General features: G+C 35.1%; 1 protein-coding gene and 2 pseudogenes across 1 annotated transcript; 2 read left to right on the top strand and 1 right to left on the bottom strand.

Moving 5' to 3' along the window:
- The first annotated feature begins 25790 nt into the window (after positions 1 to 25790).
- LOC120187208 lies at positions 25791 to 27881 on the top strand. The gene is made up of 2 exons (XM_039190985.1): positions 25791 to 25991; positions 26981 to 27881. Exon 2 carries the CDS (start codon positions 26983 to 26985, stop codon positions 27733 to 27735), a length of 753 nt encoding a protein of 250 aa, XP_039046916.1. The 5' UTR covers positions 25791 to 25991; positions 26981 to 26982; the 3' UTR covers positions 27736 to 27881.
- A 497-nt stretch (positions 27882 to 28378) lies between these two features.
- On the bottom strand, positions 28379 to 33163 carry LOC120187195 (annotated as a pseudogene).
- Positions 33164 to 38084: 4921 nt separating this feature from the next.
- On the top strand, positions 38085 to 39697 carry LOC120187045 (annotated as a pseudogene).
- Positions 39698 to 72089: the final 32392 nt, after the last annotated feature.

Genomic DNA, 72089 nt, shown 5'->3' with positions numbered 1-72089 from the left:
CAGCTGCCCCTCTTTGCTTATTCTTGTGTTAACAAGAATAGAGCAAAGACGAAAAAAAATAATAATTTTTTCATTTTTCTTCTTTTGAGTAAGACTGAAATGTTGAAAACATCATTCCAGAGGTCCTAAAAACATCATGCACTGAAGGGCTTACAGATGACCCTAAGGCTTTGAAAACGTCAAAAAGCTCCCGAAGGCTTTTTGGAAACATCATGCACTGCAGGACTTACAGATGACCCTAAGGCTTTGAAAACATCAAAAAGCTCCCGAAGGCTTTTTGGAAACATCATGCACTGTAGGACTTACAGATGACCCTAAGGCTTTGAAAACATCAAAAAGCTCCCGAAGGCTTTTTGGAAACATCATGCATTGTAGGACTTACAGATGACCCTAAGGCTTTGAAAACATCAAAAAGCTCCCGAAGGCTTTTTGGAAACATCATGCACTGTAGGACTTACAGATGACCCTAAGGCTTTGAAAACATCAAAAAGCTCCCGAAGGCTTTTTGGAAACATCATGAACTGTAGGACTTACAGATGAGAAACTATGAAAATCGTTTTCTCATTATTTTTCAAAATAACATGTTGATTGGGTAACATGCCCCAATCTCAAGATAATGTTGTTGGAAATAGTTTACTAAGTAAAAAAACTAAGAAAATCGTTTTCTTACTTTTCAACAATTTCATTTTTGAAAAGATAAAATGAGAAACTATGGAAATCGTTTTCTCATTATTTTTCAAAATATCATGTTGATTGGGTAACATGACCCAATCTCAAGATAATGCTCATTCTTGTGGATTACGTCCATATATTCTTCAGATGTTTGCGTGATTCCTGTATTTGCGGTTTTGAATTCTACCTTCTTTTAGTAAGGTATTTTCATCATGAATCTTCTTGTTCTTACGAGGATCTGTAAAACTTTATGTTTTGAATGCACTTAGATGTATCAATGTAATGCATTATCTATTGTGCAAATGATGTTCTTATGAATGCATGAATGTTGATGCAATCTTCATTTGACTTCAAAGTGGTTAACTTGGTCTTCCTTCACTTCATTATTTATTGCCAAGGTTAACTCTGGATATCAGTGTAGCAACTTATGCTATCAAGCTTGCATTTCTGCAGAATCATCTGATCAACTTGTATCTTTGCGTCTTCTTTGCTTCATAAAAGTCTCAGAGGAAATGTTTCATTTATGGAACTCTTGTCGTAGTCCAAACTATGATCTTGATGCACCATTCTGTCTTTGATAAAACCAACTTTCTTTGTTTGGACTTGTGTAGAAATCCAATAAAGCTTTCCTCTTTGAAAAGAGAATCTATCATCTTTAAAGAGAGAATCTATCATCTTTGAAGAGTGTAGATGTAGATATGTCTGACTCAACAGGGATTAATTAGGAGAGTAGAGTCTGTTCTGATTTGACTCTTGAAACAGATCATAAGGAAGATTTATCCTAATTCCTTTCATGTCTCCACATCTAATTGAATCTCGAACAAGGCAACTTGGAGCATATCATGTCGAGATGCTTAACAACAACCTATCGTTCAACCATAATTGGCTCCACTAGTTTCTTGTTGTTAAAATTTCCGCTTCCCTTCTGTGGAAAGAAATCTTCATCATATCTCACTTTTAAACTTGGGGTTGAAGAAGACAAACTTCATCTTGGATCAATAAATGGAAACCATATGATTGCAACATTGGTTCAGCACCATAATCACTGGTTCGTAAAACATTTGACAATGCATTCATCTTTTCCTGTGGTTTCTGTCCAGATGTAAAACATTTGAAAATATATTCATCCTTTCTTGTGGCTTCTGCCCGGATTTCTGGTCAGGGAGGCTCTTTCGTAGCGCTCAAAACTTCCGTATAACGTCACAAGACCACTGGAGAACAAAACTCAATAGGAATACAAATGAGATGCTGGTGTGACTAAAAACTTGATCAAATTCTCAAGATATGCTAGTGATGAATTGAATAAGAGATACCAATTGATCTTGATATTGTCTTAGGCAAGGGTAAGCGTGATATTGATCACGTTTTCTTCTGTAATGAGCGTTGTAAGAAGTAGAAACACACCCACTATAAGAGCCATGTATGGAAAGATATCCGTAGAATTCTTGATGCTGAGGATGAAACGCACATGATAAACCAAATAGATGAAAACTCAGTTCAGTCTAACTGGCAATGATAACCCCAGTAACATCGGGAAAGAGCAATATACATGAGCTTCTCTCTTCAATGTCATCAAGTAAACAAAACTGATGTGAAAAACAACTTCGTAACCTCAACAATATGGTTGAAACTAACTGATATGAATCTTAAAGAAATATTTTCAATTATCACCGACACATAAAAGGCCAAATTCAAAGTTCAAGGTCTCGAGGAATTGATCCTTGAATCGAATGGTCTACAAGGGCTACAAGGGGACCATCTTTATTCGTGCAACCGTGATATAGCTTAACAAAGAAGACACTGTCATGTGACACATGGTTTAAGTAGATTGGGTATTTGAAACCATACTTGCTGAATAAATATTTGTTCAACAACAGGACCCTAACGCAACTGCTGATGAACGAAGCAATTATGTGTAGTCAAATTGACTGTTATTGTTTCACCATTTTCATTCTTAATATCTTTCTGTCTCATTGGAAATATCTGCTCAAGTCAATGATTTTTAACACATGATGATGTGGGCCTTCAGCATGCCCCAGCATTTGCTAATACAAATATTTAAAAATGCATCAACAATCCTAATTCTGATTGAAATGGGCTTTCATCCTGCCCTATCATTTGCTTCTTGCTAATCTGAGCTTTCAAAATGCCCCAACATTTGCTGATACAGATGTTAAAAGTGTGTTCACATTATTTCTTGTTGAGATGAGCCTCCAAGAATGCCCAAATATTCATATTGCTGTGAGCCTTCAAAATGCCCCAATACTCTATTTCTGGTTGAAATGGGCCCTCAATATGTTCCTCTAGATCTGTCTGAATTGGGCTTTCGAGATGCCTCAATTTTCTATTTCTGGTTTACTCTCGACGTCTGTTTGACTTGAATATCATGATCCCTACAAGGTTCAATTTTGACAATGCATTGTGGTGGATACTTGTGGCTTTATTCGTGCTCCAAATCTGTTTATCTTGAATACTCTCATTCTGGTGTCACTAAACAGCAGTGTTGTCAGGTAACTGGAAGAATTCTCTTCATGTTGTCACAAACTTAAGAAGTACTCAATCATTCTGACAGAAACGTATGAGATATGTGTCTTCTGAATGAGGTGACCATTTTCTGTATCTGGAGGGATTTAATCAGACAGGGCAGTAAAAATAGCTTGGTAATCCGTTCCAGGCTGACACTGTGGCTTATCATCTTTCAGTGAAGGCCATCTCTGAAATATACTTTTTCGTAGGAGAGAAACCAATTTATGCAAACAGTAATCTGATGCAATAGAAAGACTACATATACAGTGGTATAGGCTCATCAAAAATCCACACCCATGTAACATGTTGATTCTGATAACAAATCATCTGATTATGAAGCGATCTTTCAGGATGATTTCACAGATATTGATAGTTTTTTCTGATACCGAGGAAATCCTGAATTCTGATTCTGATGAGGAGAATAAACTGTATACTTGACAAAAATGGGATACTCAGAGGCTGAGGCTTCAATAGCCATGGAGAGATGTAGTCCGAATTCATCAATTACAGAGTTGACATATTTCATATATGTTGCTCAAATGGCTAAGGCTGCTGACGTACTTCTTCTGGTAGAAGATAGGAATTCATTATGCAATGACCCCAATTACAAGCAAAGGCAAAACTTGGGCTATGATTTTTGAAAAGGAAGAAGCAGGGGAAGCTTGAAAAGAAGCTTCTTAATGAAGACGATCATGCAGTTCATCTTTTAATTCCAATGATTGGTTCTGGGGTTCTACCGAACCAAATTAGATAACTCAAATAACTCTTCTAGAAGATGCTATTGGGTCTCCTTATTTCTACTATAAGCAAATTCATCTTTCAAATCTAATGATTGGTTTTGGGGTTCATACCAAATCAGATCAGATAACTCAAAGAACACTTCCAGAAGATGCTATTAGGTCTCCTTATTTCTACTACGAGAACGTGGCACTTGCTCCAGTTAATGTTTGGACTGGAATATCACAGTACTTATTCGATGTAGAGCCAGAATTTATAGATTCAAAGCATTTTCATGCTGCTACACTGAAAAGGGGCTATATTCATAATCTGCCAATTGAGAACAGATTTCCTCTTATCTTGTTTTCTCCACGCACTATACATGATATTTTTCCATTGAAAAAGAAATGATGGCCTTCATGGGATCCAAGAACAAAGTTGAATTGTTTACAAACATGTACAGGAAGTGCCAAATTGACAGAAAGGATCTGTAAGGCTCTTGAAGCTTATGACGATGAGTCATTTTTGAGTGTCCAGAAGTATGTTCTTGATGAGTGCTGAAAATGGAATCTGGTATGGGTTGGAAGGAATAAAATTGTTCTACTTGTACCTGATGAGATGGAAATGCTTCTAGGTTTCCCTAAAAACCATATACGAGGAGCTGCTAGAGACATGTTCTCCGGTGATATCCATGTTCTGTCTTTTTTCTGGGATCAGTGATGCAAAGGTCGCCTTCTACTGTCTTGGCATATCTTTGAAAACGGATGTGCAAGAACTGAATGATGATCGGTTGGAGCAATTGATGAGTAGATTTGTCGAATTCGACCTTGTTGTCAGTGGCATCCAGCATAACAACCTTACTGGAAGAAATAAACATCATCAGGATGAACTAGAAGATTTTTGTTGGTGCATTTTCTTGCAATGACTGCTACGACAGTTGTCTCCTCTGCTGCTCCAATATATCCCACTCTTTTCGAATCATGAAACGGTTTAGTTGACAGTAAAACTGGTTATCTTCAACTTTTGGAATCCTGTAACCAATGTTACCCTATATAAAAGGCCTATAAGGGTAGATTCTGTTCCAATGTCTTATTCTATGCCATAAGTCCTCAAATTCAAATTCAGCAATCTTCTGAAGGACATAATGGATATCATCTTGACAAATAAAATGATTGGCATAGAAGAAGTAGCAATGATGTATCAAGACTTGAACTATCATCACAGTATAACCAGAGTGCAGGTAGTGACTTGTTCATTCCCATAATACATCTTACTGGGACTTATATCTCTGTGATGTAATCTACTAGAAACATGGATTGATGGCTGGGGAGAATAATTTGTCTGGTGATGCTTATCGCCCTCAGCATGAAATAAGCGATAATATTTCCTGATGGATTGCTAATGATGTCACCGGAGAGCGCCACAAGTTCAACTCTTCAGACTTTCTGGCTTCTTGGACCACTTGCTTTCAAGAAAGTGAAATGCTTCATCATTCTAGCCTCGTTTATTCTTTTTCTACAACAGAGATAGAATAAGCAACAATTGCTTCAAGGACCTTCCTCATTTGAGACTGTCCTGTTTGAAAATGTTTTTTCTCCTTTCTTTATTGAAGAATGAAAGAATTTTGCAAAGTAATGCCCTTCTCAGGTTCACAATAGAATCAAATCATAAACAATGAGTTTAATGAATATCAAATAAATCAACTACACTTTTAAATCATTCAAAAATCATAGTCCTATGGCAAGTGTCAAAATTATTGATTGATTTGAGGTGTAGGTGATTTTGGTAAAGTAGGTTCTTTCAAGTTGGTTCAGTATGTCGCTTCGAGCTTCCACTAACTTGAAGAAATGGCTCTTATGCTCATCTTTATAGAAATACTTCTTGATTCCAGAATCTCATGAACGTCTTTTGGGATGTGCGGTGCTTCATTTAAGAGCTTAAGATCATCTCTTATGTCGTTTGTTGCACCATTCAATATTCGAGCCGCCTTTTTAGGTTTTCAACTCGAATCCTCCTTTGGTTTCAAGATGTTATTTAAAAATTTACATCTTGAACCCCCCTTTATCATTTTTCATATCATGCATTAAAGATTTTAAAAACCAATTTTTGCAAATAAAAATCAATCTTCAGAGGCGGAATGAATTCTGAAGATATTCTCTTTAGATGCCTTTAATCTTGCTTTGCTTGACTTGGATCTGCCTTGCTGGGGATTTTTCCTTCATCTGGATCCCTCTAGACTGCCAAATTTTGGGTTCATTTCCATTTTCTCATATCTTCATCATTTCTTTCTCTTCTTGTTTGAATATGAATCTTTGACTTAATTGTACTTGATTAACTTTGTAACTTGAGGCTCCATGAGTCACCCATCTTGGTTCAATTTTTTCCTTTTTTCTCCTTTTTCCTTTTTCATCTTTTTTCTTTTTTTTCTTTTTTCTCATTTTTCTTTTTTCATTTTTTTCTTTTTTCTTTCTTTGCTGGATTTTTCTTTTTTCTTTCTTTACTGGATGAGTATAAGACTTCAATTGCTTTGAACACCTCTTTTTCCTTTTTGTCCTTTTTTTCTTCTTTAAGTATAATATTTCTTGACAGAATCTGAGTTTATTTGGTTTCTCAGAACTTTTCCATCCGTTTTTGCCAAGATCAATGCTTCTCTGGAAAAGACCTTTTTTACAACATAGGTCCCTTCTTAATTAGACATTTGTTTCCTACAGAAATCTTTATGTATATGCAATATTAGATCACACTCTCAGAACTCTCTCGGATGTACTTTCTGTTCGTGACCTTTCATCATCCATTTCTGATACATCTGCCCATGACAAATAGCTTTCAATTGGTTCTTATCAATAAGGTTTAATTGATCAAATCGAAATTGGATACATTCAGTCTTCTCCAATTTTTCCTCCTTTAGGATATAAAATAATGGGATCTCAACTTCAATTGGTAATACTGCTTCCATCCCATAGACTAAACAATAAGGTGTTGCCCCAGTAAATGTTTGCACAGTAATTCAATATGCATATAAGGCAAAAGGTAGCTTCTCGTGCCAATCTTTGTAAACTTTAGTGGTCTTTGTAATGATCCTCTTAAGGTTCTTATTTTCTCCTGCAAATGCCCCATTTATCTTTGGGCGATATGTTACTGAATTTGCATGCTTGATCCGTGTGCGAAATTCAGTCATCTCATACATAGAAGTCCTTGTAAAAAGAGGTATCTCCAGGGGGATGAATATTCAAGATTAACTTTATTTACATGAAAATGTAATTAATGCATGATATATTTATTTCAATCAATCACTTTTTCCTTCTTCTTGAGTATGCCCTAATCACTCGAAATTATCTTCAATGAGTTGGTCCATGATGCCTCATCTCATCTTCTTGTAGTAAGATTCACGGATAATTGAAAGTTTGGTTCTTTTGAGGTCTTTTGGTTTATGATGGTTTTGTATTTGGAAGGTCAAATGTGTGACTTTTGAGGTCATATATATGGTGGAAGGTAACATAATGAATCTATCAACTCTACCTGAAAAGGTAAATATCTGGAGTAGGTGTCTCAAGAACAGGTAGAGATTCTTCAGAGTCTCAGATAAATGTACGATCAAAATTTGGTCTTTAGTAAGGATCAAGTAATTGGCATTGGATGGAAGGTATAATTTTATCACTTGCCAAAGATCTATAACTTTTGAAAAATTAAAAGAATATTTAATTTACTTGATACTCAATAATCTCAAGATTAAAACTTGATTCCTTACTCATAACCATAAAAGCAATACACATTTATTTATTACACAAAAGGTGGAGAAAGGAACAAAAAAACAAGTTCAAACAAGATGATGAAAATAGAAAGTACTACAGTGGTAGATAACACTTCCACTTGTTTATGCATCATGCCTCATTATTCCTATAATGTTGGGTATGTAATAGTGTTGAGTTAATCGAATGACGAAATTGGCCAAGAGGGGGGTGAATTGGCAATAAAAATTTTGTGGAAGCTTTTCGAAAGTATTTGCACAGCGATTTACAGTGGTTCGACTTTCTCAAACAAAGTCTACGTCCACTACCTTAGCTATCCACACTAAGGATTTTCCAACAAATTCACTAATTTTTTCTTTCTTTTGAGGCCAAAGAGATAACCTTACAATTCCCTCAAGAGTATACCCCAACTCTTGAGAACACTCTTTTCTCAAAGAGAAGATTACAAATTTGCAAACTTACAAGAAAACCTCACAAGGTAAGATGTTTGCACAATTCTAGAACAAAGAAAAGAACACTCAAAGATGAATACAATTGAGCACAAAAAGTGTTCTTGAAAGCAAAATGAATATTGAATGAAAATAGGCTTTGAAATGCTCAAACTTGAGGTTTGATGCTTTCTCTTTGATTCTCTCTTGATTCTAGTTGCTTGATGTTTCTTGTTTTTGATCAATGGCTTCTAAGCTTGCTTAAATACACCTTGGATCACTTCTGAACGTTGGGGATGATTAGAGAAGATATTATAGCCGTTTAGTGTGAAAACATTTAATAAAACAGCTTGGAGCGTGGGGGGAATCAGTTCCCCCTCATAGGGAATCGGTTCCCTAAGGGTAAAATTCAAATATTTCGACCGTTGAACAGGGGGGAATCGGTACCCCCTTGGGGGGGATCGGTTCCCTCCGAGCATACTGGAATTCTCGGAAAAAATGTTTAGGGGGGAATCGGTTCCTCCTATGGGGGAATCGGTTCCTTCCGAGCATTCTGGAAATCTCAGAGCCAAACCATTCAGGGGGGAATCGGTTCCTCCTAGGGGGGAATCGGTTCCCTCTGAGCAATCTGTAATTTTTGGCTTTGAATTGGTTCGAAATACTTTGTAAAATTATTTTGAAATTGTTTTATGATTAAAACTTAATTTTACACTTAAGTAAGGATTAAAAATGATTTTTGAAATATTTGGAGTAATGTTTTGATATTCGAATAGTTATATCGAATATACTTAGAAAATCATTTGGAAAATCTTAAAATCCATTTAACTTAATTTGTTATATCGAAATATTAAAATGTTTCAACAATCTCCCCCTTTTTGATATAACAAAACATTTTAGTAATTTTAAGATTTTTGAAATCAAGTTTTGAAATTACTCCCCCTTACTTTAACACTTCTTCAATTTATCATGTAAAACATTTAACACCTATTCTTCTCCCCCTTTTTGTTAAATCAAAAAAGACATTGTAAAACAAGGTTTTGAAATTATTTAGCCAATTGATTTATTAATTATAAGCTTAAGCTGCTAAGATCACAATCAAAAGAGAGTTAGCCATTAGTTTAATAAATCAATATTCATAAATAATGTGATATGGCAAAATTGGTCATATTGCTAATGATGATGTAAATGATGCAAAAATGAATAAAACACCAAACATAAGTTCACATTATCCATAAATCCAAAATCCAACAATCCACAAAATCAAACAATTCAAAATGTTGAAACAATATTCATTTGTTCAAAGTTTTAAAGCTAAACATAAAATCAAGCATCCGGATCGGTAGGAGGAAAACGGGCTCGCATAGCAGCCATTTCATGAGTTGTTCATTGATACGAGCGTGGTTGATTCATTGTTTGCACGCATCTCCCGAAGAATCTCTAATTGTTGAGCTCCCATTGTGGATAAATGAGACTCTATAGAGGAAAGCGCGAGTCCATGGTAGCGTATCGAAATCGAATGTCTCCATAAAGGATTGAAAATATGGAGGCATTTAATGCGTTTGTTGTGCTTGCTCCTCGGGGCTCTTCGGGTTGTTTCAGGTTCTTCTTCAGCTTCATCAATATCCCTCATTAATTGTTCAAACTCGGGATCTTCGTCAGCTTCGGGTGGAGCTTGTGAAGAACTAGCTCTCGGAGTAGAAGATCGAACCCATTCACGGTTTCTTTGTTCTTTACCCATCCTGCTCTCGTTAAGGAAAGAAGATTGATTTGTTTCTTAAGAGGAAAAAAAACGGCATCTAGACGCTAAGCCCAGCTTTGGAAAACAGATTACTCAAAAAGCAACCGTAAACTAGAGATGAACAGAGTTTCTTGTTAGGAACAAGATTTACGGTTTCAACAATTTCAGCAAAAATAATCTGAGGTAGGTTATTTTAATACGGTTTTCGAAACAATGTAACCACCAAGATCCAAAGCTCTAAGAGTAGAATAACGACCTCCGGATGGTCGAAACCACCAAGAATCATTAGATGAGAAAACGCTCATGTAGGTCTAAGACACTCGCACTATCTCTTCTTTTATACGAGAACCTAAAATTTGTTTTTCATTTGAAATACCATCATTATCTAATCCAAATGTATTGGCTATATATGCCGGGTCAATATATAAGAATTGTCCTAGAAGGTAGGAACGAATTCCTATGGTTTCGGTTTCATCTTGATTTTACACAAACGGCATTAGAGTAGAATATACGAACAAGTTGATGGTAAACGATGGGTTCAAGATCAAATAGTTTATAAAATTTCCATTCTTGTAAAATGGGGAATATTTAAAATCGAAGCTAACATACTTGACGAGAAGGAAACGTTCTTCCGATTTTGTAAGAATCGAAATATTGATAATACCAATATCGGTGATTTCTAGACCCAGGATGATTGAAACACGAATTTTGAATAGTCAAGTTAGGATCAGTGGATTGGGATTAGAAATTGGAATAGAAGGAGGATTTGGAGGTGGATTTGGTTGACGACTAGAACGACTAGATGAAGACCTAGGACGTTTAGGATTTGACATAGTGAAGGAAATCGGAATAGATAGAATAACCTGCAATTTTAAAATAAATGTTATGCAACTCAATTAATCCCAAACTCAATTGAGTCCATATTTCAAGGTTCTCTAAATCATCCTAATGGGACAAAGTTTTGAGAACTTTTGAAAAATATGGTTTTGAGAAAACATATATGTATAGTTTTCATAATAACAACATAATTTAATCAAAACACAATAATTTGAAAAATAACATTTTTTTATTTCGAAAATTAAAAAATTGAAACTAATCCTATGTTCAAAAATAATGAAATAAAGAGTTTAGAAAAATTTACCTTGAAAGATGAAGATTGAGGGGATTTAGATGTTGTTTGCACGACTTTAATGATTTCAACAGGTTTAGAAGATGATATTTGAAGTAAATTCCGATTAATATCGTCGATTTGAGACAAAAATGGAGATTTGAGGGTGTAGGAGATGAAGAACGGCGGGAAGAGAAAAGAAATGAGGGTTTTGGGGTTTTGGGTATTCTGTTCGATTTTAACAGAACCCCAGGGGGGTATCGATTCCCCTGTGGGGGGAATCGGTTCCCCTTCAAAGGGGGAATCGGTTCCCTAAGGGGGGGATCGATTCCCTCTGCACCAAAATGCTAAAATCCGATTTTTTTAAGCACAAAATGCTAAATTAATCTTTTCTAGTGGTATTGGCAACTCATATATCAAAAATTAATTATGTTCAAACAATTAAATTAATCTTTAATCGATTTTTGAACATAAAATTAATTTTCACTAAGAATCACAAACTCCCCCTAACTAATAGCAAGAATGCAATCAAAAATTATTATTATAAGCATTTTTCAAGATTTATTAAAAGTGCTAAAATTATTTTAAACACTAAGTGAAGATAGGTTGGTCAAACCTAATTCTCTCCTAAGTGTCCAAAATCTTTCCTTGTCTAAGGGTTTTGTAAAGATGTCCGCTAATTGGTGCAAAGTATCAACAAATTCTAGAACTACATCTTCCTTAGTGACATGGTCTCTAATGAAGTGATGTCTTATTTCAATGTGTTTAGTTCTAGAGTGTTGGATGGGATTTTTAGTGAGACAAATAGCACTAGTATTGTCACACTTGATAGGAATGGTACCTACTTCAATTCCATAATCAAAAAGTTGTTGTTTCATCCATAAAACTTGTGCACAGCAACTACCAGCTGAAATGTATTCGGCTTCAGTGGTAGATAATGCAACACAATTTTGTTTCTTTGAAAACCAAGAAATCAACATATTTCCAAGGAATTGGCAAGTACCGGAGGTGCTTTTCCTATCTAATTTGCATCCTCCATAATCCGCATCAGAAAAAGCATGCAAGCTAAAGCTAGAGTCTCTAGGATACCAAAGTCCTACTAGGAGTGTCCTTAAGGTATCTAAAGATTCTCTTAACAGCTAGTAAATGTGATTCCTTAGGACATGATTGAAATCTCGCACATAAGCAAACACTAAACATAATGTCCGGTCTACTTGCAGTTAGATAAAGCAAAGAGCCAATCATTGACCTATATAATTTAACATCTACACATTTACCTCCTTCATCTAAGTCAATTTTCAATTAAAAAATTTGACAATCTTCATACCAAGCTCTAGGAGCTTGTTTTAAACCATAAAGAGCTTTTGTCATTTTAAACACATGATCCGGAAAAATTTGAATCTTCAAAACCTGGAGGTTGTTCCACATACACTTCTTCTTTATAAACCATTTAAAAATGCACTTTTAACATCCATTTGATATAATTAAATTCATGAAAAACATGAAAATGCTAATACATTCTAATTGCTTCCATCCTAGCTACGGAGCTATGTTTCATCGTAGTCTATGCCTTCTTCTTGAGTATAGCCTTGAGCAACAAGTTAGCCTTGTTCCTCACTATATTACCACTTTCATCAAGTTATTCTAAAACCCATCTAGTACCTACAGTAGATTTATTACTAGGCCTTTCAACTAATGTCCATACTTACTTCTCTCAAATTGATTTAATTCTTCTTGCATAGCCATAATCCAATGTTCATCTTTTAATGCTTCTTTGATGTTCTTAGGCTCTATGCATGAATAATGCAACATAATTACAGATATTTCTAGAGAAGATCGAGTAGTTACCCCTTTTGATGGATCACCTATAATTTTACCATCCTTGACATAGTTGTACTCTCTTGGAAAAGATACTTCCCTTTCTTCAATGGTGGATTCCGAGGGGATCATGAGTTTTCTCATCTTTTTTCTTCCTTTGATGATGATTCTCCCAACGTCATGTCTAACGTCATTTGCTTGTACAATACCTACATCATCATTAACAGAAGAATCCTTCCTCGGAAGGGGATTATCATCGAAAACAACATGTATAGACTCTTCTACAACTAAAGTTCTTTTATTAAATACACATAAGCTTTAGAATTTAAGGATAACCCAGAAAAATTCCTTCATCACTTTTAGCACAAATTTACCAAGATTTTCTTTACCGTTGTTTAAAACAAAACATTTACATCCAAAAGGATGAAAATAACTAATGTTAGGCTTTTGTATTTTTGAGAATTTCATATGGAGTTTTCTTTAAAATTGGCCTAATCATTACTCGATTTACAACATAACAAGCGGTATTGTGGCTTCCGCCCAAAAATATTTTGGCAAATTATTTTCACAAAGCATGGTTCTAGCCATTTCTTCTAAAGTTTGATTTTTCCTCAAAACAACTCCATTTTTTTAGGGGTTCTAGGTGCTGAAAAATTGGGCTAATACCATTAGAATTACAAAACTCAATAAATCCAAGATTTTCAATTCAGTTCCATGATCACTTCTAACACTAGTGATAGAGTAACCTTTTCATTTTGGATTATTTTTGAAAATGTGATGAATTTTCTAATGCTTCCTCTTAGTACTTAAGAAACCCAAGTGTATCTAGAATAGTCATCTACCAAGACAAATGCATATTGTTTCCTCCCAAGCTAGTAGTTCTAGTTGGCCCAAAAAGATCTAATGGATCAATTGTAATACTCTACTAGTTGATACATCATTAATAGATTTAAAAGAAACTCGTTTTTGTTTTCCTTTAGCACAAGCATCACAGATTTTATCATTATCAAATTTAAGCTTAGGCAACCCTCGAAACTAAATTACCTTGAATTAGCCGTTGCAAAACACTCATACTAGCATGTCTAGTCTCCTATGCCATAACCAACTATCATGTTCATCCTTAGCAACTAGGCATAATTAGTCATATCAATAGAATCTAAATGCACCATGTAAATGTTTCCTATTCTATGACCAACAAGCATAATCCGATAGATGCAATGTCAATGACTTTACACCATTAATTTAAAATAAGACATTGAATCCTTTATCGCATAATTGACTAATACTCAATAAATTATGCTTTAATCCATTCACATATAAAACATTCTTAATTTGTATGGAAGAGGTTTACCTATTGTACCAATACCTTCAATGTGACCTTTTGAATTATCACCAAAAGTCATTTCTCCTCCATTTTTGACGTTAAGCTCTATGAACCAGCTTTTGTCTCCGGTCATGTGTCTTGAGCATCCACTATCAAGGTACCATGAATTTGAATTTGTTTCCCGTGGCCTTGTAGCAATGCTCCTTTCCCTACAAACATAGATTAATTTTTGATTTTGGTACCCAAATTCTTTTGGGTCCATATTCATTAGTTTCCAAATCCTAGTTCCCTTAGGTATCCATTTGTGTAGGATATCTTTATCTTTATTTTAGTAATGAGTCCTTTAGGAACCCATATACTTCTAAAGATTTTACCATTTAAGGTTCGTTGATATCTATGATTGTAGTTTCTAAAATCTTTTCTAACAAAGTTGGATTTTGAATTTTCTCCTTTTTCAAAAACGTTTTGTTCCAACTTTATCAAAAGAAGTTTTAAGATCATCAATTTTCTTTGATGATCATCATTGACCTTTGAAAGTAATTTGCAAATCTAAATTTTTCTTTTCAAACTCTTCTAGTTTGATTTGCAAATCTTTGATTTTACTTTCAAGATCATTGTTGGTTTTGGAATGAGTTTATTTTCATTTTTTCAATTTTGAAACATTTTTTTATATTTTAAAAATAATTTCTCATAATCCGAAGCCAACCCATTATATTCCTCTAATAGCTCATCATAAGATAAATCATCAAAATCAGATGAGTTAGAAGTTACCTTAGAATCTTCCCCAAATGCCATTAAGCACAAGTTTGCTACTTCTTGTTCTTCTTATCGGAAACCTTCTTCATCGCTTCATGTAGCCACATGAGCCTTGTGCTTATTCTTTGATGACCCTTCTTCTTCAATTGTGGGCAATCATATTTGACATGCCCTGGCTTTTTGCATTCATAGCAAATGATCGGTCCTTCTCTTTGGTTCATCTTTGAGGCCTTCATTTCGTTTGAATTTTCTTCCTCGGTAAGGTCTCATCATTTTTCTGAACCGTTTGGCAAACAATGCCATTTCCTCGTCATCATCATCATCATTAGAATCACTCTCATCTTTTGTGGATTTGAGAGCACTCCAATGTTTTTCTTCTCTCCTTCTCCTTTGGTGTCTCTTCAACTTTATCAAGGTCCCTCATCTTCAAGCATCATCATGAGTGAGGAGTGAACCGATAAGTTCTTCAAGAGTTAAGGACGATAGGTTCTTAGACTCGATGATTGCCGTCTTCTTTGATTGCCATGATTTTGGGAGAGTAGACTAACTTCCTCACAAGCTTTTCATTTGAGATGATCTCTCCATATGATTTGAAACCATTGACAATCGTTAAAATCTACCGTCATAGCTTTGATGTCTTCATTTGGTTTCATCTTGAAATTTTCATAGCTATACGTTAGAATACTAATTTTGATTTCTTTACCTCATCGGTACCTTCATGTGTGACTTGAAGCTTGTCTCATATTTCTTTGGCGGTTGTACACGATGAAACTCTTTCCGTATTCATCTGGTCCAAGAGCACAAAGATAATATGGATGGCTTTGGAGTTGAGCTGGAACATTTTTGTATCTCCTTCACTCCACAAACCTTGGATGAGTGATAGGCTTAATGTATCCTTCTTCTATGGCATTCCATGCTCCCATGTCACTTGCTTGAATGAAGTATCATTCTATTCTTCCAATAGGCGTAGTTAGCTCCATTGAAGAAAGGAGGCTTGTTGACGAGCAGCGAATCGAGACCGGAGTCGAGCGGAGGCCATTGATGACTTTAATAATCGATATAACTCTTCCCGAATCGACTCAAGAGGCGATAAAACCTTCAATGAGTTAGGCTCTAAATACCAATTGTTGAGCTAATCGAATGACGAAATTGGCCAAGAGGGGGGTGAATTGGCAATAAAATTTGTGGAAGCTTTTGCAGAAAATTGAAAGTATTTGCACAGCGATTTTAATGGTTCGACTTTCTCAAACAAAAGTCTACGTCCACTACCTTAGCTATCCACACTAAGGATTTTCCAACAATTCACTAATTGTTCTTTCTTTTGAGGCCAAAAAGATAACCTTACAATTCCCTCAAGAGTATACCCAACTCTTGAGAACACTCTTTTCTCAAAGAGAAGATTACAAATTTGCAAACTTACAAGAAAACCTCACAAGGTAAGATGTTTGCACAATGAATATACTTAGAAAATCATTGGAAATCTTAAAATCCATTTAACTTAATTTGTTATATCGAAATATTAAAATGTTTCAACAAATAGGATCAGGGTTCTTTTCTTCATTCGCCCCCCATTTCTTTATCATTTCTTGTGTCAAAACCCCTTTGTCAACAAGCATCTCAATTTCTTTTAACAGTGACCTACAATTGCCTGTAGAATGCCCAGATACCCCCAAGTGGAAATTACAAACTCTATCTTGATCATAGCTATGAGCAGAAGGGTTTGGTGTCACTTTAGTTGGTCTTGGTGTGATGTATTGACCTTTAACCAAATGAGGATACAAGTCTGAAATGGAAGTTTGGAACACTTCCAAAGTTTTTTCTTGATCGCATGACTTTCTTGGTCGATCCGAACAGTACTTGCTCTTTTTCTTTTGCAAATGCGGAAACTCTGGATACGACACTCATTTACATCATCAGCTTTCGCTTTTTGATCCGTCGGGCTCTTGGATGTGACTTTTGAGTTTTCTTTACTGATTACATTCTCAATTAATTTTCCACTTGTCACAAGATTCTCAAATTCCTTCGTTGGATTTGCCTGCATTAACTCGAAGAAATGCGCTGGAAGGGAATCACGAAACATACGTGATATTTCTTCTTCTAATATGGGAGGTTGAACTTGTGCTGCCACTCCTCTCCATCTTAAGGTATATTCTTGAAATCTTTCATTGGTTTTCTTCTTTACTCTTCGAAGATCCATACGTGTTGGAGCTAAGCCTTTAACATACTGATATTGTTCCAAAAATGCATCAGCTAAATCAACCCATCTCTTGATTTGTTCTTGTGTCAACTGATTGTACCAGACTACTGTTGGGCCAACAAGGCTATCATGGAAAGAGTGAATTAACAGATCATCAGAACTTAAATATCCTTCCATTTTTCTGCAAAACATTCTCAAATGGATTAAGGGACAACTAGTGCCATCATATTTCTCAAAATAAGGCATTTTGAAATCATGGGGAATAACCAAATCTGGAACCAAACTGGGCTCTCTTGCTTCTAGTTCTTTGTGGGAAGCATTAACATCTTTCATATTTCTGATTGCTTCATTCATCTTCTTGAATCTCTCCTCATATTGTGAATAATTAATGAGGCTATTCTTTGGGTCCAATTGGGATGCCCCAGGGTATGTTATCTTTCTTGACTCTTCATTCTGATAGCATGGTTGCTCTTTAGCAATTATCTCTTCTTTATCAGATGCCACACACTGAATAATTTGATTTGATCCATCTGGTACTGAATCTGATGCTTCTTTCCTTATATCCTGAGGTAACCCTGTCAATTGTTCTGGCCATTGATATTGTAGTCCCTCATAAGATTGCTCCATTATTTTCATGATAATGGTAAAGTAATATGAATGAATGATCCTGGTTTTACTGTTACAAAACCTTTCATAGATTATTAACGTTTTTATAATTAATGTATATAACAATACTAAAAAAAATGTAATGTAAATGCGAAAATGCATAAATGCAAAAATAAGAATGCAAACTGTGTAATGCAAAGATGTAAAAAGTAAGAATACAAAATGGAAATGCACAGATACAAAATGTAAATGCATGTATGAAAAGGTGTTACTCAAGAGTGATCATCTTAGAACAGATTTCATTGAACACAAAAGTTTCGGTACATCAAACAAAACTTTTACATGTAAGGGAGAGCTTTTACTCCTAACTTCTCTATTTCCCTTAAAAGCCAAACTAACTTCCACTTATACTCAGGTGTAGAGTTATCAATCTGCCTTAACTCTCTCATGAAACCAGCTAAGTCCATCAGCTTATGAGCCACATTGTTTGCTTGAGCAGCGGCTTCCTTCATGATATTGTCTTTTTCCTTTATCTTTTGCATTAACTCTCGAAGTTGTAAACAATATTGTTCAATTTTTTTTGTGAGAGAATCTTTATGTTCAAGAAGTTCTCATACAAGATATCCATAATCATCTACACATCTCTTCAATGTTTTGTTCTTGGCCATAGTGGCTTTTAATTCAGTATCGATCTCAAGCTAATGAATCTGATATGATGCTTCCATGTTGGTCATAGCACTATTCAACTTTGATTTTTGACTTGACATCTTTTCAATTCACTAACAAACGTATTGCATCTTTCTTCTGTAACTCATGAATTATGATAAAACTTCTTGGCTCGTCCTTCATGTATGTTACAGTTCTTCTTCAGTTTGGTGACCCATGTTATCCACTCTTCTGGGGTGTTCCCTATACTAGCATTTTGAAAGGCTTGACTGACCTTCTGGAAATCTTCCTGTAAGCTTTCCATTTCGGTGCTCAATTTATCGTTTTGATCATTCAAATTACATATTTGGGCTTCGAATCTCAGCAAATCTTCTTCTTTCTGGACGTCCCTACTGATGCTATTACCTTTGAATACATTTGGTGTTGATCTGACAGGATCTTCAATTACCAAACTAGGTTGATCATTTATCATAAACTACAAGATTCCCTGATCCAAAAGACTTTGGACTCGATGTTTGAAGGCAAGACAATTCTCAATGGTATGTCCTTGAGCTCCGGCATGATATTTACAATAAACGTTGATGTTATACCAATTCGGATACGGAGGTTGGAACGGTTTTATATAATATGGATCCACTTCTCGTACTTCAAGTAGCTTCTCATACAACTCTTTATATGATATGGGGATAGTATCAAGATGAGAACCACCTTTTGTCTTGGATTGAACCTGAGTTTTAGACGTCGGGAGCATACCAAACTTTGATGACTTCTGATTACATGATTTCTTCTCATCTCTGGGAGCTTTTACAGTTGTCACCATTTCCTGAATATCTCCGGATAACTTGTGAATACAAATAATGATTGTCTGCAAATTCTCAAGTTGGTTAAGATCCGAAGTCCCTTGCGTATCTGACATTGCAGGGTTAAGTTCATTGAGCTCTGTCTCTTTCTATGCAGGAATCTCTTTTCTTTTAGCCAAAACAGATATTTTATCCATCATCTTGGACATCTGCTCACTTATTTCTCGTATCTCCTTTTGCTCTTCAATGGGCATACGATCTTTGGGTGCATAGCTCTCCTCTATCTTCAGAGTTCCCTCAGGATGTCTTTTCTTGGCCGCATCATATTTTGTTTGATCATAAAACTTTTTGTCCATTTACGATTTCTTTCCAATATGATGAACAGTCTTTCAAGTAAACACCTTTTGGTTATGCCATGATCATGCAATGTAAACAAAAGAAATCAATATGAACAGATTAGAGCAATGTAACATGCATGAAAAAAATAAGAAAGAAAAAAAATAGAATAGTTAGTACCGAGTAATGGAAAAAAAATCTATCTATCAAGGTATAAATCTTAACCTCATGCTTTCTAGTTCCATGCTTTGTTTGAAAAAATTAACCTAACCGCATAATTTCTAGTTCGTATGCATTTATTCAGGAAAAAGAAAAGGAAATAAAATAAATCAAAAGACGAAAAGTTAGAACTTATTTCTCCTTTGTGTATACCTATGAACAGAGGTTCAGTACTGTCTTAGATCAGGTGAATTTCTAGGGTTTATTATATGCAGAGTTTCAGTTCTAGGAGTAAAGGTACTCGAATTGTCCTTGTTGATGCCCCCTTGGGCTGCCAACCCTCAATCCTAGTCCACTACAGACTTAAGCAGACCGAGTTCAATTCGAGGGGACACATTTCTTTATGCCTAACATGAAGAATAAATTCTCACGAAGATATAGAGCATATGAACCCCGAAAGTTACTTGCTAGGTCTGACACGGAGAATAAATTCTCACGAAGACGTCGCTTTCACTCCCCACTTAAAAGGGACAAGCTTGATTAGAAAACTTATGTTATGCAATGCAAGTGTTTGTGTGTGAGGAGAAATGTTCAAACCTCTGACAAACAATAAATAATAAAATTTAATACTTGAAAAATAAAATAAAACATTAATAAAATAATATAAATATTAATATATATATATATATATATATATATATATATAATTTTTGAAAAGAAAGAATTAAAGATTAAATATATGAATTTTTAATTTTCTAATTGATAGAGACAATTAATAATTGGTTTTAAAGTTTGACCGGTCCCCAGCAGAGTCGCCAAGCTGTCGTAACCAGTTTTCGTCCGGGCACAAATTTTTTACTTGGCGGGAAAATAATGTGAATAAATGGTTTAAAATAATTTGGGAGTCGCCATCGGCCTTTTGGTTCAGGTAGGTCGAATACCTAAAAATTATCTTTTAAAAGAGTTTTTAAGAAAACATCAGTTAAAAGATGAACTGATCTGCGTTTATAACCAAAAATTCGTTCTTTTTAATAATAAAAAGGGATTCGTGGTCGGTTACGTTTAGGGAAGGATTAGTACCCCTACAACGCCCAAAATTGGTACTTTTTAATTATACATTGTCTCTAATAATAGAATTTTAAGAATTCAAATATATTTAATTTATAATTATGTTGTTTCAAAATTATAATTATGAAATAAAATATATTAATTTATATATATTTATAAATAAAATATTTATTTATTTAAAAATATCAGAAAAGGACTTCTAGGTGCCTTAAGACAGCTCTTTTATTCGATATTAAAAAATAAATAATTAATTAATATAATTAATATATAATTTATAAAATAGGATATTTATTTATTTAAAAATATCAGAAAATGGACATCCAGTTGTTTTAAGACTGCCCTTTCTTAATATTGAAAAATAAATAAATATATATTAAAATATGATTATTAAAAGTAATTTATGAAATATAGGATTTTAACGAATAAAAAAATATTATTTATTATATATATATATATATATATTTAAATAAATAATAAAAATAATAATAATGAAATAATAATAATAATAATAATAATAATAATAAATATTGCAAATAATGATTAAAATAAAAGGAATTAAAAATATAGTATTAAAATGTAAAATATTAAAAAATCATAGTCAAAAAATGAAATTTTAATGATTAAAATGTAAAATTATAAAACTAGAGTACTAATTCGAAATATATAAAAGATGGGCATTAAAAGTGTAATTTAACCATAATTCATAATACGAGATTAAAATAATAATTACTAAACTATGAGGGACTAAATTTGATATTTACCCTAAATATATATATATGCTGATAAGGACTAAATTAAAATGAAATAATATTGGAAGACAATTAAAATATCCAGAAAAACAATTCTAGTGACTAAATTGAAAAGATTACAAACTTAGATGACTACGCGTATGGTTTGGCCATGCGCGAAATTACAGATATACCCCTCCCAAAACGACGTCATTTGGGAAGGGGTATAAATACCCTAAATGGCTGGCCTGAAGGGCCAGCATCCTCATTTCTTCTTTCTCTCTTCTCGCTCTCAAATGAGAGAACCAGAGTTCTCTCTGGCCTCTCTCTAAAACAGAGAGGGAGACCACCGACCGACAGCCGTGCTCTGGCGTCGGTCACCACCGCCGGCCACCACCCATGGTGGCCGGAAAATTAAAAATATACTCAAAATGAAGCTCTGAACCTCCCCTGGCCGAATCCGACCTCTTTTTCCCTTAAACAACCCCAAAATTACCTAGATCTACAGAAATACCCACGGTATTTCGGTTTCTTTGGCGGTGTGTGTGGAGATTCTGACGACGGCGTAGCTTCCTCGATGGTAAGTCTTCTCGTCTTCTTCTTCTTACGTAGTCGTCTGGGATCGTTTTTGTAGTTCTTGCTCTCGTGGTCTCTCGTTTCTATTTTTTTGTTTTTGCAGGATCCGGTGGCTTTTATAGCCACCACAGAGCCATGCTCGGACCGGTCCAGAGGGGGAAGTTTGGTGAGTTACCAAGCTATGTGGTGACTCACCCCATAGCCGCGACGTGTGGGGGGCAGCTGACCTTCTGGAATCCTCTGTTGGCGTCGTGGCAGTACTGAAGCGTCGGCAACGGCTGGACGAGACATCTGGCTTGGGCTTCTGGAAGTAGCTGAAGGCGTGGGGCGGCTGAAGCTTGGAGCGGCGTCGTGGATGTTCTGGAAGTAGCGGCGGCTGGGATAGGGTTGAGAAACCCTAGCTAAAACCCCAAATTAGTTCAGGGTTTCTATTTGGGTCTGGGCCGGTTCTAGTTGGGCCTGGGATTTGTATTTGGGCTGCCGCTTTGGGCTTTATAATAATTATTTAATAATAATATAATATAATATAATATATAAAATTTTAATAATTTTAATTTTAATAATAATATAAACAAAAAATGAAAAAAATTAGCGTTTACAATGTCCATATTGCAGAGTCCAAAAAAAATCATATATGTGAAGTGTGTTAAATATGGCCCAAGGTGCAAAATTCAAAGGCATGATGCTTGGGTCATCACAAGGTACAATGGTCCTCACACATGTTTGCGGACCTCAATCGAGCAAGACCACCAACTATTAGACTCTGATATAATATGTGATTACTTGAAGGTGTTGGTTGAGAAGGATCCAATAATCCCTTGTTCAGTGTTAGTTGCATCTATTCGAAGTCAATTTGGATACCATGTAAAATATGGCAAGGTTTGGAATGCGAAAATGAAGGCAAAAAAGCTGACATATGGAGATTGGGATACATCATACAATAAGCTACCACATTTTTATAAGCAATGAAGCGATTCATCCCGGGAACCATAGTGAAGTCTCAAACCATGCCTGCGTATGACGAAGAATGTCAACTTGTTCCAGGGAAGAAAATATTTCATAGACTCTTTTGGGCATTCAAGTCATGCATAAAAGGATTTCCATTTTGCAAACGTATGGTCCAAGTAGATGGTACGTGATTGTTTGGTCAATATAAACATGTATTGTTGATGGTAGTTGCGCAAGATGATGAATGAAATATCTTCACAATTGCATTTGCCATTTTTGAAGGAGAGACAACAGAGTCATGAGATTTCTTTTTGACCAATCTACGTAAATATGTCGTTTATAAATCTTTGAATTTAATCAATTTGATAAGCTAAACAATTTGTAACTAATAATTATTAAATCTTCGAATTTAAGTTAAGGTAAAAAAATTATTTACTCATGTTTATGATTGTTATTTTATTTTATTGGTATTTATAAATCTTCGAATTGAATCAATTTGGTAAGGTAAACAATTTATAGCTAATAATTGTTGTTATGCCTACAGATTCACGTGGTAGTATTACATGCCATTATTGCTGTCGTGCCTACATATTCACGTGGTAGTATTATAGGCCATTATTGATGCTATGCATGCATGCATGCATTCAGGGGCCACAAGCGTTCATCGGGGAAGAGGGGATATGAAAGATGAATGGAAAACCATGCATCTTCGAGGGGTTCTATCCGCCAATGGGGGCACATGCATTACCTACCTCGGTAAATGAGCCATGCTTCTGCATGAGGGGTCACAAGTTCAGTGGGAAAGACGCATGGAAAACCATGTGTCTTCGAGGGGCTTGACGGCACCGGCGGCCTGGATGGTCGGGAAGGGTAAGACGATTGGAGTCCAATGCGTCTTCGGGGTTTACTATAGTATTCACCATATTTCACGAAATAATATGTCGACTGCATTATTCGAGCAAATAAGTTTTTCCAATTTTTTCCACTGCATTATTTGAGAAATTCAACCATTTTATGTATCATAGTGTTAATAAGTGTAAATATAATTTAAATGATATATTTTTAATTTACAACATAATTTTTATAATGGACATTTTATCTTTTGAAACTCACTTTTTAACAACAATCCCAAACACTTACATTTTAAATTGTATTTTTGTACATCACTTTTAAAAAATTCGTTTCTACAACACTTTTAAAATTAACTTTTTAAAAGTTGCATCAAACTGGCCTAAATCTATAAGTTGGACTAATCAATTATATGATAATTAAATTATAATTAAATTAAGATTACAAGGTAATGTTATTGTTAGTAAGGGTGAGCGTTCGATCTAGTCAAGTCGATTTTTTGAGTTTTTATTTAAATTTAATTGTAAATATTATAATACTATTTGATTCCAATTTAAGTGATTTTCTATAATCTTATATATAATACAAGTATATTTCTTTATATTTTTTTCGTATGTGATATACATATATCATACAAAGTCTAAAAACTCGACTCAAACTTAAAAATAAATCCACTAATTACTAAATATTTTTGAGTTATTCGAGTTGTATTTTACAACTTGATTTGAACTTGATTTTTTTTAGTTGAGTCAGAGTTTATGAAATTGTAACTAGAAGTCAATTCAAGTTGAATCGAGTCGAAAACTTAGATTTTTCGAGTCGAGTTTTACTCACCTCTAATTGTTAGAGTGTATTAGAGATTTTTTGGGCTTATAGAATGAAACTATATTTCATTACTTTAAACAATTAATTTAATACACAATAATAAATCATATAAAAATAATTAAATTTAGTCATGCATAATATTTTTATTGAAAACACCTTAAATACAACTAAGTAGGGTGTTTGGTTAATTCGACCATCAATCGAATTGAATTTCTATTAATCGAACTTTTTCTTTTTTAACAGTTAACTGAACTATTTTTTAAAATATTAACCGAACCAAAACAAAGTTCAATTAATTCGATCATCAACCTAATTAAACTATTTTTTACTTAATTTTTTATTTAGATTAATTTAAATTTAATATAGCTATTTTTTACTTGGGTTAAAATTTAATTAAGTCTTGATAAGTTAATGGGTCTAGTGTGGTTAAAAATAATTGGTCTTAATTCTTAATAGATTTGAACTTAAAATATGTATTTAATATATATATATATAATATTTAATATTTTTGGTTAATTCGGTTAATTAACCGATTTCAAACCAAATTAACCGTTAACCGAATATTGAAAAAAATTAACTCTTCCCTGATTGAACTAATTCAATGTTAATCATTTTAACCGAATTAATTCAATTAGGTCAGTTAATTCGAATAAAACCATAAAATGAACACCCTTACAACTAAGAGAAAATAAGTAAAAGTAAAATTGAATGTGGGTAATAAATAAAATGTTGTAATAAATAAAAGTTAAAGAATATTTGATAAATTAAAAAAATAAGATCTAAAAAATAGATTAAAATATGATTAAATTTAATTTAAAATTGAATGAATTAATTCGAGAGACAAAAGAAGAGGATCAAAAATAAAAAAATTTATAGAATTGAAAAGAAAACCCAAATACCCAATTATAAATATAGAAATTAGGGTCTGATTATAAATATATAAATTAGAAAATCCAATTATTTAACGTCTAGATTTATCATGTTAGCAAGATTGTTTATCGTCAAGGTTTTATCTTGACTAATCCTGATCGACCTATGTCGCATACCTGATTTTGATGGAAGAGTCTTCCAGTAGATATTTTTTGATATACACAACGGATTCAAACTTGAGGTGTTACTTAAGCGAAATCAAACTACTTATTACTTCAACTCTTATTAGTTCAAAAAAAGGAAAACTTTTATATCTTATTCAAATTAATTTATACTAAAATAAAGAGCTTTTTAAATAACCCTGTAGAAAGAGATTTCGTTACTGAAAAAGCTTTCAACGCCGCCTATAAATTTCTCTTTTCAAATACGTTTTTTTTAATGTAGAAATTTGTTTTGTTGAGAGGCGTTTCCCTCAAATTCAAGGTCTTCTTCCCTTCCCTTCGCCGAGTACGTGATATATAGTACAGGTATCCCCACTTTCCCTTCTAAACAACGGAACTTTAGGTTTACAATTTTGAATTTTCTCAATAATTTCAATTTGGTATGTACATTTCTCTCTCTCTCTTTTTCTATTTCATCCATGTTTTTAACATGGAAATTTTATGCGTGGCTTTAGGGTTTAGGGTTTTATATTAATTGTTATGGTTCTTCAATTTATGTTCAATGCAAGATTTATACCCGTCAATAATCTTCTATACTTTGCGCTATAGGCTTACCTTCTTTTTTTGTAACCACAAAAAGATTTGTTGCAAGTTCTCTCTATTATAATGATTTGTTTGATCGTTACCTTGCAAAGCAATTTTATCCCTTTTGTTTTTAATTTTAACATTATGTTTATATCAGTTTTACTTAAGTTATAGTAATTGCTGCTGTGAGAATTTACTTGGTTCGTGTAGTTTCTGCTCCTGTAGTTATTTGAAGCATGCCATTTTTCTTTGGGCTCTAAAATTAAAAGGGAAAGAGAAAAGCATTTAGGTTGAAATTTTGTTGTTCTGAGAGGGTGTTTTTACCGTTCTGAATTTGATGCTTGGGGTACTATTGGGCCATGATTGTTTAGAGAAGATTGCTGCAGTGCTCTATAATTTGTTTGTTCGAGTAGATGGGAATTCGAAATCAAACTTAGAACATCAGATTGCAATATTGAACAAGTGTTTTTACCATCTTTTTCTAGTTGATGAAATGGATTCTTTTTTTCTCTTAAATTGTTGAGTAAGTTTTGTGGATTGGTTCACTTTTAAATGTTTCGTAATTTTATAAATTCTACAAGATGACACTTATTCCTCTGGGAGTATCTTAGCTAAGTAAGTTGGTTTAAGCGGATTATCAATTCAACATTTACTCAGTGAATTCTACATTGCTCCTGAAGCAAATATTTATGGTTTATGAAGGTTGACACATGAAGCTGTCTTTGATTACTGTTATCGACATTATTGACACTTGACTGCTAATTTTGTAGTAATGGAAGTAGAAGATGACACAATAGTTGGCTCTGCTTCCTCTATTATCCTTGAATCTTTGGAATCTACCCAGCAGGGAGAGAAGCTTTCTGATGAGGATTTGGCTTGGGTAAATTCTTGTCTGGTTACAGATACCGAAATTTTGGAAACTGATTGGACTTCTTTCAAAGATGTTTTGCTAGAGATCATCGGTGATCAACCAGAGACACTTGACCCTTCTGTAACTGGAAGCAACTGGAATCTGGGTGGTACTGAAACCAGTATAGTTCCTTCCGTCAAGGAGGAAGAGTCCGACAGTTACTTGGGAAAAACTCAAGACAATCTTCTTGTCATTCCAATGGATGGCGACTATGAAACAAACTCAGACAATATTCCTATCAAAAAGAGGTCTGGCACTAAACTGCAATTTCTTCAGGAAGATTCCTCTGAAACATTCTGGGGAGATCCTTTTCGGCCCACCTACAAGGAGGAAGAAGGAAAGGCTAATTTGATTGAGTTGGGAACTCAATCGAGTTTATCTGAGGAGGAAATGAATTCATCGACTCTGGATATCTTCAGGGTATGGGATTTGGACATTCCGGATGAGGAAGGTGACCTTAAAGAGTTGAACAAGATTGCTGGTAAAACGTCTTCCTTTCAATCTATGCCATTGGCTTTCGATAGTTCAACGGCATGGAAAGACCCGAAAGACGAACCAATAGATGATATAATTGCTGCCATTGCAGATTTGTCTTTAACCACTCAAAGGTTTTAGTTAATTTCTCCGCCCATATAAAAATCTAGGCGAAAACTATGTCTTCGCCCTTATGACATCAACAATGAGGTTTACAAGCGTTTGCTTGTTTCATCAATTTAGGGATGTCCCTTTGTTTTGCATAGGATTTCAAGTAAGACCAGACGTTTACCCTTTGTTAATTTTTTTTTACTCTTTTAAACATTTTTGAAAAATAATGAAAAAAAAATATCCATCTTATTGGCCTAAACTGGAATAAGGAAAGAATGCAGGCCGCAGTAGGGTGTAAATAAATGGAATGTTCGATGAAAGAAAAAAAAAGATAGTGTTGGCTACAACCAACATTAAATGAACATACTCGTAAAAGCTAAATGAATGGACACGAACATCTTCAAAAATAAATAAATAAACGAACACGTAAATGAATTGAACATGAACACTTTAAAAAATAAACAAATGAACATTAACATAATTTTATTCATTCAAACTCGATTCGTTTTCAGTGTACAGAGTACAACCCCAATTCCTACCTTTTATTTCATATCAAGTTTTTTTTTTAGCTGCAACCACTTGTACAGAATTTTTTTTCCATTACAAATTGAACAAAATCGTGTATCTTTACAATCATGCTGGTCCATACAATCAATTTTTTTGATATATTACAACTGTACCAATACCTTGGCTGCCTAACGCAATGAAATGTTCAGATGAGCTTCAAACCTGGCTCTGGCCCTCCAGTTTCTAAATTCCATAAGAGAGATATATCAAAATTAACCAATGTAAATCAGCAGCCAAGCACATTTCATACTACAAAATCATGTACTAAATGAGAGGAACTAAACCCGTGTTCCCGGTTTCCGGGATTTATGCATTCAAAATCTGATGTTTCGGCACTCAATGCTGCAGGATCGTATATGCCGTCACCTCTCATTGCAACAAAATTCTGATGACCTCCACCTGATATCGGTATATCGCCACCCTCACAGTGCTGCAATCCCAAAGTGAGAGAGACACAGGTTCCATTCCCGAAACTCCCCAATCCGGACATGTTGTAAGCAGTAGCAGCTGCTATAAACTGGCCATTATCACCATCCGGATGATAAATTGCATCAGGCAAGAGGTTAGAGTCATCGATATTGGGCCTCTGCTCCTCCCTTAGCTTAAGTAACATGGTTTCAGCTTCTTCTTGCATGACATTTTGGAAACCAGCTCCGGTAATTGGTCCCGTTATATCGACCACATAAGGAACATGACCGGCTTTGGAATCAACCAACTCTCTGGTGTTACATTCCTCCATGGCCGAAGAACTTCACTTTGTTGCACCTCTTCACCTCTGTCCCCAGAGGCCATCGTATTGCCTTTTATTGCCTTGATAGCATTTTCGGATGAAGAATTATAGTCCATTTCTGCATCCACAAATTCTTCCTTGTACATCTCTTCAACCATAGGCTTCCAAAGGCGCACCCGTGCATTTATAAACCAATTGGCAACCTGAATATATCATTAAGGCATAAAAACTTAAGCATATAGAAATTATGTCATCATTTACAGATATTGTCTAAGGAGAGCATACTGATCAATACTAAAAACTCAAACACTACAAGAAAACATGATTTAATATATTCTAACACCTAGTAACTTGCAAATAATCTATATCCTGAGGGTTAAGAGGCTACTGAATTACTTGATGTTTTTCGGGTGAGCAGAACAGGTCTAATAAAATACCATTTGACTATTCGTCAATTTGGAGGAATTAGATACCATGTTTTGCAATACGAGTTCATTATATTCGTACTCGTTACAAAGTAGTTTTAGCATATATCCAGCATTTTTTAGCCATGCTTCCAAGTTCCACCACTAGTTTTAGACTTCAAAACCTTAATAACACTTTCCGTGCATAGCTTCGAGTGAACACCCCTACACGAAACAATTGACATAATCCTAATTTAAAAAGCACTACTTATCACATCTGTATCATTTCATGTTAATAAGATGATTAGTTTTTGATTACCTGACTGTCTGTCTGTCTTGCTAGCAAGATCTTATCGGCGTCCTTTGGGTAGCTGGATGACAACAGGAACAGAAATAAGTACAACAGGAATAAGAACTGAGATAGTAAGGAGTGTTATGTAAAACTTACGGATTAAGAAAATGCTCAAAAAGCCAAGCACGAAGTATTGAGATTGAGCTTTCGGGCAGCCCTCTCTGAGGCCTCCATGCATGTTGTTGCATCATTCCAAGCTGCTGAAGAGTTCTCTGTTGCCGCAGCTGCTGATCCACAAAACGCAGACGAGTTATTCCTACCCCTTTACTATTTTCTGAATTATCCTGCTCCCCGAGACTTTCCCGTGTTGCCCGAATTTGACCATTAATTGCATCTTGTAAGCACCGGAAGTGACGGGATATAGTCTGAAGTGCAAGTGCTGTGTATGGCTTAGAGGCTCCACACCCCGCTATCACATCAAATGATGACACCACAATCTGCATCTGATGATAATACTGTTTATACCTTCTATCAACCTGCATCAACAAACTATTCAATTTTAGACATTAACATGGAGAAAACACATTTTAATTGTCAATGCTTCTTTTTGGACTTAATCGCTCCTCGGAGTATCTATGATAAGCTTACATTAATGTGACCCGACTCTTACCTCATCCAACATGGACAACAGCTTCGTTAATTTGTTTTGTAGTTCTTGTCTTTCAGTATGTGAAAGCTGGTTTGGAGAGTTATCGGAGGATTCTTGCTGATTTGAGAGCACTTTTTTTAATCCTTCGTCATCCTCTTTGGAATTCTTCATCCTGTTTTCTTCCGAGCTTTGTTTTTCTCCCCATTGCACTGCTTTAGAGCCATTCGAACATTAACAACTCCATCAAGCAGTTGTTGTGCTGCCTGGAGATATCTAGAATTAGGAATGCCTTTTGAAATACTCGACATTCCATATGCAGATAAATCCCCTTTATTTGATTCTTGTTTACCTATAGAAAAACCAGGTGAAAGATACTCTGCATATCTCGACTGTTCGTTCCTGCTTTCACCCTCTCCAGTAGGTGATGGATTAGGACTCAAGAAGGAAGAAAAACCTCAATTGAGATTTCGATATGGGACAGAAGCCATTTGAATTCCTGAGGGAATTTGGGTTCCAAGGCTTAGGGATAATCCTTGACCTTGCGAGTTTTGACCACTGCAAAGGACTCCAGCAGTACCGCCCATTGGATGCATAAGTAATATTTCACTTCTTCCATCCCTCCAGGCACTAAAATCATGCTCCCCAACACACGAGCCACCCAGGCTTGACAAGATTTCTTGCTTCTGTGGAGTCGAACCCGAACTTTCCACAGCCTGAATCTCAGTGCAATCATTTTGCTGCTGAGAACTCCCAGCAAATGCATCTAAATATGACCCGTAATTCGTATGCATAATCGTATTACTAGGAAGACTCGTCGCCTCTGGAAATGAACCAGGTCCCGGTTCTCTCAAATAGATCATCGGAGCAGTATCCTTTTGATTATTAGAACCATTGTAATAAGTGGCCATAATATTTCTCCGGACCTCGAAACTTTCCTACCCCACCTGTTCAAGCCAAACCTTATATACTCATCCTATGAACCGAAAGCAGGCAATCGAAACGACTTCCATTATAAACAATATAGAGCCTGTTTAGAAGATTATCATATAGAATTCAAAGCTGAAGTATGCATAATTTGGAAAGACAAACAACAAAGGGAACTTCGAACAAAAGAGTAAATAAACATATATAGATATAGCCAATTCTCTATGCATGTAAGCTGGTAAAAAGGGAACAATTATGTGAAATCTACAATCAATTAACATATACTCTCAGGAATTTACAAACAAAAACTCAAATCAGGGTAACATGAAGAACAACAAAGTACAAGTGTTATGAACATAGGGGAATAAAGAATCAAAGAAATAAAACAAACCCAGAATTTGTAAATCTCAATCAATTAGTTCCTTGTGATGATCATGGAGACATAAACTAGGGAAAGAAGAGAAGAAAAAGACAAATTTCCTACAAAAATGAAAGATAATCTGTGAATAAAAAACACCTGAAAACCAGTAACAGCTGTGGGAGAGTTGTGGGGAACAGGAGTTCTAAAAAACACGATTGATAACAAAATCTTTACGAAACCAAACACTTTGTTATCCCAATAACCCAGAACAAAGAAACCAACACTCCACTTTTCATCGAGAATTTTCAAGATACTAAACTAAGACTATAAAACAAAGTAAACCCTGAAAAAAGGCTTCTTCTTTTTTAATAAAAAATTCATACTCATCAAGTTAAACTTTCAAGAGAATGTTCTCGAACAAATTATTTCACGAGATAATGCTCTCCTAATATTAATTGCTCAAATAGAGTGAAATACAGTGTTGGTCGTAGGTCGTCATGCCTTCCGGGCGACCTACTACGTGGCCAGCTTCCCGACGACGAACACACAGAGAAAATGAACGTGTTGCATGGCACATGCACGTCCCCAAGCATAGGTCACCATGTCCTCCGGACGACCTTATAGGTCGTCATACAATCCTGGCGACCTACCCTTGCTCGCTCGCTCGGATGCCATTGCATAGCTCCCTCGGCTATCCTCGCATGCCCTCACATAATTCGATCGGATGACCTCGGTCGAATGACCTTAGTCGGATGACTTCGGATGCTCTCGTATAACTTCTCGGATGGCCTCGGATGTCCACCGTGTTAGAACGTGCATGACGTATACAATCTCTCTCATAGCTTCCCGGCGAGCTACACAGAGATAATGGACGTTTTAACGTCCTCAACACATAGATCGCCATACCCTTCCAACGACCTACGACAAACACTATAACTTTCACCTTATTTCAACAAATAATATGAGGAGTGCATTATCTCATGAATTATTTATTTTGAAAGCATCGTGAGTTTTGCCCTCATCGAGAGATAGAGACAGAAGGAGAGAGGAACAAGAAGACATAGAAAAAAGAGTAAAGAATGAATTATTGTAACTTTTTTTGCTATCTCTTTTCACTAATCATATATTCTCCCTCCATCATTTCCACGATCAAACCCCACGTGTGAGATTCATATACACAAGCATGAACCCGATGCCCTTTCCCTTCTAAAGATGACAACTTTCTCTCTTTTCTGGAGGGGGGAAAACATTTTTGCTTTAAGAGGTTAGTTTGAAACCCGATTGTAATCGTAGGTATTAGTTGACCTCTCTCTCTTATTTATTTATTTATTTTGCTTATTCTTTCAAATTCTTCATCTTGTTCTTCTTTGGGTATTGTTGAGGAAATGTTTGGTTAAAGAGTTTTACCTCTAACAACCAGTTGGAGGACCTAAACTCTTTCTCTTAACTTCCTCTCTCTCTCTCTCTCTCTGTCTCATCTTTCATCTTCTCCATGGCAGCTCTGGTTTTTCTTTTGCTGCAATATTCACCGCATATTATGCTTATTCTTTGATTTTCTTTTTCCTGATACCAATTTTATGGGCAGGGTATACAAATGGTCCCGACTATGTTATTTTATTTAGTTAATAATTATTAAAAGTTATAAAATAATATTTTAATTTAATGATATTTGATTATTAAAATTTATAAAATAAATAATTAATTATTTATATGTTTTAAATTCATCATTTTTATTAAAAATTGATAATAGTTAAATTAAACGTTAATTTAATAATTAAAATATGATAAAATTATATTTAATAATATTTACAGATACTGTCATTATTTTCAAATATTAACTCGATGACGTAACATTTCAAACATTTCTGATCAAGCCATTAGCCTTCAACATAATTGCTAATATAGTAGTTAAAAAACTGTATAATTATAAATTTAATCTTCATTAATAAGTATTATATCAATTTACTCTTAATTTTAATCTAATTCAATAAATTTGATCTTTTTAAACTTGGGCAGGTGTGCGCTTAGATTCCCAGTGCACCCAGGTTTGATCCTCTCCTATTATTCTTGCGTCATTTATTTTCCTCAAATCCGACAGTAAATTAAAATTATTAAATTAAACTAAAATTAGGCACAAAACAAAAAGATATAAATAATAAGGATTAAATATGTAATAATACAGTTTTTGACATATTATTAACCGTGGGCTATTTGAATTTTGTTTTGTCTAGTGGACGAAAAAGAATTACTCCTATAATTTAATGACTACTTTATTAAGCATTATTTTATTTATTTAATTGGGCAGTAGGTGCCCATATTTAGGGATGGCAACTCAACCCGAATTTGACGGGTTTCGACCCGACCCGACCCGATCAGGTCGGATTTTTTTTAAAAAAAATTCGGGTTCGGGTCGGGTCGGGTCGGATTTTTTTAAAATGTACTGTTCGGGTCGGGTCGGGTCGGGTTTAGGGTGAAAAAAATCCGACCCGACCTGACCCGAAAAATATATATAATTTTATCCTATATATTTAGGGATAATTACAATAATGTCCCTCCATATATAATTTTTTTCAATTAAGTCACTGTTTTCATTGAATAAAATTTTTTTTATTATTATTTCGGGTCGAGTCGGATTTCTAAGTCATATATTCGGGTCGGGTCGGGTCGGGTGAAACCTTAATTTCGTCGGGTCGGGTCGGGTCACGGGTGAAAAACCCTTTCTTCTCGGGTCGGGTCGGGTGGCCCAAAAACCCGACCTGAATCCCTACCCATATCACTGAACCTGTCTTTTTCTTCTAACTAACGTTTTCCCTTTGCTACAACATTCACCCCGTATTATGCTCGTTCTTTGATTTTCTTTAGGGTAAACTATATTTATGTCCACTAATTATTGTCACTTTTCATTTTGATCATTGATCTTTTAAAATTTTATCAATTAGACCATTTAATTATTTAAATGATATTAATTAAATTATATGCAGTCAACATGATCTTTAACAAAATTGATATAGGCGAAAAGATTTATGTCTCTTCCAGAGGACAAGGTCTCTTGGTTGCATTAAGCCATGAAAGATTGACAAGTTCTTTATTTGAGCCATTGGTAAAAGCTTTAAAAATATATAGTACAGTTCAAGGAATATTATTAAGATGTACCCCAATGCATCCCATAGCCAAACTTCCGTTTTACCAGGCATATTGAGTTCATTGAACTTCCTCAATTTAGCTGCTATTAGAGTTGATATGTTTGAGGCACGCAAATCAGCTGTTGATAGTGTCATTATATAAGGATTAATATAAAAAAAATCTCGAACTGCACTTTTTTTTCATTTAGGTATCTAATTTTTTTCGATCAATGTATGTGTCTAACGTTATATTTTTTTTCATTTTAAGTATCTTGACCGTAATAGCATTTAAAAAAGACCGTTATTTGATACATGTTGTGTTTCTATATTTTTTAAAATTTTATTTTAAAAAAAAACTTAAAATTGCAAAAAAAAAACCAAATTTCTTTATAATTATAAAAAAATCTCAAAATCTCTAATTTCCAATCATTGTTGGCTACATAATTTCCAATCATTGTCGGCTACAGTGGCAGAACTTTGTGATAAAATTTGAAGATCAACTTAAAACTTTAAACAAAATAGAGATTAAAATGACCCAACTGAATTTGATATCAAATCAACCTGTAAATGATCCGAACTGATTTGATCTAGACCTAACTTAATCTGAATCGAACTATCAAATTAACTTGACATGACATGTATTTGATTTGACCTAACCTGACGTGAACGATTACATGATTTTACATCCATACCAAAACTTCCTTTTTACTAGGCATATTGAGTTCATTGAACTCCCTCAATTTAGCTGCTTTAAGAGTTAATATGTTTGAGGCACGCAAATCAGCTGTTGATAGCGTCATTATATAAGGCTTAATACAAAAAAAAAAAAAATCTCAAACTATACATTTTTTATTTATCTATTTTTTCCAATCAATGTAGGTTTTTAAAGTTATAAATTTTATCATTTTATGTGTTTCAACTGTAATAATCGTTAAAAAATACTGTTATCTGACACATGTCATGTTTATATATTCTTTAAAAATTTTATTTTTTTAAAAAAAAACTTAAAATTGCAAAAAAGACCCAAATTTCTTTATAATTATTAAAAAAACCTCAAAATCTCTGATTTCAAACCCATTTTCCAATCATCGTCGATGACAGTGGCGGAACTTGGTGATTTTCAAAAATTTAGAAGAGTTCAATTTACATTATTTCAAAAAAAAAATCAGGGTTTAACTAAAAGTTTTGAAGTTTTAAAAGATTTAATGAGAATTTTTAAAAATTATAAGAGATGTTAAATTAAGAACATTAAAAATTTTAAAGTTTAATCCAAATTTCTAAAAAATTACAAGGGACAAGTTGTTTTTAAGTTAGGGTCTAAATTATAATATTTAAAATTTTTAGGATTGTGCCCCCCATAGGTCTCTATTGTGTTCGTCCTTAATCGACATCTCCAATCATCACCTCTATAATTGTTTACCCACTGATTAACCATTACATTTGTCATCATGCCAAACTCCTAAATACATAAATTCTTAAATTCCTAACTCTAAATTTAATGGGTAACGATTTAACTAGGTTTTGTTCCCAATAATCTCACTTGCGTTCTTCATACGATAAGAACTACATCACTGGGATCCGTAATTGGAAGACTTTTTATTAGCTTCCATTGATCCCTCAGTTCAAGTGAACCGTAAAACAACGAAGGAATCATCGTTTGACAGTGTATTTGATGGAATGTAGAGGAGTCTCACAGCTTACAAAGCGAGAGGAGTTGTTTCTCGTTGTTCAAAACCAGGGTCTGAAATAGACTTTCGATCCTAAGTTGTGGTCCTTCGGAGTGACGAAAGTAAATTTTATTTTTAAAATAATTTTTTTAAAAAATATAAAGGTGATACACATAAAGATGGCAATTTAACCTGAATTCGTCGGGTTTCGATCCGATAAGATCATATTTTTAAGGGGTGAGGTCGGATCAGGTTAAAATCAGATGGAGGGTGAAAAATTCTGATTTGATCCGACCTGACCTGAGGATAATAATGTAATTTCCTTAAGATTTTTATATTTTTTAATTAAGTCCTTATTTTATATTAGGTTGGGTCAGATCGGGTAGGATCGGAATCCGATGAAGGACATATATTTTCCGGGTCAAATCGAGGCAGGTGGAAGATAATTTTTTTTTGATCGAATTGAATTCGAGTGGAGGATACATATTTTCGGATTGGGTCAACTTAACCAAAAATTCAATCTTAATCCGACTCATTGCCGTCCTTAGAAACACATCATATACCAATTTTTTAACACTATAGCGTAGACACTTAAATATAATCAAATTCTTGGGGTTGGCTCAATGAATAGGATATTTTTTTCCCCTTTCTATGACCTACCCACGCACAACTCTTAATACATTTCTATGTATTTTATTTTATTTCTCCATCCATATAGTGACATATATGACCATTAATTAGAACATTAAATTTATTAAATTAAAACATTGGTCCATAATAATATTCATAGCATGTCTCCCCAAAAAATAAGCTAAATAGGAATTATAATGAAACCCAAAAGAATCACAAATTAAATTGGCATGGAATGTATATGTATACTTTTTATAATAATAAAAAAATATAATGCAAATAAATGCCCCTAACGTTTGATAATATTGTCAAATTTGCTCGTATTATTTTTTATGGAACATTTGATCTCCAAATGTTTCATTATGGGTCAAAATAAACCTTTGTTGGATGGAAACTGTTAGTTAACTAACGGTCAACACATGATACTGACTAAGTAAGAACACGTGGATCCAGATGTTGATGTGGTGTGTCTAGATCATGATAGATGATAATGTGACACTGTGATTTTTAAATAAAAATTAAAATATTATTCTTAATATTTATATATTTTTATTTAATTTTTTTGCCCAATAAAATGATGACACGTGTCAACACTATATTAGTTTAAATTTAAAACAAACAAAATATGCTTTTATGGGGAGGTGAACCTAGCCAAATGCTTGAAACTCCCATTACTAACCACCATACCAAATCTTTCATTTGTTTATCTTTTGAATTACATAATATTTAACATATTAGTTATGTATTTCACACATTTTATCAAACAACTTCTTTATTCCTCTTTACATGCAATTTCTTCTCCCTCGTAACTACGTGATTTTACACAATATCACACTGAAAGAGTATATTCTGTCTTTTTTTGTTAGCATATTCTACTTCTGTAGTAACTGATTTGTTGTGTTTTCCTTTTTTTACAGCTTCAACTAAAAGGTCTCATGAATGGGCATCAACTGCCGGTGCTGTTGGTGTAGTTGGCGGAGAACATATTCACCGCCAAGCTTCAACTTAGCCGGTGAGAACAGGTGTAGCTGGGATGCTAGCATCACCGTTGCCGGCTCCTGCCTCTCCATCTTCTTCCTATGCTTCTGTGAGGAAGAAGATGGTCAGTTTTCTTGTTAAATTGTCTGTTCCTGGTTTTCTTTTGTTGAAATTACTGACGAGGGTTTGGTTTTTGATGTAGAAACCTAATGGAGCAAAGCAAAGACCACCCAAATCTTCGTCGAGGAGAAAGGCTATATATTTTTGACGAAAAGGAAAAGGAAAAAGACCGTAGACATAACTTCTGGATTTTGTTGCCGATATTCATGTAAACTTCTAGGCTACTTTTGCAGGTGAAACTCTCAGGATCAATCAGTAATCAATACTTGGCTGCTTTACTCATGGCAGCGCTCCTTTGGCTTTTGGGGATGTGGAAATTGAGATAATTGATAAGCTAATTTCAATACCATATGTTGAAATGACTATAAAGTTGATGGAAAGGTTTGGGGTCAATGTGGAGCACACGGATAGCTGGGATAGGTTTTTTTTTTATAAAAGGAGGTCAAAAGTACATGTAGGTTTCTATGATTTACACATGTACGTAGCACTGTAGCAATATTATTGTATAATAGTCTGTTTGGACTAAACATCATGAACTGGTACAATCTTTCATGACTCCTGGAAATGCTTATGTCGAAGGTGATGCTTCAAGTGCTAGTTACTTCCTTGTCGGTGCTGAAGTAACCGGAGGGATAGTCACTGTAGAAGGATGTGGTACAAGTAGTTTACAGGTACTTTTTATTGTGAAGCCCATGAATGGTAATAAGTTCCCAACCAAATTAAATGATATATCCAGTATGAGTGGATGCATTTGCTTTTAATTACTTACAATATCGTTTTGAGCCTTCCAAAAACGTTTTTGAATTGCTTTGACTGTCGTTGAGGTTTCCCTTGAATTCTTTTTTTGTCGATTATCCAAATACTTTTTCCACTAAAGTTATCATTGCCATGATCATGCTTTCCTTTCTTGGTTTTTCTTTTGGTTAAGGGTGATGTAAAATTTTCCGAGGTTCTGGAGAAGATGGGTGCCAATGTCACCTGGACGGAGAACAGCATCACGGTAACTGGACCACAGAGAAATCCCTCTGGAAGGAAACACCTGCATGCAATCGATGTTAACATGAACAAAATGCCAGATGTTGCCATGTCTCTTGCTGTGGTTGCCCTTTATGCCGATGGTCCTACCGCCATTAGAGATGGTATGATATTGTTTTTTGCTTCTCACTTTGAAAACATGTTTCTTTTGTTTTCTTCTCGACTATAGACCATCAACAGCCTTTGTTCGATTCTTTGACCTATAATATCTTCCATGACTTCTATTCAGTGGAAAGTTGGAGTGTTAAAGAGACTGAAAGGAGGAAGGCATATTCTAGCTTTACGCGCATAAATATCTTTTAGATGGTGCTAGTGTGACAATTTTTCTTCCTTCTTTGTTCGGATTAATATTGCAGCTCAGAGCAACAGTTGAAGAAGGACCGGATTATTGCGTGATCACTCCCCCGGAGAAACTAAACATGACAGCGATCGATACTTACTATGATCACCTAAATGGCCATGGCTTTCTTCCTGGCTGCCTGTGCTGAAGTTCCAGTTACCATCAAGAAATAGAAGTACGAGGATTTGGGTGACAGATTTTGATTTGGGTATTGTTCTTTTTGTATTCTTTTTGCAGCTCCAACGAGGAAAAGACCAAGACCAGTGAAGTACGAGGATGAAACTACGCAGATAACACCGCCTCCTGTTTTCCCTGTAATGAACAATTCCATTTCGTCTACTACATCTAAGGTTGAAATCTATCAACCTGCTAAAATTGAAGCTGCCTCTCCCAATTTTGAGAAGAACACTGGATCAGTGGTTGAAAATTTGATGAATTATTCTGAAGCCGGACTAGCTTCATCAGAGTTAGATCAGGCTGAACCAATGAAGGAAGTGAAGAGCATTATGATACAGGATTCTAAGCCTTTGTGTCGCAACTGCCTTTCGGTTGAACTTCAGAATTGGACTTCGACTTGAATTAAATGGGTTGGAGTCGCTATCGATCATTTATTTTAAAACAAATGGGTTGATCGGATACCCTATTTCTTACCTGATTTGCGTCTTTCCAAAGATGTGTCGGATTCGGGAGTCGGTTATAGTTAAGGAAGGGTTAGCACCCTTGAACTGCCCTTTCGGTACTACGCAATTTCCAGTTGTCTTTAGTTAAGAAAATTGTAATTTTAATTTAAAAGATAAAATGACGATCCAAATTACTTACCTTTAACCGTTTTTGAAAACGTACCCTTAAGACATCAAGAAAAGTGTTAGAAATGAAAAAGTGAAGATACAGAAAATGAGATAAAAAAGGATAAAAATAAATCAATAAATCAATACAATAAAAAGATCACAAAATAAAATGAAATAAAATATATAAAATATATACTAATAATAATAATAATAAGATATAGATAAACAATAAACAAAAAATGAGTAACAATACAACCAAAAAGAAATAAGTATATGATATAATAGTAATAAATTGAAACACTAAAATATATATATATATATATATATATAAAACATAACTAAGTATGTACATAGACAATAATAATAAAGAGGAAACTAAATAAAATATATATATATACATGTTAATGATAATAAATAATAATAATAATAATAATAAATAAACAGTATATTTATATAAAAGAGTATAATAAGATACTAAAAAATATAATAAATACAAAAAAACGGAAAGGATAAAAAGAAATAATAAATAATAAGCGGTATAGTTAAATACATATAACAAAGACTAAAATAAAAAAAGAAAGAAATTTGTGGGCCAATTTAATGAGAGTTCGAGATTTATAGACAAATGTGGGGGGACCAAATTGAAAGGAAAAGCGAATTAAATGACCAAATTAAGAGAGAATTAGAGCTTAAATTAGGATTTAGGGTCAAAATAAAAGGATCAAAGCTATGAGGGACCAAAAATGGGATTGCTCCATTTGTGTTTAAAATCACGCATGATGTGTTGTATAAAACTTAAATTTTTTAAAGATGCTTCATTTCTTTCCTTTCTTGCGCGAGCACCCCCCCCATTCAGAAATAAAGCTCTCGCATGTTCTTCATTTCTGAAGAACAGGCCCAAAAATCCAGATCCCGGCCACCCTGCGTCGCCTCACCACCACCGTTGATCGGCGACGGCCACCGTTCATCGACGGCGAAACACGAAAAAGACATAGTTTTTTAAAAAGCTCTTGACTCCCTCGTTTCCAAAACCAAAGTATTTTCTTCAAAAAAAATAAGCCTCGAGGTGTAGATCTGGGTTTGAAAGCTTCGAAACCCCACCTCTGTTCATCGGCTTTTTAGCGTATTTGGGGGTTTTATCGAGCCAAAACGAAAGTAAAATATGAACAACACCCACATGCAAGCATATCAAACGAAAAAGGTCAGGTTTTTACCTCTGTAGCCTTCGAAATTTTAAATAAAGCTATTTGAATTGCTTTGAATATTGGTATAACTTTGCTCAAAATTTTCTGCCTTTTATTTCGTATTCATTGTCTCCCCCTATACAATGGGGATTACATCGTATTTATACTAAAAAAAACCTATTTTAGATTATATTTTTTAGTCCTAATGGAACTCTAATGCTGAGTTATTTTGGTGTTTCATGTGGTCACGACGCCGAGAAAACCGGCTGTAGAGGTACGTGAGGCGTGAGGGAACTCTGACCGGGTCTGGTTGACCGAACGGAATGGTTGAACGAGATGGGGTTAGGGTTTTTGGAAACCCTAACCTACTGTATGTGGGCTAGTTGTTGTTGGGCTTCATCTGGTTTGGGTTTCTGCTGAATTTTGTAACTTGGGCCAAATATCAAGCCTACAAGTGTAATGAAATGATGAATAAGTATTCATATATATATATATATAAACATTAAATAAACATAATATATATATTATGAAATGAGAATGGGACGAAATCTTGTGTTCACAGCTGCCCCTCTTTGCTCATTATCGTGTAACAGAAATAGAGCAAAGATTAAAAGACACATATTTCGTCCCTATCGAACATGCTCTGTCGTAGAGTTGAAATTCGATGTTGAAATTGGTTTGTCAATCACAAAATGACTCCCTCGTCGTGAGGTTGAGTTCAAATTGGAAAATTCTGAGCACGAAATCCTTCGTTGTGAAGTTGAAATCGAACTCAGAACTTTTGGTAATCGTCTTCTGGCTCAAGATACTTCGTCGTGAAGGTGAAGCTTGACCTGAAGACTTTGGTGTTGTGGGTTACAGATGACTCCTTCGCCGTGAAGTTTGGTCAATCCGTTTGTGAAGTTGGAATTGTCTATGGAACTGGGAAATTGTTTATTGACAACTAGTCATTCCTTCGTTGTGAAGTTGAACTTGTGTTGTCTCGAGTCAAATATCCTTCACTGTAAAGTTGAAATTGGCTCTGAAACTGGGAAATTATTTATTGACCACCAGCCGTCCCTTCGTTGTGAAGTTGAACTTGTGTTGTCTTGAGTCCAATATCCTTCGCTCTGAAGTTGAAATTGGCTCTGAAATTGGGAATTTGACAGTCAGTCGCCCCTTCACTGTGAAGTTGAGCTTGTGCTGTCTTGAGTCCAATATCATTCGTTGTGAAGTTGAAATTGGCTCTGAAATTGGAAAGTTGATAGTCAGCCTCCTCTTCGCTGTGAAGTTGAGCTTGTGATGTCTTGTGTGCACGATTCCCTTCGTCGTGAAGTTGAAACTGCGGGTTGTGTGGGTACGATATCCTTCGTCATGGAGTTGAAATCGTGGATGGCCCCTTCCTCGTGAAGTTGAGCCTTGACTTGAATATCATTCGTTGTGAAGTTGAAATCCAAGTATTGTATGTTACGGGTGGACACGATTCCCTTCGCCGTGAAGTTAAAACCGTGGATGACCCCTTTATTTTGAAGTTTGGCTTCGAGCTAGATATCATTCGTTGTGAAGTTGAAATATACTCTCGAGCAAATTGTGTCACTTCGAGTTTAAAATCCCCCGCTGTGGAGTTGAAATTGACACTAGCTACAACCTGGAAAAGTTATGCATATATGTGATGCTATGAATGCAATGCTCTTAGGTGTGCCTAAAATGCATATGCAACATATGTTATCTTGGGGCTCTGGAGAGAAATCTCGATCTCCGGTTGCCTGTTGTTGTTGACTCTTGGTTTTGAAATCTTGAAGTTATGATCCTTGATCTTGAATTCTTTAAATGTTTCAATCTGATGTGCACATTCTATTTGCTTCTTGATTTGGGAAATGCTTCTCGACCATCTCAAGTATGTGCATGAGCCTTAATTGGCTTCGGGTACCTGTACTTTTCAATGAATCTTTGTACAGTAATATGCGATTATCTTTTGCATAAGTAAATAAATCATTAAGTTTAAATCCAATTCAAGATGCTCAAGCGAAATTGATTTAGAGGAAATATTGTCTTTATTTATAAGAGAGAAAAGATCAAATAATACATGACAAACATTTTGGAAAATGAATACATGATGAAGTGTGTATATGAATGTCTTAGATCTCGATAATGTGGGCACTTCTGAGCTGAAAAGCCATCAAGTGACTTTGAACACAGCCTTTGCCAAGGGATCTTTGAGAATTCGACAACATTCTGGAGAGTGCAACCCTTCTCTGACTTGTTGAGTTTGTTGGGGATTCAGATGTCGGGATGCTTCCACTGTCTGGATTTCTTGAACTGATATCCAAATCAACCTTTCGGGTTTTCAACTTGGACCCATCCTTGGTTGCAAGATGCCCTTTGCGGGTTTTCATCTTGAACCTACCTTATTTTCTTTTCTTTTTCTTTTGTTTTTTTCTCTTTTTCTTTTCTTTTTTTTTCAATTTAGGGCGCCCTTTCGGGTTTTCACCCTAAACGATTTTTTTGTTTTTTTCCTTTTCCTTTTTCTTTTTTTTCAACTTAGGATGCCCTCTTGGGTTTTCATCCTAAGCGAAGTACTTTTTGACTGCATCCGAGTTGATGGGATGTGGCAGTTCAGGTCCATCCATTTCAGCCAGGACAAGGGCTCCTCCAGAGAAGGCCTTTTTCACGACATAAGGTCCTTCCCAATTTGGCATCCATTTTCCTCGAAAATCTTTATGGACTGGCCAAATTCTTTTTAGCACCAGATCTCTTTTGCAGAATATTCTCGGGCGCACATTTTTGTCATGTGCTCGGATCATTCATTTCTGATAGTTTTGACCATGATGAATGGCTTTCAGTCTCTTTTTATCTATCAGATTAAGTTGATCATATAATGGATTGTACTCATTCTGAATCATCCAGTTTGACTTCTGTCAAGACTCGAAGTGAAGGAATCTCTACTTCAATGGGTAGCACTGCTTCAATTCCATAAGCTAGTGAAAATGGAGTTTCCCCAGTAGAGGTTCGTATCGAGGTTCGATAGGCGAATAAAGCGGAAGGCAACTTCTCATGCCAGTCTTTGTAAGTTTCAGTCGTTTTTCCCACTATCTTCTTAATGTTTTTGTTTGTTGCTTCTACTGCTCCGTTCATCTTTGGTCTGTAAGCAGTGGAATTGTGATGTTTTATGTTGAACTGTTCACAAGCAACATTCATCATTTTGTTGTTCAAGTTTGTAGCGTTATCGGTGATGATCCTTTCAGGTAGACCATACCGACAAATGATTTCTTTCTTCATAAACTTGTAAATAGTGGATTGAGTGACACTGGCATATGATGCAGCCTCTACCCATTTCGTGAAGTAATCAATTACCATGAGAATGAAACGGTGACCATTCGAAGCCTTCGGATTAATTTTCCTGATAACGTCCATGCCCCATACAGAGAAAGGCCATGGTGATGTCATTACATGGAGTGGATGAGGAGGAACATTGATTTTATCTCCGTAAATCTAACATTTATGACATCTTCTAGCATAGTTGATGTAATCACTTTTGAGTGTGGACCAAAAGTACCCACATCTCATTATTTGTCTTGACATCATGTGTCCATTTGCATGTGCTCCACAAACTCCATCATGTACTTCTTCTACTATCATCTTTGCCTCTTCAGCATCGACGCACCTTAACAAGACTTGATTATGGCTTTTCTTATATAAAACCTTTCCGTCAAGCACGTATCCAGCTGCCATCCTTCTAAGGGTTCTCTTATCGGTTTCGATGACTTCTTCTGGATAACTCTGATGCTTGATATATTGTAAAATGTCGTAGTGCCAAGGCTTAATGTCTTTTACTTCTTCAATTTGGTAACAATGAGCTGGGTACTCATACAACTGCATGTCGATTGGCATCGTTTCAGCCTCCTCGCCAGCCTTGAATGCGGCTGCCAAGGTAGCTAAAGCGTCAGCCATTTGATTTTCTTCTCTTGGCACATAGTGGAAGGTGACTTCGTCGAACTCTTCGAGTAGATTCAGTACTAGTTTTTGGTACTCTAACAGCTTTACATCCTTGGTTTCCCACTCTCCGCAAAGCTGATAGATTACGAATGTTGAATCTCTATATATCCGCAAGGTCTTTATGCTTTGCCCCAGTGCAGCTCGGATTCCCAAGACACATGCTTCATACTCCGCCATGTTATTGGTGCAATCGAAGTTGAGTCTGCTAGTAAATGGGTAGTGACTCCCTTCTGGAGAAATTAGGATTGCCCTGATGCAATGTCCTAATGCATTTGACGCACCATCGAAATGCATTCTCCAGGAACTGTCCGTTGAAGTCCCTACTTCTTCTAAGGATATAGCCACCAATTCTTCGTTTGATAAGTCAAAGTCTAAAGGCTCGTAACTCTCATCAGTTTTACTTGCCAATAACTCCGATATGGCACTCCCTTTGACTGCTTTCTGGCTCACGTACTCGATGTCAAATTCAGACAATAACATCTGCCATCAGGCTAACCTTCCAGATAGAGCAGTTACACCCATCATGTACTTCAGGGGATCTAACTTGGAAATCAGCCAAGTAGTGTGGTACAACATGTATTGTCGGAGTCTTTTTGTAGCCCAGACTAAAGCACAACAAACCTTCTCGATAGGAGGATACCTGATCTCGCAATCGGTGAACTTCTTGCTTAAATAGTAGATGTCTCTTTCCTTCTTTCCGGATTCATCATGTTGACCTAGGACACACCCCATGGAGTTCTCGAATATAGAGAGATACAAGAACAGTGGTTTGCTCGGGATAGGGGACATCAGGATAGGAGAGTGAGATAAATACTTCTTTACTTTCTCGAATGCAATCTGACATTTTTCATCCCATGCTCCTGGATTGTTCTTTAGGAGAAGACGGAAGATTAGGTCACACTTGTCGGTTAACTAGGATATGAACCGTGCTATGTAGTTCAATCTGCCTAGAAAACCTCGAACCTCCTTCTGTGTTCGTGGGGGAGACAAATTTTGGATAGCCTTAACTTTATCATGATCAACCTCGATGCCTTTCCTGCTGACTACGAAGCCTAATAGTTTCCCGGATGTTACCCTGAAAGTGCACTTGTTAGGGTTCAATCTTAGTTGGAACTTTCTCAATCTCTGGAAGAGCTTCCTCAAATTCTCGATATGTTCATTCTCGATTTGCGCCTTGATAATCATGTCATCGACATAAACTTCAATTTCTTTATGCATCATGTCGTGGAACACGGTCACCATAGCTCTCTGATATGTTACCCCAACATTCTTCAGTCCGAAGGGCATCACCTTGTAGCAGAAGGTTCCCCACATTGTGACGAACGTGGTTTTCTCCATGTCTTCAAGATGCATCTTGATCTGGTTATATCCCGAGAATCCATCCATGAATGAAACGAAATCGTTCCCGACTGTATTGTCTACCAACGTGTCAATGTGAGGTAAAGGAAAGTTGTCTTTTGGGCTCGCCTTGTTAAGATCACGATAATCGAGGTACATGTGAACCTTCCCGTCCTTTTTCGGAACTGGCACTGTGTTGGCCACCCACTCCGGATACTTGGCCACTTGAAGAAAATTGGCATCAAATTGCTTCTTGACTTTTTCTTTGATCTTAAAGAGCATTTCTGGTCGCATCCTTCTTAGTTTCTGTTGCACGGGTTTGCATTCTGGCTTAATTGGCAGTTTATGAACTACCATATCTGTGCCTAGTCCCGACATGTCCTGATACGACCAGGCGAACACATCTCTATACTCCTGAAGTAAGACTATCAGGTTTTGTCTTGCTTTAGCCGATAGAGTTGTGCCGATTTTAACCTCCTTTCTGTCATCTTCAGTGCCCAGATTCAAGATTTCGATTGCCTCTTCATGTGGTAGTATTTGTTTTTCTTCTCTTTCTACCATTCTTAACAATTCGGTAGGCAAGTTACACTCCTCTTCATGTCGCATTCATCAAATTCCCCGAGGCAAATGGCTGATTCAAAATCCACTTTCGGATCAAGATCATCGGTGCCCACATTATCGTTATCTGGGGTCCTGAAGGAACAAAAAGATGTGTGTGCGAGAGAGGAAATATCCCGCACGAAACAGTCAAGAATTAAATTTAAAAGAGAAATGGAAATGAAGTGCTGAAATGAAGAAAATAGACAATGAATTCAGAAAGAAATGAAAGAAAATTTGTTTGTCATGGAAAAAAATGCATCCTTTATTGAAATTAAACCAAATATTATTCACCTTTACAAAAGATCACCTATTGCCCCGGGTATAGGCAAATAGGGATAGTTCGAATATTACTCTGAAAGACTCTTGTAAACCACAGGTAGTTCTTCCACCGACCAACTGCTAGGCACGAACCCAGGTGGCAGACGGCATATCTCAGATCTATCTCCGTTGTTAACATATTCTGTGGTCACGTCATTGATGTTCAGATCTTCCAGAGTCGATTCTAACTCGGATATGGTGGTTTCAAACACATAACCACCTGACTTAAATGTTTTGTAAAGAGGCGGGAATGTCAAGGCTTCCATTGGAGTTCACTTCCAGTCAACCTTGCTAATCTCCTCTCCCGACTCTTTTGGAGCTCTTTCCTCTTTTCCTGATAACTGGGCTGAAAACCGAGCCCAAACTGATCTAGATTTGAAATGGGAAGGACTGGATTAATCCTTCCTTAAAGTTGTTTCCCAAACCCTCTTCTAATTTTAGCACCTCAGCCTAAGGTTTGCTTGATCTCCATCTTTGTGCATTTAGAGAGTCGGGGTTTAGGAATCTTCTCTCCCTCTACCACGAATGTGACATTCACAAATTCCAAGGAATGGAATGAGCACTCTACCGCTTCCTCATCTACTTCGATGTATGGGGCCTCTGTGGTCACACTTGCCACGATATCTTCTTCAGCGTTGATAATTACCAAGGCCCCATCGATAACAAATTTAACTTTTTGGTGCAGCGTGGAGGGTACTGCACTTGCTTGATGAATCTATGGCCTTCCCAAAAGATAGCTATAGGAAGGCATGATATCCATCATAAGGAACTCAACATCATAGGTGGATGGTCCGATGGTCAAAGGTACCTCGATCTTACCGACTACCTCTCGTTTGGTCCCGTCAAATGCTCGGACCACGTTCTGACAGGCTCTCATATACGAGGTATCTATTGGAAGCCTCTTCAATGTCACCAAAGGCATCACGTTCAGGGCTGAGCCATTATCAATCAATCCGCTCGGTAAAGCGTGCCCCTTGCAATATGTAGTAATATGCAATGCCTTTGTTCGGCCTCTTCCTGCGGATGGAATCTCATCATCTGAAAATGAGATGAGATTATCAGCTTGAATATTGTTCACCAGTCGATCCATCTTGCTGACTGGTATGTCTTATGGCACGAACGTTTAATTAAGGACCTTCAACAATGCTTCTCGGTGTGCCTCCGAGTTCAAAAATAGTGCTAACATTGAAGTACACGTAGGTAAGCTGTGGAGTTGTTCTATAATGTTGTACTCGCTGTGCTTCAGGATCTTGAGGAACTCTTTGGCTTCTTCCTCATTTATAGGTTCGTTAACATCTAGTACATCTTTTTTGAAAGGTTCAAGTGGTCTCTGCCCCACTTTGCCATCACATCCTTCAGAAGTACTTACTTGGCATTCGTACTTCCATGGCACTTGCTGATTATCCTTGTATTAAAAAGGCCGAGGTGCTGTGATCACCACCTTGGCTGGTGTTGTTATTGTCATATTTGCCTTAGGGGTAATTATCAGAGGACCACCCCTGCTATACCTCTTATCAGATGATTCTTCGGTAGCGCAGAAGTCTTCTTCCGAAGAATCTTTAATTTCCTCGTAAAATTCCAGCTCTTTCCGGTCTATCATGAGCTGGACTAAGGATATGAACTCTGGGCATTCTTGCATATTATGCCCTTCTTCATTGTGGTAATAATAATAGTCACCATCTCCTATCCTTGCTGCCCGTGAATGGGGTGTAAGAAGCCCCACCTTTATCATTTGGCTCCATACCCAAGCCAAAGGAGTTTTAACTTCCGAAACACAAGTTTTGACTCTCTTTCCATTCTCTGTGGTGATTGCGTTGATCTTGGTCTCTGGATGATTAGGCAAGGGATTCTGGGCGATGTTCGGTGCTCCAGAGTTGAAATGAATCCAATTTTTGTTCCGCATTCATTGTACCAGTCTCTTAAAGGCGAGATAGTTTTTAATTGAATTCCCCTGCACACCTCCATGATATTCACAGTGGGCGTTCTCGTCAAACTATTTCGGATATGGGGGCTTTATCGGATCCATTGGGTTGGGTGATACTGCGTGAGTATCGAAGAGTTATTGATATAACTCTTTATAGCTCACAGGAATGGGATCGAACTGCTCCCTTTCCCTTTCTCTCCTTGGTTCTCTCTGAGATTGGTTAGAAGTACCAGATGGTACAGCTGCAGTTGTTTTTGAATTTGAGATCGTAACACCTTTGCTAGCGTTGTAGGTGTTGACATTGTTGATCATGCGGTTCTTGTTCTTCGCGGGAGGCTTTCTATTAGAGTCACCTCCCTCAATCTTTCCTTGTTTTATGGCCATTTCAACTATCTCACCAGCCATGACTAAATCTGAGAAACTTCCCGACGTGATTGCTACTAAATGCCCAAAGTAAGGTGCCTTCAGGGTCTGTACAAACAACTTTCTAGTTTCCTTTTCATCCAAGGGTAGATGAACTTGCACAGATAAATCCCTCCACCTCTGTGCGTACTGTCGGAAACTCTCGTTATGCTTCTTCCCTAGGCTTTGCAGCATAACTTGGTCTGGTCTCATATCATTGATATACTTGTACTACTCTAAGAAAGACTTGGCTAAGTCTTTCCACGTCTTGATATGAGTTCGGCTAAGCTGGTTGTACCACCGGATAGTTGAACCGGATAGGCTCTCCTGAAAGAAATGGATCAAGAGTTGGTCATTTCCCCCGTATCCTGTCATCTTCCGACAGAACATAGTGATATGGGATGAAGGGCAGTTATTCCCGTCGAACTTTTCAAACTCAGGAATTTTAAATTTTAGTGGAAGCACCAAATCCGGAACTAAACTTAATTCCATTGCATACACACCATAATAATCATGGTCTCCTTGGACCATCTTCATTTGGTCTTCTAACATCATGATCTTTTCTTTCATCTTCCTTGCCTTATCCTCTTCTTCAAAATCCGGGATAGGGCAGTCTACCAGATGACTGTCAAGTTTCGCCGTAGAAGTCTGTAAATTTGCCTTTGATGCAGCTTTCCCTTTGGCGGTGTATGAGTCACCTTACAGTCCGGGTAAGGTCCCGGATGAGACAACCACTTGTGGGGTTGGTGGTATGGTTATCCCCTCAGATGCACCTTCTCCGGGTGCACTTGTCTGTTGTTGTAAACCAGATAACCTAGCCACGATCTGGTTGACTAGGGACTCTGTGCTTTTCTTAATGGACTCCATGTTACGTTGACTGTTCTGAGCCATTTTTCCTCCAATTCTTTTTGGAGTCTTGCCATGTTCTCAATCTTCTCGATTCTGGCATCCATTTGTTTCTTTTTTGCATGAGTGTTATGAGGGTGATGTGAATCTAATGCTTGCGGTGGTACGCTTGGTGTCTGAGACATGTTCTGTTAGTTAATACGAATGTAAAAACATGGAAAATATAAAATAAAAACAAACATGAAGTATAAAATGCAAGAAGTGCAATGCATGATATATGCAATTTGGAGGCATTGATCCAGAAAAGTGTCCATTATTATAAACAATCCTTATTCAGATAAAAATGTTTTATCTTTTAAGAGACATAAAAACAAATTAAAGGTACATTCGGACTAAATCCTATAAACCCCTAACAACTTCTAGTAGGTTGACAAGTCTTCTGCCTTCATCTGTCACTGGTTGAATGCCTTGTCGAACCACTCCTACTTCCCTTGCCAGGCCGTGAAGATGACGAGCCGTCTTCTGTACTTGTTACAGGAAATCTTGGATGGTTGCGTCTCTGGACCTTACCCTTCATTGTGCTTGCTACCAACGGAAACACCACTATAAACCTCCATCAAAGGCACTATCTGAAGCTCGTTTGCTTGCCTTTTGAACCCATCTACAACAGCTTCTAACTCAGCTATTTTTTTACCATCATTTTCATGTTGTTTCTCTACGTCTGCCACCCGGATTCTCAAGCGTTGGTTCTGATGTTGACTGTCTGCCAAGCGCCTTTGAGCAGTCTTCAGTTGTTCCTTTTCAGACTGTGAGCTTCGTCTTTCTAGTATTCAAAGGTTACTTTTAACTTGGAGTTATCCTTGACTTTATCTTCATAGCATTTTCTTAAGTCTTCGAGCTCAAAACGGACTCTTTTCTGTTCTCTTTTCAGTTTGTCTGCTCTATCTTTATGAGAGTCGGCATCGAGATTCCATTGATAACATTCAGCTTCGAGTTCTTTAACCCTCTGTTTCAGCTCGTTATTCACAGCTTCAAACTCTGCCTTGGCTATCTCAAGTCCGGAAAGGACAGGCTTGAGATGTTCCTCCATGGTCCGGGTGTCCTCACAGTCTGGCACTGGGATGTTATCATTCTTTTTCAGCCTTCGCCACTCCACATAATCTGGAGTAAGCATGTCTCTGGCAGCTATAACATCCATCCAAAATACTTGCTTCCATGAATCGACTGCTTCCTTGATCATCTTCTTATAACTGTCACCGTTATACACAAATTCTGATTTAATTAGTCCGTATGTAGCGGGGACAAACTGACGTACCCCATACTGTCTCAGTGCCAACAACGGAGCATACCCAACTGCACCCCAAAGTCCAAGTAAAGTTATAGTATCAGAATCCCCACACCGAAAATAAAGTCACCGAGGAACAACCAAGGGGCTATCCAGGTAATATCCCGATCCTGAATATGTGTAAAGACTTTCATCCACTTTTCTTTTGAAGCACCTTCATGCCATTTCCTAGTGATGAATTCTTCCAAAGGTGAATAGGTAGTGCTGAACCGACGATAGGCCACCCCGTTAATCTTCCAAAAGTGGCTATGGATCCAGACTTGAAGGAGCTGAGTACACCCAACAAACCTTCCTCCACCAGCTCTTATGCAATGGTTGAGAGATCAAAAGGTTTCTGCTAAGATGGATGGTGCTGGGTTGACTCGCTTCGGGAGTTGTTCAAACAACTCTACCACAATAGTATCAATGTAACCCAAAGTCCTCGGGAATATAATCAGACCATACAGACCCAGTGCAAACAGGTATATTCCTTCCACTCATCGGGATGGTTCTTCATCAGTTGCTTGATATGAAGCCAAGAAATTCCTTCCCCATTGCCTTTACATCGAGCCCGGTCAATTACCCATTTTTCGTCAAACCCGGCAACTTTGGCTAGTGCATTCTTGAAAGGCTGGCTTTTAATGAGTTTAAGGTAGGCCCTCTCTAGTTTGATACTTTCACAGTGTAACAGGGTAGTGTATTCTTCAATGGTGGGCACCATGTCCTCCTGATTAAAAGTAAAGCAAATTTATCCCGGGTTCCAGAATTAAACCAAGGCTCTGATTAAGGGCTCATCGGTCTTGATATGAAGCAAAAGTGCAATGTCACCGTACCGTTGGCTGAATTTCTGTTTCTGATCATTCTTCCAACTGTCCCAGATGTCTCGAAGCTCTTGCACATCATTCTGTTTTAAGCTGATAGAGGCATAGCTGACCAACTCTGACACATGGCTTCTTTGAAGACTATCTCCCTTTTCCTTCTGAGTCTTCTCGGACCATAGTCGTACCTCAGGGTTTTTAATCTCTTATATTACAACACCTTTGTCCATTTGTTCAGATTATTTTGTGTGTAATAAACGCTTTTTAAGGGTCAATGGCATCATGTTATGATGCAAATGCTAAAAAATAAACACAGGCAAAAAGTTAGTACAATAAAAATAAATAAATAAATATAAAAGGACGAAAGATAAGGAAAAAAAAGAAACATGGTTAGGGTAAAAATATCCTAGGTCTTGGAATGTGGTTTTGAGGTAGGCTCTAATTCTCCACAATCTCCCGGTTTAGGTTCTAAAAAATGGTACCCAAGTTCTCCTTGCCGGTGCCCCCTTGGGCTTACCAGACCCTTAGTCGTAAACCCATCACAGGCTTATGTGGACTAAGTTAAACTCGAGGGGACACATTCTCTTATGTCTATGCGGAGAATAAATTCACACGAAGACATAAGGTATATGATTCCCGAAGGCTACTTGCTAGGCATATGCGGTGAATAAATTCACACGAATGCGTCGCTTTCACCCACTTAAAATAGGGTTTGGAGCTCGAGTATAGAGCCTTAAGTGAAAAAAGATTTAAAGGCTGAAATCATGAGAAAACGTTTAGTACAACTATTTACTCGAAAATATAATCAAAAGTAAGTAAAATGATCGAGATGTTACCTTAAAATTTAAACTTACTCTTTTCGTTAAAAAGACAACTGGAAATTACCTTAGCCTGACTCACTTACCTGTGTCCCCAGCAGAGTCGCCAAGCTGTCGCAACCGCCTTTCGGTTGGACCCCAGAATTGGGCTTCAACTTGGATTAAATGGGTTGGAGTCGCCACCGATCATTTATTTTAAAACAAATGGGTTGATCAAATACCCTATTTCTTACCTGATCTGCGTCTTTCCAAAGATGTGTCGGATTCGGGAGTCGATTACAGTCAAGGAAGGGTTAGCACCCTTGAACTGCCCTTTCGGTACTACGCAATTTCCAGTTGTCTTTTGTTAAGAAAATTGTAATTTTAATTTAAAAGATAAAATGACGATCCAAATTACTTACCTTTAACCGTTTTTGAAAACGTACCCTTAAAACATCAAGAAAAGTGTTAGAAATGAAAAAGTGAAAATACAGAAAATGAGATAAAGAAGGATAAAAATGAATAAATAAATAAATCAATACAATAAAAAGATCACAAAATAAAATGAAATAAACTATATAAAATATATACTAATAATGATAATAATAAAACATAGATAAACAATAAACAAAAAATGAGTAACAATACAGCCAAAAAGAAATAAGTATATGATATAATAGTAATAAATTGAAACACTATAATATATATATATATATATATATACACATTAATGATAATAAATAATAATAATAATAAATAAACAGTATATTTATATAAAAGAGTATAATAAGATACTAAAAATATAATAAATACAAAAAAAAACGGAAAGGATAAAAAGAAATAATAAATAATAAGCGGTATAGTTAAATACATATAACAAGGACTAAAATAAAAAAAGAAAGAAATTTTTGGGCCAATTTAATGAGAGTTCGTGATTTATAGTCAAATGTGGGGGGACCGAATTAAAAGGAAAAGCGAATTAAATGACTAAATTAAGAGAGAATCAAGCTTAAATTAGGATTTAGGGTTAAAATAAAAGGATCAACGCTATGAGAGACCAAAAATGGGATTGCTCCATTTGTGTTTTAAAAACATGCATGATGTGTTGTATAAAACTTAAATTTTTTAAAGATGCTTCATTTCTTTCCTTTCTTGCGCGAGCCACCCCCCCCATTCAGAAAGAAAGCTCTCGCATGTTCTTCATTTATGAAGAACATGCCAAAAAATCCAGATCCCAGCCACCCTGCGCCGCCTCACCGCCACCGTTGATCGGCGACGACCACCGTTCATCGGCAGCGAAACAAGAAAAAGACATAGTTTTTTAAAAAGCTCTTGACTCCCTCGTTTCCAAAACCAAAGTATTTTCTTCAAAAAACAAGCCTCGAGGTGTAGATCTGGGTTTGAAAGCTTCGAAACTCCACCTCTGTTCATCGACTTTTTAGAGTATTTGGGGGTTTTATCGAGCCAAAACGAAAGTAAAATATGAACAACACCCACATGCAAGCGTATCAAACGAAAAAGGTCAGGTGTTTACCTCTGTAGCCTTTGAAATTTTAAATAAAGCTGTTTGGATTGCTTTGAATATTGGTATAACTTTGCTCGAAATTTTCTGCCTTTTATTTCGTATCCACTGTCTCCCCCTATACAATGGGGATTACATCTTATTTATACTGAAAAAAACCTATTTTAGATTACATTTTTGAGTCCTAATGGAACTCTAATGCTGAGTTGTTTTGGTGTTTCATGTGGTCACGATGCCGAGAAAACCGACTGTAGAGATGCGTGAGGCGCGAGGGAACTCTGACCGGGTCTGGTTGACCGAACGACGTGGCTGAACTAGATGGGGTTAAGGTTTTTGGAAACCCTAACCTACTGTGTGTGGCTAGTTACTGTTGGGCTTCATCTGGTTTGGGTTTCTGCTGAATTTTGTAACTTGGGCCAAATTTCAAGCCTGCAAGTGTAATGAAATGATGAATAAGTATTCATATATATATATATATATATACATTAAATAAACATAATATATATATTATGAAAATGAGAATGGGACGAAATCGTGTGTTCACACTTTGACCGTTAGTTGACTAACGGTTTCCATCCAACGAAGGTTCTTTTTGACCCATAATGAAACGTTTGGGGTCAAATGTTTCAAAAAAAAAATAATACAGGGCAAATTTGACAATATTGTCAAACATTAGGGGTATTTGTTTGCATTATGCCAAAAAAAAATCTAGTCGATTTCTTCATTCTCCTATCTTTTCCTTTTTTCTTTTTTTACAATTTGTGTCAATTTTATTAATTAATCTAACTTTTTATTCTTTAATTTTGTTTAACTGGTGGTGACACCGATTTTAATGTTGATTTCTGCCCATCGGTTATCTTTTTTTCCTTTGTTTTATTAAATATTTTAATAAGAATAATTATGTCTTTGTGACATGTTATCTGTCTTTATGACATGTTTATATATGCCTTTGTGGAATGTTTTTCTCTGCCTTTTGATAGCTTACGGTTTTTTACCGTTGTTTACGGTTTTTGGTTGTTGTCGTTGTTTATCTTTTTTTCTCAGGGTTGAATTTGATATCGTCACGACTGATCAAGATGACGCTTATTTGTTATCATAATGATCTTCCCTGTTTTGGACCATAAGATGGATTTGGGTACGCGTTTTACATTCGTGGATAGTTTTCTCACGTCGGATTTGCGATTTGTCGGTGGTCTTTCAGTAGTTTTATCACCTTTTGTGGTTCGTTTACTGATGCAGTCAGATTTATTCGTATCTTTGTTTTATTCGAATTTTTTTTGTTAGGTTTGTAACCTTTTCCTACTTTATTGTTTATGTGATATGTGGCTAGTTTTTGTCTAAATGGAAATAGGAAAATATCATAATTATATTTTAGGTTCATAGTTATACTTGCAAATCTTCATTATAATTTAAATATTTTTTATTTTTAATAAAACTAGCTACTTTTTATCTAAAAAAGATTGGCATGGAACATAAAGTCATTTTGCCTATCAAACCGTTCTCTGTTTTTACAAGGGCACTCTCACAATTCTTGCCTATGAAAGCTTAACAAGAATAACCAAAAATCAAAATTCCCTCTTTGTTGTTATTATTATATCTTAATTTCGTAATCGGAACAAAGAAGCATATAAAATTGATGGTGTAAGCAATTTGGGCTCATATAGTTTTTTTCTTCTTAATTCTACTATATCTGCGGTGCCTTGGCAAAGGGCCGCCACCCTCAATCTCCTTAGCTGATGCAACAGCTCTTTGAATGTTGATAGAAAGGGAGAGCCACTGAGATAAAAAAAATTATGGCCTCACCGCGAAGCTGGGAGTTTCTTCAAAAGTTCAGAGAAGAGCAGTACCGTCGATTTCCAATTCAGTTTTTGGTTGTACAAATTCTGAAGGATGGTGTTAACCTCATAGTGCATTGTTTATTTCGAAAATTACATCAAACAAGACGATTTTACTTCTAAGAAAATATTCTTCCACCACATGAGCAGAGCTTTGTTTAATTTCATTAATTTATTGTCAATTAGCGTCAACGTTTCATGCTGCGGTAATTCTATTTCTAAGGTATAAAACATATTTATCAATATTACAATAAGTTTGTAACCCAGTCTAATGTTATATATTGGACCTCATTTTTTTACCGATAAGATTCAGCTGATACAAAGTAAAATTTTCAACATCATATATTCAATAAATCATCATATTTTGTTTAAAAAAATAAATAGTGACGACCTAGAATTTTAAAAATACCATAATTACAGAAAAAATTAATTGTTGAATTTTCTCAATCATTTAGTTGTTATTTACATCAATCTTGGACTCGGTGTCCATTTAGATTCCCAAAGGCCTAAAGTAAACCATCGCATAACGTCGCGTGTTTGATTCTCAAACGCCCCACCATAAGACAAAATGTTGAAAGCCTTCATCCTCAGTGATCTGATCCCTATATATAGACTCAAAGGAGAGAATGTAATACTTGGGCATCTATTCTCATTCTTCGTCGCTCCTTTCTTCTTGCTTTCTCTCTGTTCAGATTCCCGAAATGGCTCTGAACAACTGTTATCCGCCATTGAGGTACGGAAACAAATGCACTTTTGGTGGGGGCGTGCGGGATTGGCTGCGAGCTTCTCAAGACTCTTGCCCTTTCGATTTCAAGATATTCGTATAGTAAATCAATTCACTTGATTTCTTAATTCTTAGAACTGGGTTTATCTGTTTTCACTTTCATCGCTGTTTAAGTGATGATCAGTGTTAAGCATACTATTACGGTTTTTGGTTTTAAATCTTTGGGTAAATTAGGTAGGTAGACACCGAACTATCATTTTTATTTTTGTTTTGGTCACTATAAGATAATGTCGTAATATCATTGAAAAAAATTGTCTAATCTACCAAAACGAAATTAAAGTGATTGTCGGAGGGCTAAATACATAGTTTACACTAAATCTTATTATGTTTCACGTTAAAACTTATTTTTAATATAATTTTCGCTTTTTAGACTTGTTAGATGGTGTTAAGTGCTTATCGTAAGTTACTGATTTGATGGCTGTAAAATGCAAAGTTAGGATTTTATTTAATTTTTTAATGACAAGTGACTAAAATGAAATTGAAACATCACATTAACTATGACTTTTTGAAAAAAATATTGGACGATCAAAACAAAACTGCTCGAATAGTTGAGTGATTTGGAATTGATTTGTTTATGCAATTAAACAAACCTGCTTGTAGATTGACACGGACACCATAGAAGTGAGCAACCTGAATTGACAATTTTTGTTTCGACAATCCCATGTTGGGCAGTCTAAGGCCAAGGCAAGCACATTCACCTGCATTTTCCCTGTTTTCATGCAGTGTTAGTTGTACAAGTTGATGAATTGTAGTTCATGTTTGCGTAAGGTTGCTCGAGATGTCGTGTTAAGATTCAGGCCCAACATAACCATTACACAATACCATGCAAATGTTAAGGGATCTTGCTTCATTGTTGATTTCATTAAAAAGTTTGATGTTGTTTTGAGTGGACTTGACAACTTGGATGCAAGGCGCCGTGTAAACCGTCTTTGCTTGGCAGCCGATGTCCCATTGGTTGAAAGCGGCACGACATGGTTTTTGGAACAGTTATTTACTTTTTCCATTTTTAGAAATTATATATATTTATGTTTGATCCAATTTTTCTTAGTTTGTATAAGTGCAAATCCACTCAGAGTGCTTTCGTTTTACATGCTACATGACCCATAATCTGAAGTACTGCTATTTTATGCAAATAATTACTTATTGAAGGAACTCACTCCTAGAGCTAGTGACTTGTTTATCCTATCTATTAGTAGCATCTTAAATTTCTGTTTAGATGTAGTCTGTTTCTTAGTAAGTTCTATTTAGAATATCATAGCAAATGGGTCCTATAGTGATATTATCCAGCAGGATGCAACTATACGATATATTTGAGATGTTTTTTTTATTTCTTCATTTGGTGAAATAACATTACTGCTTTTCTTGTTGTATAATTAGGAATTGACTAGTGTAAGCCAATATACTAAGCCCTTTAATTTGACTAAACAACCGAAGTGCTTGTTTTTCTTGACTGTTTCCCTTTTCCTTTTCCTTGTTCTGCAACACTATCTTATGATTGCTTTATGTTCCAAAGTTCTTTCTGTGCTTGGCAACCAAATTTTGAGTTTTGTGTTTTCTCTTGCTTAGCAATTTCTCTCAATTGCTCACATACTCACTATATGATTATGTTCCTGTCTTACTCATTGACTTTGTTTCCTTTTCCCTTTGCTCGACTTCAGTATCACTTTCATGTTATGAATCCGTATGTGCTTGCTGTACATTTGAAGGGAAAAACAGAGTGCTATGAGTGTCATCCAAAAGCTGTTCCAAAGACTTATCCTATCTGTACAATTACAAGCATTCCTCAAAGGTAATTGTTAATTACTGGCAGATATTCTTTTGGTTGGTGTTCGGGTAGGAGTTCATTTGCTTTTATACGAGTTAACCAGTAGTCACTAATGTAACTCTCATAACCCATATATATCTCGAAATACAAATTATTAGGCATGTAAACGAATCAAACGCACACGAAAGAGGTATGTTCATGTTCGTTCGTTTAATAAATAAACGAACACGAACATAAACGAACAATTTTTTTTGTTCATATTCGTTCATTAAGGAATATTGCTTGTTTATGTTCGTTCATGTTCGTTCATTTAAATGATAAACGAACAGAAACGAACGTAAACGAACACAAACGAACGAACATAAACGAACATAATAAATGAACATAAACAAACATAAACAAACAACACAAACACAAAAATCAAACTTATTTGAACACAACAAATGAATGTAAAAAAAAGTAAACAACAAGAATAACAACTTAAAATTTATTAATATAACATGCAACTTTAGAGTTAATTTGTTCGAATACGACAAAAACATACATAAATCATAAATAAACTATATGAACATAATAATGTCTTAAAGTTAATTTGTTCACCAAAAATATCTTCTTGAAATCTAAACAACTTCAATAATCTTCATAACATATTCAACTTGCCCTCTGTTCGAACATAAATGAACGAACATAAATGAACAAACATATAATCGAACGTTCACGAACGTAAATGAACGAACGAGCCATTTGTTCGTGTTCGTTCATTTAATTAAACGAACACAGAATATTGTTCATGTTCGTTCATTTAATAAATAAACGAACATAAACGAACTTCCCGCCGCACGGTTCATGAACGGTTCGCTAAACGTTCAGTTCATTTACAGGCCTACGAATATAGATGTTACATAAACACTACAACCATTCATTGATGATAGACACTTACAATTTTTGTTCAATTTTTAAAACATTTCTTTATCAGATTTAGAACTTTTTCGTTAATCTTCTAAAATCATAAAATAATATTTAAACGTTGAAAACGAATCAAATTCTATGCTTCAATTAGGCAGTTTAGTGCTATTTCGTAAATTATATATAACTGCCTAAACATTGCTTAATTATGAAACCATTTAAAGAAAAATCCGATAGAACAATATACAAATATAATATATATGTCACTAATAAGTCAAAGATATGATGTCTTTCTGGTTTTGATATTATGTGCGATTTTCTAAAAAGATACTCAATAGGCACCTCACTTCACGTTCTTTTCTCTATCTGAACTTACGCATGAAAATCATTACACACTAAGTAAAATTTAGTGAGACAGTAATATAGCTAATGTGAAATAATACTTAAATTTCATAAAGTATTAATAACATGAAGTTGTAATTTAAGCCAAAAAAAATTACAACTTTTATAACATGTATAAATATAATACCGCTCATCATAAATAGTGGCGCCAACTTTTTAAAGTAAATAATGCAACTGTTAACTCTAAATTATCGGTCAAATAATTCTGTTCGTGCATCTTTAACTATATCGAAGCATAGACTACCACTTTACCTTGTTACATTAACACATATCTCAAACCATTATGGGACGCATAACAGTAAATCATGTAATCTTTGTCTGATTCTGGCTGTACTAAAACTGGTGCTTCTATCAAGATCTTCTTCAGTGTATCGAAGCTTTCTTGGCACTTTTCAGTCCAAACAAATAGCACATCATTTCTAAATGGCTTAGTAAATGAAGATATAATCTTTGAGAAATTCTTTACAAATTTTCGATAGTAACTAACTAACTAATCCCAAGAAATTTCAGAATTCAAAAATATTCTATGAAGTTTTCCACTCCACTACAACTCATACTTTCTGAAGATCAATTTTGATTTCTTCTGCTGAAATCACGTGACCAAGAAAAACAACTTCTGATATCCAGAATTCACATTTTTTTTGACAATTTGACATAAAATCTTTTTATCCTTCAGTATCCAAAATACGATGATCGATATGTGTGTCATGTTCTCCTTTAGTATTAGAATACATAAAAATATCATTAATAAATACAACCACATCTAATTCAAGTACGACTGAAGCACTCGGTTAATCAAGTCCATAAATGCTACAAGAGTATTAACCAATCTAATTGGCATTACTACGAACTTATAATGATTATATTAGATTCTCAAAGCCGTCTTTGGAACATCTTCCATTTTAATTATCAACTGATAATACTCAAATCAATAATTTAATCTTCGAAAATACTAGAGTACCTTTAAGCTGATCAAATAGATCATCGATTATTGGGAAAGAGTATTCATTCTTCACCATCACTTTATTCAGTCGAGAGGAATCTATATATAATTATATCAATCCATCTTTCTTTATAACAAAGAGTATCGATACACTCCACAAAAACACGCTCGATCTAATAAAACTCCAATCAAGTAACTCATGTAATTGTGCCTTTAACTCTGAGAGTTTAGTCGGAGCCATTCGGTACGGGGCGACTAAGATATGTACTATACCCGAAAAATATCAATCTTAAACTCCACTTCTCGATAAGGAGGTAATCCGAGTAATTCATCAGAAAATATATCTGGAAATTTCCAAACTATTGGAATATCCTCCAACCTAACTTCAGATATTTAATTATCAATTTCATTTACCATGAAAGCTAAACAACCTTTTGACGTCAATTTCGTTGCCGTTACTACAGATATCATATTAAGCAATGATTTTTCTTCTCATTCAATTACTAGTAATTTAGAGTCCTCCGCATCTTTTTTTTTACATAAAAAAACAATCTCTTTATACGAAAATCTACCTAGTCATAATTCGGAGATTACCAATCCATGCCTAAAATGATCTCAAACTCGTCAAATGACAATTCCTTAAGATTCACCGAAAATATCACCCCTCAAATCTTTATTAGATAATTTCTACTTATCTACTTTACTCTGGCGCTAAGACCCAACGGATTTGTCACTACAAATAAATTCTAAGAAAATTCTTGTTTAAGGCAATCTTTTATTTATACTACTTATTCACGAATTCTACTCTTAGCAGCAAATTACTACTTTACCACTTGAAATTATTCTTTATAAACTTTCTCCTTTCTATAATCTTACTCAGTTACTAAAATCTTGAAACCCTTCAAGTCTTTCAAATAAACAACTACTCTAATTCAAACTCATTTAAATCTTTTCAAATGATAACATAATTATCATCTGATTCACTAAGAACTTAGCTTTCTTTAAACTTTTAGCAGACAATTTACTTACCACTTATTCCCTCGAACTCAAGATTAACTCAAATCAGACATTTCTTTAAGCAACTTAATGCTTAACTTATATATTAATAAAATATTTAAATTTACCTGTAGAAACCTCATAGTAACCATTAAATTCAATAATCTCTAGATCATCTTTAAACTCAACTTCTCTTGTAATCCATTTAAACTTTCTGATAGATTCCTCTAATGCAGTAACTTCATTAAACGCTGAGCCATTTATTCCACAGAATGGAGGAAAATCCCTTACAGCTTCAACCCTTCTAGGTCGAATTACTAAAGTCTTCTCTGGTATGTTTGGATCGATTACCATCTCGATCTTCTTTTTAGCATTATCTACTTTTTTACCCTTACCCTTAGTTTCTAACACGTAAATTTCAAAATTTCATTAGTGAGGAACATCATCATAAATAAAATCATAACATGTCAGTAATTTCGACATCCTAGTGTCATGTACATATTTTCAATATAACATAAGCTTGGTTTAGGCTGAGAATTGGCTAAACCAGTAGTTCTGATACCAATAAATGTAATACTCATAACCCGTATATGTCTCAAAATAAAAATTATAGATGTTACATCAACACTACAAACATCATTGTTGATAGACGCTTAAAATTTTTGTTCTATTTTTAAACATTTCAATATCAGATTTAAAACATTTTTGCTAATCGTGTAAAATTGTAAGATAATATTTGAATGTACAAAATGAATCAAATTCTATGCCGTTATTAGACAGTTTATTGTTGTTTCATAAATTATATATAACTGCCTAAACACTGCTTAATTATGAAACATTTAAATACAAATCCGATAAAGCAATATACATGTATAATATACATGCCACTACAAAGATAGGATGTCTTACTGACTTTGATATTAGGTATGATTTTATGAAAATATGCTCAAGGGGCTCCCCACTTCATGTTCCTTTTTCTATCTGAACCTACACATGAAAATCATCAAACACTAAGTAAAACTTAGTGAGATAATAATATAGTTAAAGTGAAATAGTACTTAAATTTCATAAAGTATTAATAACATAAAGTTGTAATTTAAGCTGAAAACATTAAAACTTTCAAACCGAGCTATTCAAGTTGTTTTCCTCTTGAAAACCTAAAAATCATCATCTTATGGTTTTATAAAAAATCATGTAAATCAACATAAAATATCATACACAATTCATATTCTTTTTCTTTGTATACTTTTCATAACTTTCACATTTACTTTTAATACCCAATGTATATGTAAGATAATGTAAGGTATGTGAGTCAGACGAGTGTGCGCAATAATCACTTTAGTGCTATCATCGTAATCAGAACATGCACTCCAAGTGCATTCATATTATTTGCACCAACGGTGCTACACATAATGTACCAGATCATAACCATAATCACTCCACCTCATGGTATATTGTACTTACGACTCTCAATGCAACATATAATGAGTTTTCAGAGCATATCTTATTCATTTCATAATCATTATTTCAAAATCAGAATCATTTTAACTTTATCATCATCGAAATAGAACGTGGGCAGTTCATACCGTAAATCATCCATAAAACATTTATGTAAACATTATGGAATAATCCATAATTAAAGTAGAAAATATACTTGAAAAATAATGAGGTTGACTAATCACAAGTCATTATCATTCAAAATAATTAAATAAATAAACTATAATCACTTTGACACTTCATAAATCAAAATATAAGCCTCACTAAGCTTTAGGTTTAGTCCTTTGCTTTTGATTACTTCGACTACAAAATTTATCAAAATTTTATACTCTGGTAGTTTGCACAACCTTCAAAGAAGTATTTATTCTGTATTAATATACATACTTAAAAATTATTTCGTTTGTACCTATGGAAACTAGACTCGAATATGAATCTAGCCATATAAGTAACTTCTTTTATTTCAAATTGTACAATTTATAACGAATTTTCTAAACTGACTTACAGAAACTGTTTTGAGCATAATCTGATGTCCTATTTTCTGACCTATCCTCGATAAAAAAAATCATATCTTTTTGTATACTCCTTGAAATTAGTGGCCATTTGTTTTAAATGAAACTAGACTGGTATACAAATCTAATTTTATAGAGATCATCATTTAGTCACTTATTTATAATTTATGGTGATTTTCTAAACTTACTGTTCAAATTCTGACTTCTAGGTAGCTTTCCTTAATTAGCCCTCTTGGCTTATTCCATAATTTTATTAACTTATGATATATATATATATATCACAAATCAAATAATATTTAGGAGTCATTTCTTACCATAGTAACTCCGTCATTTTCTCATTGCAAGCTGATAGGGAAGCAATGGCGGGTTAATGAACGTTGCTCTTATTGAAGAATCAAACCTAGAAAGCTCTAGACTCGATGAAGAACAAAGGGGATCAATAGGGTAAGGTGGCGACAATAACTAGGATTCTTTAGGGTTTCTTTTAGGTGCTAGAAACAAGGTAAAGAATAATATTAGAACAATATAAACAAAAGATAAAGAACTTAATAATTTATGATAATCAAGAAATCAAAAGATCTCCCTTGTGAAGATGGATGGCAAAGGTGATGATGGTGAGGATGGATTTGTGGAAAATAGATGGATAATGTCCCATTAAGCCCTCCTAGTCACAATAAAAAGACAAACATGATAATATGACTCTAACCAACCATCCTAGTCGTGATGAAAAAGAAAATTGTAGTGTGAAGATTAATCTCCCTCGCAAGAACTTGAAAGAACTCCAGGAGAAGAAGCTTCGAAGACACAAGGCAATCAACACTTGCAAAAACAAACTCTCGTTGTATTATTAATCAAAGAAATTTGATTTACAAAGTTGAATGAAGCATCCTTTATATAGGGGATGAGTTCTAAAGGTCCTAAATAACTAATGAATAAAATAATAACAAATTAAACATGTCTTGACTCTAATTCCTAATAAAATAATAATAACTAAAATTAATGTTTTAACTCAGCATTAATTCCTAATAAAATAATAAATCTAATCCTAAAAGATAATGCATCATCCTATATTAAATTATATTACAAATAATCAATATAAATATTGAAAATTTGTAATATTTACAAATTCACGTATTAATCTCGTATAGGAATTTCTGCATGCGCTATCTTCACTAAATTGAACGTATCTTGAGTTCCCGATATCGAATTAATGCGATTCAGAAAAGCGACAAATGGTTGTATCTCCAGAAGACATGTTGACCAAGTAAAGATCAGGATCCCATTCAAAATGTCATTGCAAGTCTACTGCTGTTTTGATCTTCTTTTCTAAGGCTTGGACGAGTGGATCATTTGGAAGAGTTATTACTTCTTCCTTTGATGTGAGCCTTGTGATGCATGTATCATTCTCCCTTTCTTCAAAAAATTCGACCTCGAATCTGAAACATTAAAGGGAGCAACATTAGAATCATTTAATGATTCATTCACATTATACTTACTGAATAGATATGCTTTGAATCTTCGAGACTTTGTTCTTGTAATAGGTTCGAGTAGAAACATTAGTCCAAAGAAGCATGTATTATGGACTCTGGTGCATGTATCATTCCCCCTCTCCTCAAAAGGATTCGTCCTCGAATATAAAAATCTGAGAGAAAGAGAATTAGATGTGTTGAAAGGAAAACTTGTGAAAATTTACCAGGATCAATGTGATGTGTCTTTATGCGTTTTAGTCGAGGCTTCTTCTTTGTAGGAACTGATTTCTTGTAGTCTTGAAATCCTATTTTGCATACAAGTCTTGTAATATGATGTTTAGGTCGAAATTCAACATGGCTCAGACCACTGTTTGGCTTTATGTATGATTGCTTCGGATAATTTCTCCATGGTTTTATTCGTGTGTGAAGAGAATGAGTGTTTAAAAACCATGTCAACTGGTTTGTTAAAGTAATCCCTTAAGTCTCCTAAGTGTGGTTCATGAATTAAGAATTCTTAGCAGAAGATTTATGGATTGTAAAACTGTTTAGTTGGCAAGGAAACTCATATACAAGATAAAGCTCATTAAAATCACTTTTAAAGTATGGGTACAAATATAAAAAATATCCGAGTTATCGTGATATACATCTTTGATATGTTCAATTCTCAGAATAGTAGAATGCTTAAGAGTATACCTTTGTGGTAGTGCATCGTCTACTATGTTTTGCTTACCTCGGTCTTTGGACTCTCGTAAATCATGACTCTTCATTGATATGTCATATTGATTAGGGCTTTCAGGTGGTAACCTGTCAGGAAGGTCACCTAGCACTATTCGACAACTCTTGGCGATGGAAGATGGTGTGGTCCAGTCTCGTGTTGGTTTTACTTTCTCATCATTTACATGGATTCCATGTGCACGAACTATAAAGCATGTGGAGTTGCTTAAATCTTGTTTCGTCATTAAGATGGCATCACGACTAAGGCTTTCTTGAACCTTGAATTAGATTACTTCTCGAAAATCCTGTAACAAAGATGAAAACACACTAGGCAAATCCTTGTTAATGTTAGAAATCAAAACAATTGATTCCCTAAAGTGAACAAGGATAGAGGGTTGTTTGTAAAGAAGGTTCTCTCAATTCTTTTGTGTTCACACATAGATTTTGAGTCACTCTTTTCTTCTCACAATTAGATTCACTCACCTCCCATGGGTCATTATTCTTTTGACTTTTGTAGCTAGTGACCTTTTTGCTTTTGCCTCTTTCTCAGCTTTTTCTTTTTTGCTTTCCCTACCTCCTCACAAATTATCATTTGAACTTTAGGGGCTGGAAGTGTGTCATTCTTTGCTGGTCGTTCTTTCTCCTTGTCAGGTTTGTCATCTCTTGGCTTTTTCAAAAAAGATGGAGTAGAAGATGAGGAAGGATTTGAAGGATTACCTTGGTAAGAGGATGAAGTACCTTGGTAATGTTCTCTGAATCAAAATCTCCTTTGGATTTGTGCTTCGATTGTCATTGCTTTCTTTAGTGTATCTTCAAGGTTTTCGTACCCATGGAGATCAAGAAGATCAATGATGTTTGAGTTTAAGCCGACGACGAATCTTGACACGGTGACCTCTTCTTTTTTGGTTATGTTATCCCTATTGAGTAAGGATTGCATCTCCTTGTAGTAGTCTTCAACTGAACTTCTACCTTGTCGAAGTCGGTGTAATCGTAGTTTAACTTCTCACGTATAATGTGTTAGTAGAAATCGCTTCCTCATGGTTTGTTTGAGGTTGGTCCAAGAAGTGATTGCTTGAATTTGGAAGTTCTCGATCTTTTTCCTTGTTTGCATCCACCAAGTTCGAGCATATCTTTCGAATTGCATGGTGATGAGGGGAACTTGTTTAGCTTGGGGGCAATCATGGTATGAGAACATGAGATCAAATTTTCCTTCCCAATCGATGTACTTGTCTAGATCGTTGTCTCCTTTGAAAGATGAGATTGTGAACTTTTGTTTTGCAAAGAGTTTGGGTGCATGGAAACGTGGTTGTTCTCGCCTGGGTACCAAAAGTTCAGCATTGTTTGGTATTGGATTATGCTTTGGTAGATCTAATTGTGGTTCTTGTCGTTCTCTTCGGTTTCATCAAATCTTTCAACTTGAGTCATGAGTCGGGAAAGTGTGGCTAAGATAGCCGTAAGTGTCTTGTTGTTATTGTCGCCCATCCTGAAATCATAACACTCAAAAGAAAATTTTAAAGTAAAATAAAAAAATAAAAGAAAGAAAATTCAACAAAGCAAGACACATCACAAGTCACTCCAAGAAAGTAACACAACGAGTGGCAAGTAAGCCGATCTTGTACTCTTTAAAACGCACTTTACCAAGTAGTCTTCCACAATTCGTATCGGAGTTTGATTACTAGAAAAGGCGATAAGAAAAACTTAAAAGCTCTAAGAGGCCAAACAAAGGTTAGACTCCAAGAGAACGAGAATGCAAAGAAGGAAGACGTATGCAAACTCTTTAGTCCTACTAACACAAGGAAGATAATGTGTTAGATAATGCAAAAGAACAATAAAAAGGTAAAACAAAAGAACCTAAAGAAGAGTCAAAGAAAAAAGGAACCAAACCAGAAAACCTAGAAAACGCTGGATCAACTTGAGAAACGTTTTTGAGGAAGTTACCAGTGTCCAAAAATTTTGAAAAATTATTGAATGTCTCTCGATGCGTCAAGAAACTACTGTAAAATTTCAGAACCAAATACCTTCAATAGTATCCAATAGAATCTGTTGAACGGTGAGTCCTCAAACAATTTATTTTTTGTGATCTCTTTGTTTGAAGGTGTTATTGATCTTCAAAAATTATTATTTTTTGTGTGAATGATATAGAATATATGAAGTTGCAATCTGGACATTTTCATCACGAAATACTTCTTGTATAATTTTCAAGAAATTCGACAAGATTCTAGACTGAATCTGCCAATGAAACTTGAATGATGTATTTGAATGCTCTAATGAACTTCAACTCGGGTGAAATTTGGACCAGAGATTAATCTTAGAATGAATATGAGATCTGGAGAATATCAACCCTAAATTCCTTCTTTTACAATTTTACAATTTTTATGACTTTTTTTAGCTTTTTGATTATTATTTTTTGGCCTTTTTCTTTCTTTTTATTTTTTAAAAATAGCAAACTAACAAGAATGATTTGAATCTAAATTAAAATTAAATAAAAAGAACCTGAAACGATGAATCTTTTGTGAACTAGCTCCGTTGGGGTACCTTGACAGTTTTGTGTACAAGAACAAGCAAGATCTTGCTTCTTTCCAAGAATCAACCCAAATCTGATACCAATTGATAGGGAAGCGGTGGCGGGTTAATGAACGTTGCTCTTGTTGAATAATCAAACCTAGAAAGCTCTAGACTTGATGAAGAACAAAGGGGATGAATAGGGGAAGGTGGCGGCAACAACTAGGATTCTTTAGGGTTTCTTTTAGGTGCTGGAAACAAGGTAAAGAATAATATTAAAACAACATAAACAAAAGATAAAGAACTTAATAATTTATGATAATCAAGAAATCAAAAGATCTCCCTTGTGAAGGTGGATGACAAAGGTGATGATGAATTTGTGGAAAATAGATGGATAATGTCCTATCGAGCCCTCTTAGTCGCAATGAAAAGGCAAACACAATAATATGACTCTAATTAACCCTCCTAGTCACGATGAAAAGGCAAATTGGAGTGTGAAGATTAATCTCCCTCACAAGAACTTGAAAGAACTCCAGGAGAAGAAGCTTCGAAGGCACAAGACAATCAACACTTGCAAAAATAAACTCTCGTTGTATTATTAATCAAAGAAATCTGATTTACAAAGTTGAATGAAGCATCCTTTATATAGGGGCTGAGTTCAAAAGGTCCTAAATAACTAATGAATAAAATAACAACAAACTAAACATGTATTGACTCAAGTCCTAATAAAATAATAATAACTAAAATTAATATTTTAATTCAGCCTTAATTCCTAATAAAATAATAAATCTAATCCTAAAAGATATTGCATCATCCTATATAAAATTATATTACAAATAATCAATATAAATATTGAAAATTCGTAATATTTATAAAATCATGTATTAACCTCGTATATGAATTTCTGCAGGTGTTGTCTTCACTAAACTGAACGTATCTTGAGTTTCCGATATCGGATTGATGCGATTCAAGAACCGTTGGAAAGATAAGAGACAGACGGTTGTATCTCCAGAAGAGATATTGACCAAATAAGATCAAAATCCCATTCAAAAAAGTTGTCGCAAGTCTGCTACTGTTATGATCTTTTTCAAAGCTTGGACGAGTGGATCATTTGGAAGAGTTATTACTTCTTCTTTTGATGTGAGCCTTGTGATGCATGTATCACAAGCCAATCTTCATTTGATAATATAATTACAATTAAATATGCACTAACATTTGTCACACTATCGAATTTTCTCTACGCTAATTTTATCGATCTTGCACTTTTTCCTTCTCTTTTGAATTACTTGAATTACTAGATTTATCGAGGTCTGACGACGTTTTATAATAACATAAAATATTCAAATTATATGTTAGCATCGAACTAACATAATTTAAGCTTAAATATAAAATTCGAAAGAAATAAAATCGATATAAAACTAAATCATATTTCCCATTAAAATTTCAAACTTATCAAAATACTCATTAAATTCCATAAATATTTATTTCCGTCATCAACCCTTCAACTTTTTCCAATTACACAATCAAGCCTCTAATTATGAATTCTTTCTGGAATTCACCTTATCTTTTCCATTAAATTCATAATGATCCTTCACCATTATGATCATTGCACATTAATCACTAAAATTTCTAGCACCTTAATAAAATACTCAAATCCATACTTTAACATTAAAAACTTGCAATTTTGTCCTAAACTTTCTTAGACTTTTCGAATTCAACCAACCATCTTAATAAACTTGAAATTTGATCCCAACTCACTATTTAAACTCAAAAACCAACATACTAATAAACTTTCCAGCATTGTACTATTTCTTGTTCAAAATAATACCAACATGTTTTCAAGCTCATAAACAAGTCCCTAAATTTTGAGACTTTTTGAATTCTACCCTTAACATTTACCAAACTTATAATTTGGTTCCAACCAGTTTCCTATCTTGAAATTCCAGCATTTAAATATTAACATTTAACATTGAACATCCCAATTCTCACATTTAATCAATAATGTCTCACAATTCTAAAAACTTGCAAATAAGACCTTTTACTACCTTAAGGCTCCAAATCGATCCAAATTGTTCTCCAAGTCACATAGAATACTTCTAATATCAATTCTAGACCATAGAAAACTTTTCAATATTTCCCCCAAATTTTCCTTATGGCTGAACCTAATTAATGCAATAAGGCAAGGATTTCATTCATTTTCAAGCATTAATTCAACCTCCTATTATCAAATTCATGCAATTCCATCCATCATAATATCAAATCGAATCAAAATCAATCAATCTCCTAAAACCCTAAGAATGGTCGAATTCAAGAAAAGACTTTACACATAGTTTGAATCATCATACAAGCCTTAGAATTAATCTCCAACATCAAAAATATAATAATCTTCCATTAAATCTTCAAATTC

The sequence above is a fragment of the Hibiscus syriacus genome, unplaced genomic scaffold, assembly GCF_006381635.1.
Source record: "Hibiscus syriacus cultivar Baekdansim isolate YM2019G1 unplaced genomic scaffold, ASM638163v2 tig00004035_pilon, whole genome shotgun sequence".
Taxonomy (NCBI): Eukaryota; Viridiplantae; Streptophyta; class Magnoliopsida; order Malvales; family Malvaceae; genus Hibiscus; species Hibiscus syriacus.
Note: the sequence above shows the minus strand (reverse complement) of the source record. Positions and strands in the feature narration are given on the sequence as shown.

Coding starts and splice junctions, on each gene's coding strand:
- LOC120187208 (XM_039190985.1), top strand. CDS start 26,983: ATGGAAGTAGAAGATGACACAATAGTTGGCTCTGCTTCCTCTATTATC.